The sequence below is a fragment of the Lolium rigidum genome, chromosome 4, assembly GCF_022539505.1.
Source record: "Lolium rigidum isolate FL_2022 chromosome 4, APGP_CSIRO_Lrig_0.1, whole genome shotgun sequence".
Taxonomy (NCBI): domain Eukaryota; kingdom Viridiplantae; phylum Streptophyta; class Magnoliopsida; order Poales; family Poaceae; genus Lolium; species Lolium rigidum.
In genome coordinates, this window is record NC_061511.1 from 268,203,268 (window position 1) to 268,267,311 (window position 64,044).

The window sequence follows — 64,044 nt, forward strand, 5'->3', positions numbered from 1 at the left end:
AAAAGGCTAAAACTTGACGTAGCGTCCATTCACCCCCCCTCTTGTTCGTTACGATCCATTCAGTAATGTAATTAAAATCTCACAAAGGGTAACTACTGATCGAACAAGCTCTATTGTGCTAAGAGCTCTCATAGTTGTTAGAAGATTCAGGGTGAAACTACTGATCGAACAAGCTCTATTGTGCTAAGAGCTCTCATAGTTGTTAGAAGACAGCGGGAACAACTAAGCTCTTGCAAAATTTAAGTCATGTCATGAGAACTACTATCACTTAGCACCCTAATTCTGAAGTAGGTACAATTGTTCGTACCAATAGTTCATTAATCGGTAAAGGAAAGTTCTGATTCAGTTGTAATGAGAAAGATACAGCTATAATTACAAAGTCAAATGTCTGAATTTTGGCTAACTAGAGATGAGCCAATGGCACTTTCATCAAGAAAAGAACATGTAAAAGTGTTCTCTTAGGTACAAGATTATTCCAACAAGAGAAAGGAAATACCAGACTATCTTTGCGTAAACTTTGAAGTCCCTCTATTATTATTATTATTATTATTATCATTATTATTGTTATTATTATTATTATTAGGGGAGCACAGGGACAAGATAGATTATTTGCACAAATGTGATTCTAGCATTGCACATTAATATGTACATTCGTAACTGTATGAGTAGATGCACTTTTGGCACTTCCTGTGCTTCTACTATAGTTCATGGGTTCTTTTGTGGTACCCCCAAGTGAATTATAGCCATTAATTTCCGTCCAATCAATGGCTGAAATATATTCATACCACGGTCTAAAACTGGAGAGGTATGTTACATACCTGGGAGAATTTTCGCACCTCAAAAGTAAAAAACGTAGACGGGCCGAGCCCATTAGGCTGGTCCAGCCCCATGATCTGCCGATCGCAGCCTGACAGGTCGATCTCGTTCTTCAGCGATGCTCATGCGGGAGGTTCCGCCGCCGCCGCTCTCTGTCCATTGCGCAACTGCAGCGCCGCCGCCTCCTCGCCCCCTCCAGACAGCATTAAGTCCGGAAGTAGACATACCCTCTCCACCGTCCCCTTCCCCAATACGTCTCGGCGGCGGCGCCTTCCCGCCAATCCGATTCCTTGTGCGGGCGGGCGGCTTCGCCGAGCATTTCTACCCACCGCCGAATCGGCGCGGATCTCGGGCACCGGATTGGCCACCGGACTTGCGGAGGGGCTTGATCTGGCGATGAGCGTCGCGGCGTCGCTGGGCCGCGCACGGGGAGCTGCGACTATCCCAACGTCGGCATGGCCACAGCGAAGCTCCGTTGCCCCGACTAGCGCTGTTAGTTCTTCTGGTAGCATCCTCCACGGCCCACGGCTAGCGACGACCACCTGCGGTTGGAACCTCCTCTCCAGCCTAGTTCGTCGTCTCCAGTGAAGGCAAATCCTCCATGTTGTTTCTCTATTTTCTATTTCTTGCCATATGAGGATGGACAGTATGCATGTTTGTGCTGATAAGGGGATCAGTGGAGTTGCTCCTTTGTAATGTGAAGCATATATGTAGTGATGATAATGCAATTTCTCCAAACTAAAGGACACCATGAGATCCAACACCCGCCTTCTTTCGCTGCCAAACTCCGTAGTGATGATAATGCAATTTCTCCAAACGAAGGGCGTGCTTAGTAGGTCACACCGTAGCAGACCCTTTTGACCGGAATCAATTAGCGGCCCTCCAAGTCCAGCCTAGAGCAAAAGTAAAATGGCAGGGGGACATATTAGGCATTCCGTGCTCTCATGCAAATATTTGTTCCAAATTTTCCGCCATGCCAAAGCGTGAAAAGAAAAGACAGATCAACTGATATGACGGCGATACTCTTCACACTCCTCTTCGCCAGGGCCTTGACCATCCATATCTGAAAACCGCAATCATAAAAATAAGATTCATGTTACTAGTCAGGTAAATCATCTCGTACAAAAAAACAGCTTTATAATATACTTCACTCAACAGGACAAATATATCAGTAAAGCACCATAGTACACATATTCTTATTTCCAACGGACTCCTTTCACAACATTAAAAAAGTTGATAGTCAAATTAAAGTATAAATAGAGTGGTCACTTCTTCAAGCCTTACATCTAGATTGCTACTATAGCATTTAGCATGGAAATTGTCAAGTCCAATTGTCAGGAGAATTATTCAAAACGGTTTACCAATTACCACATGTTAGTTTGGCCTCCAGTATTGTTGTATTACCTTCTGAATACTACTTTCCCGCATGACTGTATGTCTCTATTTGTGAAAAACAGTTGAATTTGTTCTTCTGGTATAAACAGAAAAATGTATTTGCGTACTTATTTATTTCTTAATATTAGTACATACGAGGCCCATAATCTTATACATATATGTTTGTGTGCAAAGCTAGAAATTTGCAGCCATGGCAAGTAAGGGAGTTATCGAATAACTACAGTGCAGTCTGAAGATTGTTGGGGCTGATCGAGTGTGTTTCCTATGGTTTGCAGGTCTTCAGGTAAGCAACATGCGACAGTTTCTAAATTCTAACTAGTTAGCTACAAGGGTGTGACACAAGCAGATTAGCTGAAATCCATTACTGATGCTTGCTATGAGATGTCTTCAGTGGCTTGCATGAGTTGTTCCATATTTACGATAGAGACATTATCAGAAACTCTGTGTGCACTTAAAGTGGTCTTCTAATTAGGTGGCACGTACCTCGCTCAAGTTCCATACTGATGACAAACAAGATCATAATCATCTCTATGCGTGCTCAATCTTCACATGTCTTGTAACCATAGCCTAATCTCAGTATGTGCACCGTTTGCCTGATATATCAACTTTCTTTTGTTGTTCTGAAGAAAAGGGTTTAAACTTACATTTTTAGTGTCTTACGAAGTGTTGTTTATTTGGTCTAATCCAAGCAACATTATGATTAAAGCACCAAGGGTTAGTACCACTATAATTACCATGTCTTCATACAATGTTTGGATTTTGCGGGGAGGAACTTAAAGTATTTTAGGCTTAGTATCAGGATACAATACGAGCATTAGGGTTAATTAGGAGTCCCAGCTAGCTTCATGATCTATAACCAACCTTAAATTCCTGATTGAATTTAACTAGCAATTGTACTAATTCAGCAGATTGAATAACGAACAGGTGTAATATTGCGTGCGTACGCTTGCGTACCTAAACATGCTCGATGTGGCGGCGGAGGCGGATCAACCTGCGGCTTCGAGGCGGCAGAGTTGGTGCGGCGACGCCGTCCCTCCTCGATATGGCGGCGGCGACATCGCTGGCTGCTGTGAGTCGCTAACTTGGGAACCTGCTTGATGTGGCGGCGGCGTCGCTCGCTGGTGGAAGTGGCGGCGGAGCGAACGAAGCCTTGTGCGACGTCTCCCTGGTGGATGTGGCGGCGGAGTGGGTGACCCGGCACCATTCGTCCTCGCTCGAGCGCTCACTCGACGCGGTCGAGACCGAATCGGCCAAGACGCGGGTGGTGCTCAAGATGTAGAAGGCCATAAAGAAAGCCGCCGGAGAGGAAGTGGAGGACCCCGAGGAAGACGTCAACGCGCGGCCTGCGGTGCCGGTTGTGCGGCTCATGTACGGTTAGATCTCAGAGGCGTCGATCGTGCTTTGCTCCCGGTAGTGAAAGAGACGAACCACGTCGAGGCTGTAGATCTCACGCCAAGGAGGAGCAAAACAGACGCGGACGTCGGCATCGACTATGTGGCGGCGGCTGCTGTCCGTCGATACCTAGATACCTAGGCACGGGTCTATTTGCCAACTACTGGGCTGGCCTGAAAACTACTAACTTTTTATTATTTACATCCTGGTGGGCTACCGGGCCTAATCTACTACGCTCAATCTTAACCGTTGACCCTTAATCATACCTCTCTTCACTTAGGTGTGGTAAAAGGTACTGTAAAACAAGCAATAATACTTAATAATAATAATAATAATAATAATGACAGTAATAATAGTGAGCAACAATTACTACTCCATATCATAGTGTTGTTCGCAGAAACTCTGAATTAGACCAATTAAAATGGAGCAAAGGCTGAAAACTCAACTGAGCCCTAACACGCATCAAGTCAGAACCGACAAGCTAACCAATACACACCCACACTTGTTAATGATACACTCACGAACGTAACCGATTATTATGACCACTATATTTGCACACCCCGACCCAAGAAAGCATCTTCCATTAGTATTACCAATGCCTTTGCCCCCCGATGCGCCTGGCAAGATGTATGTCCTTTTGCACTGTAGCAAAAAAGGTCAGGTGAATGAGGGCATGCTAATCTATACATGTATTTCCATTATATATATAAAGTAATTGCTAGTTGATACCATCAATTTGTTAAGATAGAAACAAGAACGATGATGATGATGAGTGACATCAATTTGTTACGACAAACAGTACGCAAGTAGAAAATACAGACATATTTTACAAATAAAAATTCTTATTTTGATACTATGCTTGTATCCTCAAGATAACACAGAGTTTTCTGCAATGGTAACCAACCAGATTTGGTGTCTAAATGCAGGATTGAAAATTCTAGCACACTAGCCATAACTGTCAGAATATGTACCGTTTGTTCCACATGTTCGTTGAGAAAAAAGAATAGAAGGTCCTGTTGAGATGGGGTCTGCTATTTGTAGATCTTCTTATTATTAACCATTAGAATTTTTGCAACTTCAAATAACATAAAACTAAATATCACCTCAAATAAAAGCAAAGATGATACTGTGATTGAAATGCTTTGATAACTTTGGCATGTATCCTTCGCAATTACCAAAAATAAGATAAGTGCAAACGAAAAGAAGTGCTCATTCAGTGACAACTTACTGACGGTAACTCGCTTCGCATGGATGGCGCAGATATTTGCCTTTTCAAATAAGTCTACCAAGCGATACTCTGCAGCCTGCATATGGAAAAGGAGAGAAAACCATATTCATTGCAAAGCAAAATATGATGAAGGACAGTGACTGGAAGTACAACTAGGGCATTACTGACTGACCTCTTGCAGCGCGACGAGCGCTTCAGGAGTCCAGCGGTTCACATCGGTGGAGAGGGAGTCGTTGATCTCCTTAACCTGCAAATTCATCGATCTAAATCATGGACATCGAGAGAGGATGACAGTCAGACAAGGATACCCTGACTGACAGAGCAGAGGGCACGACGGAGGCACGCACCAGGCGGACAAATGGCGCGAAGGGGAGGAGCAGCCCTGTGAAGCTCTGGTACTTCCTGATCTCCCGCAGCGCCATCGCGCCCGGGCGGTACCGGTACGCCCTCTTCTTCTTCTCCGGCTCCGGCCGAGGCTCTGGAGACACCATCCGCAACGGCGGCGGCGGCCTCCAGGGACGGGAGCGCTCGAAGCCGGGCGGCGCCTCCCTGGGCTCCAGCCTGGGCATCCTCGCCACGGTGTGCTTCGTGCGGGCCATCGCGGCGGCGTGAAGTGTAGTGTAGGTACGCCGAGCCGTGCCGTGCGTGGTGTGACTCTAGCTACTGAGCTTAGTAGCTAGCAGTCTGCGGCGAGTGTGTTGAGTAGGAGGAACGGTCAGTCGGGCGCTTTCGAATGATTTGGTTGGCAGCTGACAGATGTGAAGCAGAAGGAGCGATCAGCCGTTTTTGCCGACTCTCAGCGGATGGGGAACAACAAAAAATTCAGAAAAATACTAGTATTCGGCACATGGTGATAATAATAATAACAATATTTCCAAGCATGGAAAATTGTGCAAAAATATGTAAGCTAATGATGGGTAAAAAGTTAACCTTGTTAAATTTCGCAAAATGTATGAACATTTTTGGCTTTACAAGAATCACCAAATAATGCACGGAACAAATTGCTATGACGCAGGTCATGACTTGTGCTGCACAACCATTTTCAGAAGATGGTACTACCAAAGCTTTTTGAAATTTATGTTATACAAAAAAAATTGATGTCTTCAGATTCTAGCCGAAATAAGTTTTAAATGGTAAGACTACATCAAGAACTGGTCCAGAAAAGATAGCTGACTTCGAGAGAGGGAAAAACGCGTCAGTTGACGCGGTGCCAGCTTCCAAATCCGTGCCAAAGAAATGTCACAACACAACATACGTTTTGAACAAACGATCACATCACTGAGTTCGCCACATGGCACTGGCAAGAAAATGAAATTCAGACAGACAGGGGGCTTTGTTTCGATCATCAACTACAGATTTAATCTGAAGGAGGCTGGCTAATGCCCGCTGGGCCGCAGCGACGAGAGGACCACGTCCTGGAGGGAGCTGTCCTTCTGCATCGCGGCCTTGAACTCGTCGAAGGTGATCTTGCCGTCGCCGTTGGCGTCCATCTGGTCGAACATCTCGTCCAGCTTCCCTGGCTCCGCGATGTCGCCCGGAAGGCACTCCTCAGGCAGGGCCTAGCAATTTTCACAAGTTTAGAACAAGAGCTTTGTCAACATCTAAAACCAAACCGCCTGAAGAACGCTTGGTCTGGTAGAGTTAGTCTGAATTCCTCTTACCCGGAGCATCGACGCCAACTCTTCCTTGCTGATGCAGCCTGACCGGTCCTCGTCGTACATCTGAAATCGTGTTTCTTGTTGTCAGATGTTGAATCAACCTAGCGTGTCAGTTTAGGAACCAGTCTGAAAGCAAACATTGAGATGATGCATTGATTGCTACTGCAATCTGTAGCATCAAATCTTTCTCTAGTAGTGTGATTTTGGGTATATACCTGGAAGCAGAGCCGCAGGGCATCATCGCCGCGCGAGTTCCTCAGGTTGGAGAGCCCGCAGAGGATCTCCCTCATGTCCACGGTTCCATCACGGTTGTTGTCAAACAGATCAAACACACGGGGAGCTAGAGGGATCAGGGAGTCCATCTTCATTGCTTTCAGCACCTGCTCGAACTCTGTTAGCGTGGCATTCTCTCCGTCTGCGCATCTGCACCAGGACCACTTTGTAAATAAGTTCAGGTATTCATTCAACAAAGTTACAGATTTCAGAAATACGCAGCTTCTTACAAGGGACTGCAACTATTCAAACTTTAATCTGCTTATACATCATGGTTAACTATCCGTATTGGGATTATCCACATTTTGAACATCTCGTCTAACTGAGTAACGCTGTTACCGATATATCAAGCACTAGACAACATATTGTAGATAAACCCATACACTCACATCCGTGCGAAATGAAGCCGCAGATTATCTAGCTCTTCCGAGGTAAGATCATGGGTTCCTAAAAGACTCCTCAGCCTTTTTGTCCTCAGTGCCACTTTGCTGCTCAGGACGCTTGCTATAGCTGCTGCCCGCAATTTCCTTCTGGCATTGAATCTTTGCAGTTTTGTGACAACCTCTGCATCCATTCGATCTTGCTTGGCACAGTCTCCTATCACCCAAGGATGCATCAAAAGCTGGGTTGTCATGATAAATGGGCACACAGCTAAGTACAGTTATATCAAGTCAAGTGCGAAGAAGCACAAAAGGGAGCAGGAGATATACATCACTCGCGGTGGGCCTTTTGTAAGGTTCAACGGAAAGAAGACTGGAAATCAGTTCTTTGGCTGATGAAGTTACTGTTTTCCATGTGTGCTCCTCAAAACTGAATTCACCCTGCAAGTAAGCAGGAGTATTTGTAATTTTGTATAGACACTCAAGTGCTCAAGTTCTAAGACACCATATTATCCGTATTTATAAGGCCTTAATTCTTCAAAGAAAAGGTACCAATTCCTTTTTGAGTGGCTTATGACAAAGTCAATTAACCCCACACCCATGATGGCTCACAGTTTTGGGTGTTATTCTGAGTAGTAGAACACGTTATATTCTTGTGGATTACATGTAAGACAATATTTGTTTGCATCCTTAAAGGAATCTCTAGTTAGCTACTGACTTAAATATCTCAAAGAAACTTGCCCATTGGAAGTTTGGAACTAGACATCAGATAAGACAAATAAAAATTCAAGTGGCAATAACTAACAGAGAAGAAACTTCAGCAATGATTGACAGGCATGTTTCTATACTAAGTACAGTCAATTGTTCCAATCCAACTGACACAAGGTGGACACTCATTCTGACATTACATGGCTCGCCCATAATTTATACTGGAAGAGCATAGGGCATACAGTTTATGGAGATCAGATGATTCATGGGCACAACAATCTTGTTTCATAAGCAAATGCATTCAAAGAAATTTATTTAACACCCTTTTCCACTACAGGTATTGTCATACTAGGTTGTAGAAGTTCTGTATAGGTGAAAAACTGGAGATATGAATCACAAGAAAACTCCAAACCAATAATATAACCATTGCAGACAATTTTCCCCAGATGCTAGTTCAGATGGATACTTACTTGGAGGATCCTTTGATGCTTTTCTAGATTAGTTGGAGCATGAAATGGCGGGCATCTGCAATGTACAATAAAGCCTGTGAACTATGATACATGAGTCAAGCCAAGAGAATTATCAGAAGAAAGGATGGCCAACGTACCCAGATAAGAGAATATACAGAATCACCCCAACAGACCACATATCACTTGCAGCTGAAACCTCTTGCCTCGATAGTGCTTCTGGTGAAACATAATCTATCGACCCAAACAACGCCACAATCGGGTCACTGAAATCTTCTACAGAACTCAACCCAAAATCCATGATCTTCAACGTGGAATCTTCTTTTCTGTCCGTGAACAGGCAATTTTCCGGCTTCAAGTCTCTGTGTATGATGTTCGCCTTGTGAAGAGCTTTCAACCCACCGGCGATCTGGCTAATGATAGCAGCCGCATCAAACTCCGAGTACCGCTCGCGACCTATTATCCTGTCGAAAAGCTCACCACCAGAGCACAGCTCAAGGATAAGGTGCACGCCGTTCGCATCCTCATACACATCATGCAGGCTGATAACATTCGGATGGGGCGCAACATTCTCAACTATCCTCCTCATGACGAGTATCTCATTAGTCAGCAACGCGTCGGAGATGGATACCTGCTTCCACATCGGGAGGCCCGAGCTCGGCGCGCCACCCTTTGACCCTTGCTGCATCCCCATCATCGCTGGGCCGAGCCTTCGGAGGGTCTTTATCGCGACCTGGGTGTTTCCTTCAGACTTGCTGACTCCTCTTCTCACTATCGAGAAACCACCTCGGCCGAGGACATCCACAACTTCATAGTCATCAGACAGCTTTCTGCTTTCAGTCGTGGACATTGCGTAGCAGCAAGAGTAGCTTCAACCAGTTGTTTGACTCAAGAACCTAACAGCTGAAGGTAACAAATACCGGTAAGAAGGAAGCCAAGAGGGCACGAGCACCCAAAATCAGCAATAAACCGGTACAAATCGACCTGTTTCACACAAGAAATCAGAACAGTGATCACTGATACAGGAAGAACAAATTGATCACAGGTCTCTGGGGAGAAGAAAGATTGGGGAACAGCAGAGCACAAACTGGAAACAGTAGTTGGGAACAGACAGGGACGTCTATATAAACAGCTCCACTGTGAGAACTATATACAAAGAGCACAACGTTGGGGAGTTGAAGATTGTGACGCCACAAGAAAGAGACATGTGCAACAACCAACAAAAGGGAATAAACTCACCGAGTACTTTCTTTTTCGTGCAGGGGGCAAGATGACAAAGAATTGAGAAATTAGATGATAAGAGGAAGACGCCAGGCCAAAAAACAATCATGTTGACCTGGTTGCCACTGCTGTAGCCTGTAGGGCTACTTTGATTTGGTCTTCACCCGGTGAGGCCAGGCCTATATTAGTCTTAGTTTAATGCATTGTCTTACATTGTTGATGGAAATTTCTTCTTCAGCCGGACCCTAGAGCTGGAGGCCTGTAAATACATGCATGTGAAAGAAGCTCCGTTCTGATTACACATGAGAGCTACAGTACAAAAAACAGCGTCCACTTCACAGTTGATCTGATCTGACTACTCACATTTTGGACTGCAAACAACAATGGGCAATTCGTGAAAGCAATCACCACAACTATTTTACTGAACATATAGAGATGTTATTCACCTGAATATTGCTACCAGATTCAGAAAATCCGTCAAATCAAAATGGTAAGCAACTACTCCTGGAAGAGTAAAATGCGCAAGCAGGAAAGTAACAGAAAATTGATCAAGAACACCAGGACTGTATCGCTACTACTCACTCCATCCCGTAATATAGGATGTTATTACAACCAATTACAGCCTATATTAGTTGTAATAACATTATGAGACAGAGGGACTACCATATAACTAATGCCACGGACAATGGGTATTTTGAGATCTGATGGTAAGACAAACATTGGTATTAGCACTCATCCAGAAAACACAAACGAAACAAACTGTAACAAAAATCCAATATATTATATCATGCAACTGTCTTCAAAACTTTCAGAGATAAATAAGTTTCTTCAAGGATAACACTGGGTTTGTAACTTCCGAGAATATAAGAACATATCCTACATTCCTACTTAGATAATATATCGATGGCTTCAAACAGATGTTTCCACTAGCGTAACACCCACACCGAAATGCATTGACAGAACTAAATTTTCTAGATGAACTCAGCTGAATCCCCAAAACTCAATTGCCCTTGTGATGCTTTGGATCTATCACTCATATGCCCTTCGCCTGGCATCAGATATCCGCAGCTCCTTCCTGCTACGATTTCTCCGTTTACTTCTAGTTGACTTTTCCTTGGCATGTGTTCCTTCTTGTTCACTTGTCTGTTCATCTTTCACTGGCTCTGCCAAACTAGGGTCTTCCTCGGACCTAGATCTCTTGCCACTCTTGACCTTCTTGCCTTCTGAGTTTGTCTTGGCATATATTTCTTTGTGCTCACTCATCAGCTTATCTTCCCTTGGCTTTTCAGAACTAGGACCTTCCTCAGACTTTGATTTCTTGTGAGCTTTGACCTTCTTACCTTCTATCTTCTGTCCTCCTAGGATCAAATCTTTCTGCATCTTCTTATGATAAGTCACCTCCCATTCATCCTCCCTATATGGTGCTAGCTTCTTTATGGGAACATATTGGTTCAAATCCCTGTCATCTGCTTGCAATATCTCATAGGTCTTCAGGCCATAACTGTTTGGCTGAACTTTCCTATACTTGAACCGAGTCTTCAGATCTCCAATGGTGTCCTCATAGTCTAGCTTATAGTACTCGTCAAATTCCTTCTCAAGCTCCACTTTGTCCTTGCGAGATATCTTCCCTTCCCTTTTCTCGCCAACCTCATCACCATCTGCAAGCTCCTTATTTTTCTTCTTCTTCTTCTTCTTCTCGCTAATAGCTTTCTCACCACTAGCAGTAGACCCTTCGTTATTATCATCAAGAGCCCATTCTTTAGGTAGCCCAAGCAATTCGTCTTCCTTGTCAAAATCAGGTTTGGCCAAATCAAAATCATCCCCACCTCCAAAGCCAGGATCAACCTCATCAGCACCATAGTAGTTCTCATTGAACATCTCGCGCATTTTCCTGTCATAATCCTCCGGATCAAAATCCTCCTCCAAGTCATCCGCACCAAGCTTGCAAGCAGCATCCCCTTCGATTCCAGCAATCATCCGGATCTTCTCGAGCTTCTCCGCGATCTCTTTCTTCTTCAGATTCTTGAGATGCTTCAGCTCCTCTGCCTGCTGCTGCTTGGCTAGTGCATTCCGTTCCTCCTTGCTCTTCCGCTGCTTCTTCCTGCTGCTCTCCTTCTTCCTCACAGACCCCTCAATCACCCGGGGATGTCCCATCACCCTATCAGTCACTGGCGCCTCTGAAGCTGCCATCTCCTCATGCCGGAAATTATAACTTCGGGCATTGTAATTATCCTCATAATCCTCCCACTTTTCTATCTCAGCCTCCTCCTCCGACACCTCCTGGATATCATCCAGAGAGAAGTTCTTGCCCGCCCCTGTTTCAAGGTACGGCCTGTTGAGGATGTAATCTTTCAAGAACTTCTCATTCTCATCCAGCTCCTCATCCTTCCCGAAAACCTCACCCGCCAGCTCCTCCGTCTGCTTCTCATCTTCATCCTCCTCGCTCTCGCCACCATCTCCATCAGCCTTCTTCACCATGAACAAATCGTCCTCCTCGCCGTCACCACCACCTACCTCCTTCTTCTCCGCCTCGAGGAACTCCTTGAGCCCCTCCCTCTGGCGCTCGTCGTACGCAATCCTGTCGTACTTGTTGCCGCGGCCAGTCTGCGCCGCGAACTCGGGGCCCTCCTCGAGAAGGTGCTGCGCGTTCACGTCCTTGAGGTACAGCGGCCGCTCCTTCTTGGCCTTCCCCGCCTTGGGCTCCCCCTCCGCGCCGCCGGCCTCGTCCTCGTCCTCCGACGAGGAGGAGGAGTACACCTTCGCGTCCGGGTCGAAGATGGCGCTGTCGCAGCTGCGGATGCGGCGGATGACCTGGAGCACGCGGCGGTCGACGCGGCGGGAGGCGGCGGCGACGGCGACGTCCTCGTCCGACGACTCGTCGTCGGAGTCGTCCTCGTCGTCGGACTCGGGGATGAGGCCCTTCTTCTTCTGCTCCTCGCGGCGCTGCAGCGCCTCGCGCCGCTTGTTGTGCTCGAAGCGGCGCGCGTACTCCTCGTTGATCTGGATCTTGGAGTTGTCCTCGGCGGGGGCGTCGGAGTCGTCGTCGGAGCCCGCGAGGATGTCCAGCACCTTCCCCTTGCCCTTGCCCTCCGCCGTCATCTTCCCGGACCGGCGACGCCTTCACTGCTGCTGTGCTGCTAGGGCGACGGCGGCGGTGGCGCTGCACGGCTCGTTCTAGGGTTTTTTGCAAACAGTGGCGAGATGGGCTAGGACTTTGGAGCAACCAGGAGCATTCTATTTACGATGCATTTAAATGACAACAGTGACGCATCTTATCTGCCCTAGTACGGCCCATTCGGTATCTTGTTGGGCTCCATTTGCGGCAAATCCTATATTTGACATCCTAGCGGGACAACGCTAACCCCTAAGAAGCAACGGGCCAGCCCACCTAGCTCACATCATACACTCAAAAACAAAAAAACTAGCTCACATCAGTGGCGACCGAAATCACAGATACTAGGAAGATGATGCAGCGACGATCGGGAGGACCTCGCCGTCGACAAGGCTGACGCGGATGGGTGCGGCATCGCCAGCTAGGCGAGGAACGAACCTCACCGGACACGGGGATGACGTGGTTTCTGGAATTTGACATCAGGAAGTGGCACGAGTAGAGGATGAGACTCATTATATTAACTTTTAAACAAACCCGGTAGCTTAGTTGGTTCCACCTGTAAGTACCCCCGAAAGGAGATGCGGGGCAAAGCCGAGAGCCGCGGCGTCGTCGGCGAAGGTGAGGAACAAAGCTTAGGGCTTAGGGGTGGGTGGGGTGCAGGTGCTTACAGGTGCTTGGAGCTCACCGACGACGAGATCTTAGGGCTTCTGGTGGGGGTGCGGGGAGCTCGCAACAACGGGATCTTAGGGCTTCATGTGGGGTGTGCGGGGTGCCGACCAAAGATGGGGGAGTTCAGAGGGAGGTCGCGCGGCGGCGGACTGATGGTGGGCTGTAGTGGAGGAGGGCGGTGCGGCGAGGCTTCTCGTTAGTGCGGGCTGCAGGTAGTGGCCTAGTCGGCGGTGGCGACGAGAGGACTGCATTTGATGTGTTTCGGTGGGCCGCATTGAAGATAGAGAGGAAGAAGGAAATGATGGCAGTGGGATGCGGCCCACGAGAGCGTTGTGTGCGCGCGTCGACTCGATCGATGATGGAACAAGTGCTAAATAGGAGGGCCCTCCAATGAAGACACTGCCGCCTCCCCCAAGGCCACCCACATCCCCTCGCTCGTTGCGGGTTGCAGCCACTCGGAACGATGGCTCCCACCAAGAAGGCGGTATGAACTCTAATCGATCCCCTTCCACTGCTCCTCCCATTTTGAATTGGTTTGTTTGGGCTGACCAGTGGTTTTCTCATGGGTTTCGATCGATACACGCTGCATAAGAAAAAGCACGGAGAACATCAACAACAAGTTGCAGCTCATGGCCTAGTTATTTTGCCAGCTTAAAAAATAAGTTATCCCTCCCTACCTTATTTGACAAGCCACACGGCTTATTACTCTAGGCTTATAATTTAGTTATAGGATAAATAGTTCCAAAGCCTCAAGTAATAAGTCGGGTGACTTATTCGATAAGCTCGTAAGTTAATGTTTCTTCTGAGGTTGGTAGTTTTTTTTATGGTGTTTGCCTTTATGTGATGATATCCACTGTAAGTTTGTATCACCAAGAATTTAATTCGTAGAATGATAACTGAAGTTTACATTGGCTTTGATTTGGGTGTGCCTTTAGAATTAGATATGAACACAACACCATAGAACAATCTACCTCTTTATTAAGATTTCTCCAAGACCTCTTCAATGTCTAGTGGACTAGTTAAAGTGCCCGTGCGTTGCCACGGGAAAACAACACATGAAGATAGTTGATTTTTAAATACCGCACACATTCCCCCTCTCTCTCGTATAATCGTCCAAAGACCAGCATGCCCTATTTCTATCTGTTTTAACCTTTTTCACTCTATCATGTGTCTCATTCTCTCTTGTTCAGTCTGGGAACTACCCATCATTTTATCCATCTTTGGAGAAGACAATTATGAACAATTTCAATACGTAAGGATAATCAATAATAAGAAATATTTTGTTGACCCTAATTCTAAAGTTGTTCTAAAAAGTGTAAGAATCTTGAAAAAGAATGCTAAACGCAAGCAACAAGAAATATACATTAAATATTAACGAAAAGGTATTATATAACATACACAAAACTATATTAACAATTTTTTTGAATAAAATATAGTATTTCTTAAGAATATTCTATCACTGTTCCTTGTTTACTTCCTCTCTAAGTGTCCATTTGAAGGCCATGCGTTTTTTTTTGCGGGTAAAAAAAAATATATACTATTTCTTGTTGCTTTCTAGCCAAAAATGCGTTGTCGGGCCCTCAATTCCATCTTTTACATGCTATTGTTTTCTGGCCGTATCTCCCTTCATGTATTATTTCTTTACATATTTTTAATGTCCTAGATGGTGGATTGCAGTTTAAGACTTGCTTTAACGGGAAGAATTTAAGAGCCTAGTCCTAGTTTAACAAAAGGAAGCCTTTTACATTTTGATTGCAACAAATATGAATCAAGAAAAAATATGGCATAAATTTTAGCTAAAAATACAAGCATCTGAATCAACAAGTGTGCAAGGTAAATCTGAATCAAAATTTATATAAATGTTGGTTGTAATTGGCATTCACAGCTGATGCTGATTAATCAATATCTTAAAAAAAATCTTTCAACAAAAAATCAATGTGGATAATTGTACGTTGCAATGCTCCACTGATAACTTAATATACATGCTTGTGGACGGCCAAAAAAATCCACTTACAATGTTGTTGTTGGTTGTGTTTTATTTCTAAGTCTAGTAAAACTGGAGGACTTAAACAAAACATCATTTCTCAGGACACCTGAATGTTTCTCTGTAGTGAAGCAGCCTTCATAAAAGAATGGCGTAATGGTCACCACTGACATTGCCTCATCAACGACCACTAAGCCGTCTTCCCACTCCTTTTTCCTAGGCAATAGCTATGGCCGACTTCTTCAGCCACCGCCACTTGTAGCTCGACAGGGAGCAGAAGCGATATTCAGGGCAGCAGAGCGGCGTGAGCGACTACATACAAGCCTAACAGAAAGTTTGGATAGTTCAGGACTGCAAAGCAGTTGGCTACAGGACGAAAGTTGTTTTTTGGCGAATGAACGAAGAGTGTTGTGGGCTTCTTTTGCGAAATAGATGGCTACAGAACATGTGACATTCTGACCAATTAACTATATGAAACCTACATCCTCCGAAATAAATAGAAATTTTGTTACAGGTGCTTAGATTCAAACTTAAGTACAATTCATTTTAGGAAGTAAAAAGACACAAACCAATCCATATCTATCTTTGCAAGCTCATAGCGTCCTGTAGGTACAATGGGCTAAACTTGATGCCTCTACATATAACAATTATGGTACTGCCTCCAAAAATGACATGATTCCAAGTGAAATAGCAAAGTTGGCTAGCAAGAAAAAGTGTGGATTTCCACAAGTCAATACTCACATATGAAATGAATAGAATCCTTAGTCTTTGTATATGGATTAATAAGTTTGAGGAGAGGTTGAGTCATGATGTTCTTAATAGGTATTCAAAGTAATTATTCTAATGCTCTGGCAAATACTAATAACATTTTAGAAGAATCAGTGAAGCAAAATGAAGAGTTCAGGATCACTGCAGACAAGGGAAATCATCTGTTTCAAGAACAATGACCTTTAAGATCGTTTCAAACTCCATGGTATCATTCTTATAAAATGATGCAACCAAGTTTTCCATTGCGATGATTGCAGGATCATCACGGCACCTGCAGCCATTAAACGAGTTTCAGGGAGAGGGATGAAAAGCAAGCTATAATATTCATTTTGAAAATATTTGATCGAAAACAAGTATCATACAAATCTTAATAGTCATGAGGATCTTCAAAGTCTTAGTATACTCGTTACATAACTTTCTTTCTAAAGTTTAACAAGAATATTTCCTTTAATCAATGGCAGTACGAGAAAGAAAAAAGAAAAACAACTCACACCTGAATCGAGACATGGCTAAAATCATCAGCCTCCCCACTATGTACTTTCCTCTATGTCTCACTGGCCAAGCATCATTCCCCTGCCTTCTCAGTCCACACAGTCAACGATCGGGCCGCCCACTCTCCTTCCTCTTTGTCGATTGCATATACGAGCACCATATCCACGCAATAGTCCCCACCATCGGTTATTGGGACTTCCAATCCCCTGCCTCTGTACCACTTGCCACTACCCACAGCAGTACCAACCATCTCGATCAGGCCACCCACTATCCTGCCTCTCCACCGCTTGCCTCTACGTGCGCCCCTTCCCTGTAAAAATCCCCACCATCAGCAATCCGACTGTACCTCAGTCGATCGCTTCTACGAGCGCCATCTCCCCGCAGTTGCCGCTAGTACCTCGAGGCCCTGATTACCTCCTAGTGGCACGCATTGTTCTTCTCCACCACTTGTCATCGATTCTGGATGTCGGAGGCTAGATATAGGCCAGTGGCACAACACTTGACACCAGAAGATGTAGCACATGTTGTCTCCACCGAGTCCACAAGCATGGACACGATGCGTTCAATGGCTACACCCCTACATAACGCTGGCCTCCTCCTTCTTCCAGTCTCGCCAATGAATGGAAGTGAGCTCCTCGAACGCCCCGCTCGAGCAGGTTGGAGCGAACCCAAGCAACCTAGGTAAGTTCATATTGCGTAAAATTAGAACTTTGTAACTTATGTTTAGTTCTTCCAATTCTTGGTAATCATAACATGAAATCTCTATATTAATATTTGGTACAAGTCCTCAACACTTCTTCAAATTAAATTGAGTACCAGTTTTCAACATTGTATCATTGCAGTTAATATTTGTCAGCATATTAAAGAAATTAATACATTTTTGTAAACATATTGGATGCCAAAATATAAGCCCTCAATAAGACATGTTAAGCTTTTAGAGCAGCGATTCCATATGACACAGTATAACCAAGAACCCAGTGGCACAAAGAAGCTGCAATGCCAATGACTTCATATACTAAACAGTCAACATAGTCCTTCATATCTCACTAACGCGACCTTCCATTCAGATGCCTTATCATTTGCAATTTCTGAACTTCTCTATCGGTATCAGTGTTTTCCAGACTTTTCAGCTAACAAGCATGCCATCTGATGCACATTGATTGTGTCCATGGCGAGAATAAACGTTAGTACAAACAAATCTTGCATTTTCTGATCGAGTACTCATGATTCTCATGTGAATTAGTTTTTGTTGGTCGGCAATATGATTTGCCTTACCTCTGCCACCACTTACAGTTCCAATTTCCACCCGTCAGGATATCTTTGTCTAAACCAGGTATCTTTATCCAAATTTAGTTACATATTATGAATGCACATTTCTCCAAGTGAATTATAGCACGACGTAGCATAGCTAAAAACGAATGACTCCCCACAACAAAGTTGACCTGCAGAAAATAAATTAATACTAAATATAATTATTCCTTAATTTAAAGACAAAGTATGATTAAGTCCGCTACCCTCAAGTTATTGTCCGACTCCATCAGGTCCTTGACGTTGCTCCATAGGGACCTCAAGGGCCTAGTGCTCTGACAATATCTCCGAACAATCGAGCAGGTACTCCAGCAAGAACTTTCTCAGGAACATGTGCTGGTAGATTGTGTTGCGCACTCTTGCCTGCCGAAACTGCACATTCAAAAATCATAACCAATAACTTCTTCAGTAGAAGAACAGACCAGTAAGACATGAACTTTCATGGCAATAAATCTGAGGTTACCTTGAGAAGTGTCTGCGTGTATGAGTCGGAAATCTCCGTGCGGATCTGGTTTGCACGGTCGTGCTTCTGCCGCAGGTCTCTTCGCACAAACTCCGTCACCCTGAGCTTGGTGACTGGCAGCATTGGCAACACCACATCTCCTCGTGGCAAAAATATTAAATATTTTTGCAAGAAAACAACAGATGTTCTAGGCATAATTTTAAAAGTCTTGTAGAGCCAATACTAAGTGCAGCGTGAACATTAACATTTCTGAAATCATACAATTGAGCAAGATCAAATATGGAAATATGCCCACGCGGTATACTAAGCTAGTTATTTCTATAAAACACAAGTTAGCAAAATATGCCCATGTTAATATTGAAGTATGTTTGATAAAACACAAGTTATTTCTACATATTTTAATCAGTACAGTGTAAATGAGCATATTACTATGTAACTTCCATCAACAACAATCAACAAAATGAGCATCATGACATGATTAATTTTGATAAGAAAAGTTTGATCCCATCTGATGAATGCATTCCCTCGTGAAAGAAGAGACCAAGTTTCAAACAGTCTAATATTTTGCAAAGTAATATCGGTTACATAGAAACAAAAATATCAGGTAGTATCTTTTCTCCATCTAATGAATAAAGGAGAAAAAGAACTAATGTTCAGAAATCTAATGTTGTGCATGAATATATCAAAAAAATCGTAGAAGTATTAATCGAAGACGTGGGAGCGGCTACCACAGAGAGATTGACACAACACAGGCATCACTGGAGCAGTTGAATTTCAGTATGCGGGTGTGGTGGGGTGGCGAGGAGAACGCAACGGAGCAAGATGGTTGGGGCGGCAGTGGAGCAGGAGGCACTCAGCACCCTCGAATGATGTGGGGGCAAAATTTACCAAATGGAATCACCGGCTTGTCAATGGGAACGATGGTTTCTTTTTCTACCTGATTAGAGCAAGCATAAACATTCGGTTCATGTCACAGTAGATCCTTTCAAGTTGGAGCTATCAAAAAAAAAAAGCTTACTCGTACGAATGAATGGGTCAAAAGTGCAGTAAACAAAAGTCCATGTCCAAATGTATGCACCATATCAGATGAGCTCATTTTGCATCAAGGAACCCATCAATGCACCCCTTGCTCGTAGCCAAGGGACGTTATTTGTAAAGACAAACCTCAAAAGTTGATTTCCAACTACACAGACAATCATCTTAAATAAAAGGAAATTAATTCTCGGTAATCAATGTTAAGGGGTACATACATATCTAGAATTTATGCACCAGTTGACATGTGTACTTACTGCTCTCCTGTTTAGTCAAAACAGTATAAGATCTGGAGTTCTCATCCTCTAACTTCACTATCTATCTTCTCACCTACAAGGACATTAGACAATCACTACTGCATAAGGTTCATGACAATCTTAAGTACGATAGCAAAATCAATGTTAAGGGGTACATACATATCTAGAATTTATGCACCAGTTGATATGTGTACTTACTGCTCTCCTGTTTAGTCAAAACAGTATAAGGTCTGGAGTTCTCATCCTCTAACTTCACTATCTATCTTCTCACCTACAAGGACATTAGACAATCACTACTGCATAAGGTTCATGACAATCTTAAGTACGATAGCAACAAGCTTTATGAGTACAACGAGGTAGGAAACTAAGAATGATTAAGTGATACAAATGGTTCTAAAAATAAAACCAAAGACAATCAAACAAAGCAAGCAATCTTCATACTACTAATTGCAGACCAAAGGAAACTTATAAGATTTCCAGATATTTTTTGTCAATACACCATTCTGTACTATTGTCGTGCTCATAAAGAAATCTTCAAACAGGAGCATCAATCCGGCAATCAAACGCACTATTGTCGTATTCCTTGGAGGGGCTATGCACTATTCTGTACTCGTTCCGCCATATGGTTGTTCGGTATAAGAAGGCATGCGCCCACACGAAACTGGCACGACGCCGGCCGGCCGCGGGAGTTGAAGAAGACGGCAAGATGAGGCGGCCCTGCTCGTCCTAAGGTCCGTTCGTCCTTAGGCCCCCTCCTTTACTTGCCAACGTCAACTCGGGTTGCCGGATCTGGCGAGGTGCGGCACCTCTGCCGTCCACCGCTCGATCCGCTCGTTGAGGAATTGAAGAGGTGGAGGTTGCATTTGAGACTGCCTGCAGAGGAAGGGAGGCGGCGCCTGGATTTAGAGACCAAGTCCAACCCCACTACTGGAACATCCCGTCGACAAATTTGTGAATGGTATGATGGTGTTTAGCAGAAGAATAGATCAAGAAGAAGAGGGATGGGCATGACCTGGATCACGAGGGGAGAATGGAGGAAGAAGGAATGTTGGAGGAACAGTGGCTTGCCATCGCGGCCGTCCCCGTCCGGCTCAGGGGCGGCGGCGGTGAAGGGGCACATGCAGGCGATGTGGTGGTGTTGGGGATCCAGGGCGCAGTGGAGATAGGAATCGAGGGGGAGATAGGGTTTGGGTTCGCTCGGGGACCAAGCATAGAGACGGCTGAGCGAGCAAAAGGAGTAGGTGGATTTCATTGGGCTTTGGCCCATGTGCACGAGCGCGCGGCGAACGAGTAGAACGAAATCAGACGACGAAAGGGTGGTTGTAGTGGCAGAATAGGGAACATGTTCCTTCTTTTTAAGTAGTGTAGATTGTTCGGTATAAGAAGGCATGCGCCCACACGAAACTGGCACGACGCCGGCCGGCCGCGGGAGTTGAAGAAGACGGCAAGATGAGGCGGCCCTGCTCGTCCTAAGGTCCGTTCGTCCTTAGGCCCCCTCCTTTACTTGCCAACGTCAACTCGGGTTGCCGGATCTGGCGAGGTGCGGCACCTCTGCCGTCCACCGCTCGATCCGCTGTTGAGGAATTGAAGAGGTGGAGGTTGCATTTGAGACTGCCTGCAGAGGAAGGGAGGCGGCGCCTGGATTTAGAGACCAAGTCCAACCCCACTACTGGAACATCCCGTCGACAAATTTGTGAATGGTATGATGGTGTTTAGCAGAAGAATAGATCAAGAAGAAGAGGGATGGGCATGACCTGGATCCCGAGGGGAGAATGGAGGAAGAAGGAATGTTGGAGGAACAGTGGCTTGCCATCGCGGCCGTCCCCGTCCGGCTCAGGGGCGGCGGCGGTGAAGGGGCACATGCAGGCGATGTGGTGGTGTCGGGGATCCAGGGCGCAGTGGAGATAGGAATCGAGGGGGAGATAGGGTTTGGGTTCGCTCGGGGACCAAGCATAGAGACGGCTGAGCGAGCAAAAGGAGTAGGTGGATTTCATTGGGCTTTGGCCCATGTGCACGAGCGCGCGGCGAACGAGTAGAACGAAATCAGACGACGAAAGGGTGGTTGTAGTGGCAGAATAGGGAACATGTTCCTTCTTTTTAAGTAGTGTAGAAGTAGTGTAGATAAGTAGTGTAGATAATGAGAGGTGAAATAGTTTTCCTTCCTGCAGTGTTTTTGTTGTCGGATGAGTTAAGTATCCATAAAAAAATTACTTGTAGGTTGAGCTTAGTTTTGGAGATTGTTGTTTGTATATAGGTTGTGTCCGTTCTTTGTTGAATTTGTTGCAGATATTCCAACAGTCCACATTTAATGTTGTGATGTTTGGTCTAGTTTGCGGTGTTTAGGTTTTGGATTTTAGAATGGGGACTGAAATTTACCTCATTGGCTTGCTTTAGCTATGCCTTCGAGAGTAATACAACGTCCTAGAATAAATCACTTCTTTATTAAGAGTTTTGCAAGACATGTTCAATGTCTAGTGGACAACGGGAGTTTGGAATATATCCCTATTTGTTTGCTATCATATTTGTAGCAAGTTTTTGGTTGTAATTACTTGGATGGACATCGTAGCAATTTAACATGTAGGTACTTTCTCACCATGCACAAGCTAGTGGCGCATCCACCATATATACCAAGAAATCGTAAGAATCAATTCCCTTGTATGTTCACCCTGCTGATTCACTATCAATTCTTCAAGAACAACTCTTTCAACTCTTATCAACTAGCATTGCATCTTCTATCAGTCCAATTTTCCTCCAAACTTCCAACGCATGATCACAATCAAAGGGAGCATGTTGTATGTCTTCCAGTTACATCCTGGATGTACTAGTATATGATACTACTCACCGTGGGGTATAGCCAGTTTTACGGTCAAATCTCGGTCGATGAAATGGGCCGTTAGGGCATCTCCAGCGGCGCGACGCATTTTAGTGTCCGCGCGCGTCCGTTTGCGTCGCGCAGCGGACGCTGAAATGACCGTTTTCGTCCGCGTGTCCGTTTGCGTCTGGGGTTGGCTCCAGCGGCGCGACGCATTTTTTTTTCTCTTTTTCATTTCAACATACTTCCAAATATTACAAATTGGAAGATTATTTTACACAAACTAATACATAGTTTGGAACATAGTTTACACAAACTAATACATAGTTTGTACCATGATGGACACAAATATAAATATTTTAAAAATAGAAACCAGTTGTGTTGATTTCCGTATGTTCGCTGCCAAGAAAGAACATTCGAGGGCACACTCAGTCACCCAAACTCGGAAAATCCAGCGGGAGGATTGACGGTGCCCTTGTTGGTTCTACCGATGAGGCGAACGTACGTAAACCTTCCACTACTGGCTTCGTCTGGCCGTAGCCAGATTCGCTGCAAAGAAAGAACACTCTACGTTGTAACTATCGGAGTCCGACTCGGATTCGCCGGTGTGGTAGTGTCTGCGGCAGGCCGTGTCGTCGAAGACCTTGACGACCATCTCACCGTCTCCCTCGTAGAGGAAGCTGAGCTGGCAGTCGGGCTCGAGCGCCAGGTCACGGGCGAACTTGCCCCACCCGGTGTGCAAGTACATCTTGCCCTGCCCGTCGAACATGACCTCCACGGCCCAGCGACAGAAGTTGCAGCTGGCTGATGACCCACAAGTATAGGGGGTGTATCGTAGTATCTTCGATAAGTAAGAATGTCGATCCCAACGAGGAGCAGAAGGTGTTGACAGGCAGTTTTGATGAAGGATTCACTGTAAATGCTCACAAACAAGTATTCAGAGGGTTTTGATGTAACAGATGAATAAAGTGCAAGTAAGTAAAATGCGAGAGAAATAATTGCAGCGAGTGGCCCAATCCTTTTTAGCACAAAGGGCAAGCCGGTTTGTTTACTTATAATGACCAAACGTTCTCGAGGACACACGGGAATTTAGTCTAGTGCTTTCGCTACATACAGTTGATTAATCTTCATTGTTTTGATAAGTGTTGTGTGGGTGAACCTATGCTAATGTACCGCCCTTCCTAGGACTAATACATACTTGTGATTATACCCCCTGCAAGCATCCGCAACTACAAGAAAGTAATTAAGATAAATCTAACCACGAGCCTTAAACTGCGAGATCCTGCAATCCCTCCTCGCATCGATATACCAACGGGGGTTTAGGTTTCGTCACTCCGGCAACCCCGCAATTGGCAAACGAGTACAAGATGCATTCCCCTAGGCCCATAAATGGTGAAATGTCGTGTAGTCGACGTTCACACGACACCACTAGAAGAATAACACCACAACTTAAATATCATAACATTGAATATTACTCAACCATAGTTCACTACTAACATTTAGACTTCACCCATGTCCTCAAGAACTAAACGAACTACTCACGAGACATCATATGGAACATGATCAGAGGTGATATGATGATGAATAACAATCTGAACATAAACCTTGGTTCAATGGTTTCACTCAATGGCATCAACAACAAGTAGAAATCAATATCGGGAGAGTTTCCCCTATCAAACAATCAAGATCAAACCCAAATTGCTACAGCGGTGACGATGTCCAGCGGTGGAGATGGCGGTGATGATGGTGGAGATGATGATGATGGTGATGGAGATGATGTCCAGCTCGATGGCGGTGACGATGGCATCGATTTCCCCCTCCGGGAGGGAATTTCCCGGCGGATTCCTGCCCGCCGGAGAGCTCTTTTCTCTCGGTGTTCTCCGCCCCGCGAGGCGGCCGTAACCCTTCGTGAGGATTCCTCTGTGGCTTAGGTCTTCGGGACGAAGGGTTTCGCGAAGAAAAGGAGGCGAAAGAGGCCGAGGGGCCCCACACCACATGGTGGCGCGGCCGGAGCCATGGGCCGCGCCGCCCTATGGTGTGGGCCCACCTTGGGTCCACCTGACTCCCCCTTCTGGCTTCCTTCGTCATCCGGAAAAATAGGATTTTTGGTAAAACTCCCTTCCACAGTTGATCTTCCGAAATATTGCATCCTGACGGTGCTTTTTCCAGCAGAATCCTGGCTCCGGTGCTTGATCTCCAAATAATCATGAAACATGCAAAATAGATGAAATAACATAAGTATTGTGTCCCAATATGAAATATATCAATGAATAACAGCAAATTATGATATAAAATAGTGATGCAAATTGGACGTATCAACTCCCCCCAAGCTTAGACTTCGCTTGTCCCCAAGCGAAGCCGAACTCGGTAAACGGGACCACATGTTTATGGAGTGAAGAGTCGATAAATAAAATACGGACAAGAAGCATCATATTCATTCACACAAGACATTATAGTAAACAACTTCCTCATATAACTCAACTTGAAACAAGTATAAGGTAGTCACAAATAAAGGTGCATAAGAAATCATAATTGGTGATGGCAAACTTTGTTCTTGGTCAGAGAACGAGTTAACGGATTATACTTATCTATTGAGCGGCGCTCTCATATTAAAGCTTATGGTAAACTTGCATACTCAATCATGTTAATCATTGATGACTTTCAAAGCTATATTCATTCGGGTAAAACTTGTACTAAACAAGAAAGAGTAAAGACATGATGAAGCAAATCACAATATAATAGTTTGATCACAACAACTCAAATGCTTGCTTGAGATGGAGGGAAATAGGTTTACTCGACTCAACATAAAGTAAAAGACGAGGCCCTTCGCGAGAGGAAGCACGGATTAAATCATGTGCTAGAGCTTTTTCAGTTTTAAAATCATATAAAGAGAATGAAAGTAAAGTTTTGAGAGGTGTTTGTTGTTGTCAACGACTGGTAGCGGGTACTCTAACCCCCTTGCCAAACAGTCCTCCAAAGAGCGGCTCCCATGAAGGACGTTACCTCTACCAGCAAGGTAGATCATCCCTCTTCTCTTTTGTTTACACATGCATTTTAGTTTATTTAAGGATGACACTCCCCCCAACCTTTGCTTACACAAGCCATGGCTAACCGAATCCTCGGGTGCCTTCTAACAATCTCATACCATGGAGGAGTGTCTATTGCAAAATTAAGTTGCTTACTGATGAATCCGGGCAAAACATGTGAAGAGAATTATTAATGAAAGTTGATTAATTGGGGCTGGGAACCCCGTTGCCAGCTCTTATTGCAAAATTATAGGATAAGTGGATGAAGCCACTAGTCCATTAATGGAGGCTGCCTAACAAGACCGAAAGATAAAACACCACATACTTCCTCATGAGCTATAAAACATTGACACAAATAAGTGATGCGTGTAGTTGACACGTCCGTTGGGAACCCCAAGAGGAAGGTGTGATGCGCACAGCGGCAAGTTTCCCTCAGTTAGAAACCAAGGTTTAATCGAACCAGTAGGAGTCAAGAAGCACGTTGAAGGTTGATGGCGGCGGGATGTAGTGCGGCGCAACACCGGAGATTCCGGTGCCAACGTGGAACTCGCACAACACAACCAAAGTACTTTGCCCCAACGAAACAGTGAGGTTGTCAATCTCACCGGCTTGCTCGTAACAAAGGATTAACCGTATTGTGTGGAAGATGATTGTTTGCGAGAGAAAACGATAAAACAAGTATTGCGGCAGATTTGTATTTCGGTATTAAAGAATGGACCGGGGTCCACGGTTCACTAGAGGTGTCTCTCCCATAAGATAAAAGCATGTTGGGTGAACAAATTACGGTCGGGCAATTGACAAATAGAGAGGGCATAACAATGCACATACATGACATGATAAGTATAGTGAGATTTAATTGGGCATTACGACAAAGTACATAGACCGCCATCCAACTGCATCTATGCCTAAAAAGTCCACCTTCGAGGTTATCATCCGAACCCCCTCCGGTATTAAGTTGCTAGCAACGAGACAATTGCATTAAGTATGGTGCGTAATGTAATCAACAACTACATCCTCGGACATAGCGCCAATGTTTTATCCCTAGTGGCAACGAGCACAACACAACCTTAGAACTTTCATCCATCGTCCCGAGTGTCAATGCGAGGCATGAACCCACTATCGAGCATAAGTACTCCCTCTTGGAGTTAAAAGTAAAAACTTGGCCGAGCCTCTACTAGAAACGGAGAGCATGCAAGATCATAAACAACACATGTATAATAACTTGATAATTAACATGACATGGTATTCTCTATCCATCGGATCCCGACAAACACAACATATAGAATTACGGATAGATGATCTTGATCATGTTAGGCAGCTCACAAGATCCAACAATGAAGCACAATGAGGAGAAGACAACCATCTAGCTACTGCTATGGACCCATAGTCCGGGGTGAACTACTCACTCATCACTCCGGAGGCGACCATGGCGGTGTAGAGTCCTCCGGGAGATGAATCCCCTCTCCGGCGGGGTGCCGGAGGAGATCTCGAGAATCCCCGAGATGGGATCGGCGGCGACGGCGTCTCGGTAAGGTTTTCCGTATCGTGGTTTTTCGCATCGGGGGTTTCGCGACGGAGGCTTTAAGTAGGCGGAAGGGCAGGTCAAGGGGCGTCACGAGGGGCCCACACTATAGGTCGGCGCGGCCGGGGCTTGGGCCGCGCCGCCTATAGCTGGCCACCTCGTGGCCCCACTTCGTGTGTTCTTCGGTCTTACGGAAGCTCCGTGGAAAAATAGGGCCCTGGGTCTTCGTTTCGTCCAATTCCGAGAATATTTCGTTACTAGGATTTACGAAACCAAAAACAGCAGAAAACGGAAGCGGCACTTCGGCATCTTGTTAATAGGTTAGTTCCGAGAAAATGCACGAATATGACATAAAGTGTGCATAAAACATGTAGGTATCATCAATAATATGGCATAGAACATAAGAAATTATCGATACGTCGGAGACGTATCAAGCATCCCCAAGCTTAGTTACTGCTCGTCCCGAGCGAGGTAAAACGATAACAAAGATAATTTCGAAGTGATATGCCATCATAACCTTGATCATACTATTTGTAAACATATGTAGTGAATGCAGCGATCATAACAATGGTGATGACATGAGTAAACAGGTGAATCATATAGCAAAGACTTATCATGAATAGTACTTCAAGACAGGTATTAATAAGTCTTGCATAAGAGTTAACTCATAAAGCAATAAATCAAAGTAAAGGTATTGAAGCAACACAAAGGAAGATTAAGTTTCAGCGGTTGCTTTCAACTTGTAACATGTATATCTCATGGATAATAGTCAACATAGAGTAATATAACAAGTACAATATGCAAGTATGTAGGAATCAATGCACGGTTCACACAAGTGTTTGCTTCTTGAGGTGGAGAGAAATAGGTGAAGCTGACTCAACATAAAAGTAAAGAGAATGGTCCTTCAAAGAGGAAAGCATCGATTGCTATATTTGTGCTAGAGCTTTTATTTTGAAAACATGAAACAATTTTGTCAACGGTAGTAATAAAGCATATGAGTTATGAAAGTTATATCTTACAAGTTGCAAGTCTCATGCATAGTGTACTAATAGTGCCCGCACCTTGTCCTAATTAACTTGGACTACCGGATCTTTGCAATGCACATGTTTTGACCAAGTGTCACAATGGGGTACCTCCATGCCGCCTGTACAAAGGTCTAAGGAGAAAGCTCGCATTTTGGATTTCTCGCTTTTGATTATTCTCAACTTAGACATCCATACCGGGACAACATGGACAACGAGATAATGGACTCCTCTTTAATGCATAAGCATGTGGCAACAATTATTATTCTCATATGAGATTGAGGATATGTGTCCAAGCTGAAACTTCCACCATGAATCATGGCTTTAGTTAGCGGCCCAAAGTTCTTCTCTAACAATATGCATGCTCCAACCATGAAGGTGGTAGATCTCTCTTGCTTCGAGACAAGACGGACATGCATAGCAACTCACATGATATCCAACAAAGAATAGTTGATGGCGTCCCCGAAACATGGTTATCGCTCAACAAGCAACTTAATAAGAGATAAAGTGCATAAGTACATATTCAATACCACAATAGTTTTTAAGCTATTTGTCCCATGAGCTATATATTGCAAAGGTGAATGATGGAATTTTAAAGGTAGCACTCAAGCAATTTACTTTGGAATGGCGGGTAAATACCATGTAGTAGGTAGGTATGGTGGACACAAATGGCATAGTGGTTGGCTCAAGTATTTGGGATGCATGAGAAGTATTCCCTCTCGATACAAGGTTTAGGCTAGCAAGGTTATTTGAAACAAACACAAGGATGAACGGTACAGCAAAACTCACATAAAATACATATGGTAAACATTATAAGACTCCATACCGTCTTCCTTGTTGTTCAAAACTCAATACTAGATGTTATCTAGACTCTAGAGAAACCAAATATGCAAACCAAATTAGCAAGCTCTAAGTATTTCTTCATTAATGGGTGCAAAGTATATGATGCAAGAGCTTAAACATGAGCACAACAATTGCCAAGTATCAAATTATCCAAGACATTTTAGAGTTACTACATGTATCATTTTCCAATTCCAACCATATAACAAATTAACGAAGAAGAAACTTCGCCATGAAAATTAAAGGCTAAGAACACATGTGTTCATACGAACCAGCGGAGCGTGTCTCTCTCCCACACAAGCATTTATTCAAACAAAAACAAAAATAAAAGCACACAGACGCTCCAAGTAAAGTACATAAGATGTGGCCGAATAAAAATATAGTTTCAAGAGAAGGAACCTGATAAGTTGTCGATGAAGAAGGGGATGCCTTGGGCATCCCCAAGCTTAGACGCTTGAGTCTTCTTAGAATATGCAGGGGTGAACCACCGGGGCATCCCCAAGCTTAGAGCTTTCACTCTCCTTGATCATAGTATATCATCCTCCTCTCTTGACCCTTGAAAACTTCCTCCACACCAAACTCGAAACAAACTCATTAGAGGGTTAGTGCATAATCAAAAACTCACATGTTCGGAGGTGACACAATCATTCTTAACACTTCGGACATTGCTCAAAGCTACTTGGAAGGTAATGGAACAAAGAAATCCACCCAACACAGCGAAAGAAGCAATGCGAAATAAAAGGCGAGAATCTGTCAAAACGAACAGATCCGTAAAGACGAATTTTAAAAGGGCACCCGACTTGCTCAAATGAAAATTCCCAAATTGAATGAAAGTTGCGTACATATCCGAGGATCACTCACGTAAATTGGCATAATTTTCTGAGTTACCTACGAGAGAATTAGACCCAGATTCGTGACAGACAAAGAAATGCGGAGCTGCGCGATAATCCAAATCTAGTATTTACTTTACTATCAAAGACTTTACTTGGCACAACAAAACATAAAACTAAGATAAGGAGAGGTTGCTACAGTAGTAAACAACTTCCAAGACACAAATATAAAACAAAGTACTGTAGCAAAATAAACACATGGGTTATCTCCCAAGAAGTTCTTTCTTTTTAGCCATTAAGATGGGCTCAGCAGTTTTAATGATGCACTCGCAAGAAATAGTACTTGAAGCAAAAGAGAGCATCAAGAGGCAAATTCAAAACACATTTAAGTCTAACATGCTTCCTATGCATAGGAATCTTGTAAATAAACAAGTTCATGAAGAGCAAAGTGACAAGCATAGGAAGATAAAACAAGTGTAGCTTCAAAAATTTCAGCACATAGAGAGGCATTTTAGTAACATGAAAATTTCTACCACCATATTTTCCTCTCTCATAATAACTTTCAGTAGCATCATGAGCAAACTCAACAATATAACTATCACATAAAGCATTCTTATCATGAGTCTCATGAATAAAATTATTACTCTCCACATAGGCATAGTCAATTTTATTAGTAATAGTGGGAGCAAATTCAACGAAGTAGCTATCATTATTATTCTCATCAAGTGTAGGAGGCATAGTATAATCACAACAAAATTTACTCTCCGCAGTAAGTGGCATCAAAAGACCACTATCATTATAATCACAAATAGGAGGCAAAGTATCATCAAAGAAAATTTTCTCCTCAATGCTTGGGGGACTAAAAAGATCATGAAAACCAGCTTCCCCAAGCTTAGAACTTTCTATATTATTATCAACAATGGTGTTCAAAGCGTTCATACTAATATTACTACCAGCATGCAAATAAGATTTCATAGGTTTTTTAATTTTCGCATCAAACAATCCATGTTTTAAATCAGGAAATAAAATAAGAAGCTCATTCTTGTACATTATGCCAAACTAGTGTAAACAAGAAACAAAAAGATGCAATTGCAGGATCTAAAGGAAATAGCCTCGAGCACGCACACAACGGCGCCAGAAAAATACTTTACCTGGGACCGTAGTATGAGTGCCTTTACCTTTCCTCCCGGCAACGGCGCCGAGAAATTTGCTTGATGCGTGTAGTTGACACGTCCGTTGGGAACCCCAAGAGGAAGGTGTGATGCGCACGGCGGCAAGTTTCCCTCGGTTAGAAACCAAGGTTTAATCGAACCGGTAGGAGTCAAGAAGCACGTTGAAGGTTGATGGCGGCGGGATGTAGTGCGGCGCAACACCGGAGATTCGGTGCCAACGTGGAACCTGCACAACACAACCAAAGTACTTTGCCCCAACGAAACGGTGAGGTTGTCAATCTCACCGGCTTGCTGTAACAAAGGATTAACCGTATTGTGTGGAAGATGATTGTTTGCGAGAGAAAACGGTAAAACAAGTATTGCGGCAGATTTGTATTTCGAGTATTAAAGAATGGACCGGGGTCCACGGTTCACTAGAGGTGTCTCTCCCATAAGATAAAAGCATGTTGGGTGAACAAATTACGGTCGGGCAATTGACAAATAGAGAGGGCATAACAATGCACATACATGACATGATAAGTATAGTGAGATTTAATTGGGCATTACGACAAAGTACATAGACCGCCATCCAAGCTGCATCTATGCCTAAAAAGTCCACCTTCGGGTTATCATCCGAACCCCTCCGGTATTAAGTTGCTAGCAACGGACAATTGCATTAAGTATGGTGCGTAATGTAATCAACAACTACATCCTCGGACATAGCGCCAATGTTTTATCCCTAGTGGCAACGAGCACAACACAACCTTAGAACTTTACATCAGCTGTCCCGGTGTCAATGCGAGGCATGAACCCACTATCGAGCATAAGTACTCCCTCTTGGAGTTAAAAGTAAAAACTTGGCCAGAGCCTCTACTAGAAACGGAGAGCATGCAAGATCATAAACAACACATGTATAATAACTTGATAATTAACATGACATGGTATTCTCTATCCATCGGATCCCGACAAACACAACATATAGAATTACGGATAGATGATCTTGATCATGTTAGGCAGCTCACAAGATCCAACAATGAAGCACAATGAGGAGAAGACAACCATCTAGCTACTGCTATGGACCCATAGTCCCGGGGTGAACTACTCACTCATCACTCCGGAGGCGACCATGGCGGTGTAGAGTCCTCCGGGAGATGAATCCCCTCTCCGGCAGGGTGCCAGAGGAGATCTCCAGAATCCCCCGAGATGCGGCGACGGCGTCTCAGTAAGGTTTTCCGTATCGTGGTTTTTCGCATCAGGGGTTTCGCGACGGAGGCTTTAAGTAGGCGGAAGGGCAGGTCAAGGGGCGTCACGAGGGGCCCACACTATAGGTCGGCGCGGCTAGGGCTTGGGCCGCGCCGCCCTATAGCCTGGCCACCTCGTGGCCCCACTTCGTGTGTTCTTCGGTCTTACGGAAGCTCCGTGGAAAAATAGGGCCACTGGGTCTTCGTTTCGTCCAATTCGAGAATATTTCGTTACTAGGATTTACGAAACCAAAAACAGCGAGAAAACGAGAGCTGGCACTTCGGCATCTTGTTAATAGGTTAGTTCCAGAAAATGCACGAATATGACATAAAGTGTGCATAAAACATGTAGGTATCATCAATAATATGGCATAGAACATAAGAAATTATCGATACGTCGGAGACGTATCAATAAGAAGTAATAAATTTTGAATTGTTTAAAGGTAGCACATGAAGTATTTACTTGGAATGGCAGACAATACCATGCAGTAGGTAGATATGGTGGACACAATTGACATAGGTTTGGGTTCAGGTTTGGATGCACGAGAAGTATTCCCTCTCAGTACAGGTCTTTGGCTAGCAAGGTTAAATAGCAAGCATAGGAGTTGAGGGAAACAAACAAATATACATGTGATAGAAACAATCATGCATCTTACTTGTAAGCACAAACAGTTTTAACTTCAGAATACTAAGCTAAGGACTGATAAGAAAGATAATAACATCTTCTACATTTGTTTCCTCTATTCTTCTAAAACTCAAAGTGTTGTTGCTATTGATCATTGCTAAGTTTGCCAAAACCAAATAGATTTACTCAATGCTCCCAAAGTGGTACCAATACTAAAATCAAGATCAATCATATAGTAGAAATTGCAAACTAAAATAAGGTGTGCAATATGTAAATGATAAGACTTCTCATTAATATTCCATAACGATAACTCACACCAAGGGATACATAGACAAACTAAAGGAGAGATACTTCCACACTGCAACCCATCTTATACGATAACTTCCCTACTCATGATATGACACTACTTGATAGTAAACAGTAAAAGGTAATGATAATGTGATACCGCGGCACTCCCCCAAGCTTGGAACAAACCAAGGGGATGCCAATACCGATGATGGATTACTCCTTTGGCGATGGTGGTGATGAATTCCTCACAAGCTTCTCCACAAGCTCCCGAAGCTCGTCGATCTTGTACATGAGGTTGCGGATCATCTCCGAATTGTGCTCGACGCGATTAAGAAGTATGTCCGACGGCGAGTCCCAATTCTTGGAGTTATTTCCCCAACCTTCAGCTTCAGGCTTCGTCCTTCCTGCGGTGTTAGAACGATCTATATCCCAATTGCTAGGCAATGCTGCCTTGGGGGTCCTTTCAATTTGATTATTGTAGATTAGATTGCGGAAGGGATGGTGAATGCACGAAGAAGATGTCCTTGGAGCTAGGTAATGACGGGGAACTCCTCCTCCGGTCCTAATCCGTGCGCTCTTCTTGGCGTTGAACGAGTCTGACACCACTCCGATGCTTGCAATTGTGGTGCGCGGGCGCTCTTGCGGAACATCTTCGATTTCCTCTTCATCCTCCTTTACTTCTTCCTTGACGCTCTTGTTCTCTTCTTTCCACTCACGGTCTTGATTATCTTCATCCGGAAGCTCCTTGCCCTTGTTGTCGGAGGCCATGGTGCTCCTAGATTGAAAATAGATCCTGGCAGAAACAGCTCGAAACAAAACACGTCGAGAAAACGATATACGGACCTCCAGGGGTCCGGGGGATTTTATAATAAAAAATTTCAGAACAAACGGAAAGTACCAGGTCGAACCAGAGTCGGAAAGGGGCGACGAGGTGGTGCCACCATAGGTCGGCGCGGGCCCAGGTCAGGCCGCGCCGGCCTGTGGTGGCACGCCCTCGTGCGTCCTTTCCACTCCGTTTCGATCTCGTAATTTTTCTTATTTTCCAAAAACAGCAAAAATATTGTTCGGAAAGTAAATCGCGAACTTTTCATTACCAGTCTTGTTACCTATTCAAAGTCGAGTTACGGCGGATCTGTCAATTTGTCCTTTGATGAAAGCCTCCGGTGTTTCCACTTGAATAATATCAACATCAACATTATAAGAATCACATGAGATATAATGCTTGAGTCTTTGTCCATTCACCACTTGCGTAGCATTGCCTTGGAGAGAGCTAATTTTAATTGCTCCTGAACGATACACCTCCTCAACAACATATGGTCCTTCCCATTTCGAGAGTAATTTCCACTGCAAAGAATGCGAGACGAGACCGATACAATAGGACTTTATCCCCAATATTAAACTCTCTTTTGATGATCCTTCTATCATGCCATTTTTTAACTTTTTCTTTAAAGAGTTTAGCATTTTCATAAGCTTCACTTCTCCATTCATCTAGAGAACTTAATTGTAGCAACCTCTTATCACCGGCAAGTTTAGGATCTTTATTTAATTCTCTAACGACCCGATAAGCTTTGTGTTCTAGTTCTAAAGGTAAATGACAAGCTTTTCAAGTAAACCATTTTATAAGGTGACATTCCCATGGGGTTTTTATAAGCGAGTTCTATAAGCCCATAGTGCTTCTTTCAATTTACTAGCCCAATTCTTTCTAGATTTATTAACGGTTTTACGCAAGATAGATTTAATTTCTCTATTTGATAGTTCTACTTGACCACTAGTTTGAGGGTGATAAGCGGAAGCAATTCTATGATTAATACCATACTTAGCAAGAGTTTTTCTAAAACCTCCATGAATAAAATGAGAACCTCCATCGGTCATAATATATCTAGGTACTCCAAATCTAGGAAAAATAATATCTAAAAGCATTTTTAAAGAGGTCTCACCATCGGCACTTTTTGTAGGTATGGCTTCCACCCATTTAGTAACATAATCAACGGCAACAAGTATATGAGTGTTACCTTTTGAAGAGGGAAAAGGTCCCATGAAGTCAAATCCCCAACAATCAAACGGTTCAATAACAAGAGTATAATTCATAGGCATTTCATTGCGTACGGAGATATTACCAACCCTTTGACATTCATCACAAGATAAAATAAACTTCCTTGCATCTTTGAAGAGAGTTGGCCAATAAAAACCTGATTGTAGAACCTTTTGCGCGGTTCTATCTCCGGCGTGATGTCCTCCATAAGCACTTGCCATGACATTTACTCAATATCTCTTGTTGTTCATATTCGGGAACACACCTTCGCGAGAATACCATCCACTCCTTCTTTATATAAGTGTGGGTTATCCCAGAAATAGTGCCTCAAGTCATAAAAGAATTTCCTCCTCTGCTGAGCTGAAAAGGTTGGAGGCAAGTACTTGGAAACAATAAAGTTAGCATAATCGGCATACCAAGGACTGTCTCGCGAGCTCACCTTTATTACAGCCAATTGTTCATTTGGAAAACTATCATTAACATGAACAGGATCATAAGCAATATTTTCCAATCTAGACAAATTATCAGCAACAGGATTATCGGCACCTTTCCTATCTACAATATGTAAATCAAATTTTTGCAAAAGAAGTACCCATCTAATAAGCCTCGGCTTAGCATCTTTCTTTGTCATAAGGTATCTAATTGCGGCATGATCGGTATGAATTGTAACTTTTGAATCAACAATATAAGATCTAAATTTATCACAAGCAAAGACTACGACTAACAATTCTTTTTCGGTAGTAGCATAATTTCTTTGAGCGAGCATCAAGAGTTTTACTAGCATAATGAATAACATTTAATTTTTTATCTACTCGTTGTCCAAGAACAGCGCCTACAGACAAAATCACTAGCATCACACATGATTTCAAAAGGTAAGTTCCAATCGGGAGGTTCAACTATAGGAGCGGTTGTTAAGGCTTTCTTTAGAGTTTCAAAAGCTTCCTTACAATCATCATCAAAAACAAAAGGTACATCTTTTTGAAGAAGATTAGTAAGAGGCTTTGAAATCTTGGAGAAATCTTTAATAAATCTCCTATAAAACCCAACATGTCCAAGAACACTACGAATACCTTTAACATCCCTTGGATAGGGCATCTTCTCAATAGCTTCAACTTTAGCTCTATCAACTTCAATACCTCTCTCGGAAATTTTATGTCCCAATACAATTCCTTCATTAACCATAAAGTGGCATTTCTCCCAATTAAGAACAAGGTTAGTTTCTTCACATCTACTGCAAAACTTTATCAAGGTTTCGCAAGCAACTATCAAAAGAATTCCCGTAGACGAGAAAAATCATCCATGAATACTTCCACAATACTCTCACAAAAGCCATGAAAAATAGCAGACATGCATCTTTGAAAAGTAGCGGGAGCATTACATAAACCAAAAGGCATACGCCTATAAGCATAAGTTCCATAGGGACAAGTAAAAGTGGTTTTCTCTTTATCTTTAGCTTTAACGACAATTTGTGAAAACCCGGAATAACCATCAAGAAAGCAAAAATGAGTATTTTTAGACAACCTTTCTAGCATTTGATCAATAAATGGTAAAGGGTAATGATCTTTCTTAGTAACTTTATTAACTTTTCGATAATCAATGCACATTCTATACCCTACAACTACTCTTTGAGGTATGAGCTCATCATTATCATTAGGCACAACGATCATTCCTCCTTTCTTAGGAACGCAATGCACGGGACTAACCCATCTACTATCGGCAATAGGATATATAATACCGGCTTCAAGAAGTCGTAATACCTCATTTCTTACCACATCCTTCATCTTAGGAAATAGACGACGGCTGAGGTTCAACAACGAGGCTTCGCATCATCTTCCATATTAATGGCGTGTTGGCAAATAGAGGGAGAAATCCCCTTCAAGTCATCAAGAGTATAGCCAATAGCACCTCGGTGTTTCTTCAATATTTGCAATAATCTTTCTTCTTCAAACTACTGTAAGCTTAGAACTAATAATAACGGGATATATTTTCTTATCATCAATATGAGCATATTTAAGATTATCGGGCAAAGGCTTTAAATCAAAAACATGATCTTCCTTTGGTGGCGGTGTTGTACCCAAGTCTTCCACCGGTAAATCATGCTTGAGAATAGGTTGGCGAAGAAAAATCTCCTCAAGCTCATCTCTTTCTTTCCTAAAAACTTCACTCTCGCTATCCTCCAAATGTTGCTGCGCAAAGGATTATTAGGAACAAGAACAATAGATGCACACTGCTCCATTTTAAAATCATTACTAGGCAAATCAGCTTTATAAGGAGTTTTGGTAAATTTAGAGAAGTTAAACTCATAAGACTCACCAGCAAATTTAGTCAAAATTTTCTCCTTCTTGCAATCTATAATAGCTCCACAAGTATTTAGAAAAGGTCTACCAAAAATGATAGGACAATAATCGCTAGCAGCAGAACCAAGTACCAAAAAGTCGAGCGGGATATTTAATCTTACCACATAGAACTTCCACATCTCGAACAATACCAATTGGAGAAATAGTTTCTCTATTAGCCAGCTGAATAACCACATCAATATCTTCTAGCTCACAAGAATCAATTTCGTGCATAATCTCCAGTGTAAAGCTCATAAGGTATAGCACTAACACTTGCACCAATATCACATAAACCATAATAGCAATGATCACCAATTCTAACGAGATAGCATAGGAACACTAGCTTGTTTGGGTTTATTAGGATGTGAAACAATATTAGAAGCATCTTCACGAGAAAATAATATGACCATCCTCCACATTTTCGGTCACAAGATCTTTAACTATTGCAACGACGAGGTTCAACTTTTATTTGTTCTTCGGGTTCTATAGGTTTCTTTTCACTTTTATGAACCGCACTATTTATAACGAGTACTCCCTCATTTTAGCGGGAAAAGGAGTTTTTTCAATATAAGCTTCGGGAATAACATGATCGGCGAGTTTCAACTACAACACATTTATTAATAGATGAATCAATTTTATCTTTATACGGTTCATGATACTTATCAAAATTCTTCTTAGGCAATTCATAATGAGAGGCAAAAGCTTTATAGAGGTTTGCAGCAACTGGAGAATCAAGACCATATGTAGCACTCATATTACAAAATGTATCAGTATCCATAAAAGCTTCAATGCATTTATAATCATAAATTATACACGATTCTCTATCTTTGTCGTTCTCCCAACCTTCGGTATTTTCTTGGATCCGATCAAGAAGGTCCCTTTTAAACTCTTCTTTATTGCGTGTAAATGATCCGGAACAAGAAGTATCCAGCAAGGTCTTGTCTTGAAAAGAAAGTCTTGCATAGAAATTATCAATAATAACATTACCAGGAAGCTCATGAATGGGGCATTTGAGCATTAAAGACTTCAATCTCCCCCAAGCTTGGGCAATACTCTCTCCATCATGAGGCCAGAAATTATATATGCGGTTCCGATCTTTGTGAATTTCACTTGGAGGATAAAATTTGGAATAAAATAAAGGCACAATGTCCTCCCAATCAAGAGAATCACCATTCTTCGACAATTTATACCAATGCGCCGCTTTACCAGACAGCGATATAGAGAATAGTTTCTTCCTAACTTCATTCATAGCAATACCTGCACATTTGAATAACCCGCATAATTCATGCAAAAACAGTAAATGATCACCAGGATGGTGATACGTCTCCGACGTATCGATAATTTCTTATGTTCTATGCCATATTATTGATGATACCTACATGTTTTATGCACACTTTATGTCATATTCGTGCATTTTCTGGAACTAACCTATTAACAAGATGCCGAAGTGCCGGTTCCTGTTTTCTGCTTGTTTTTGGTTTCGAAATCCTAGTAACGAAATATTTGTTGGAATTGGACGAAACGAAGACCCAGGGGCCTATTTTGCCACGAACCTTCCAGAAGACCGAAGAGCATACGAAGTGGGGCCACGAGGTGGCCAAACCACAAGGCGGCGCGACCAAGGGGGCCCGCGCCGCCTATGGTGTGGGCCCCTCGTCGGCCCCCGACTCCGCCCTTCCGCCTACTTAAAGCCTCCGTCGCGAAACCCACGATGCGAAAAACCACGATACGAAAAACCTTGCGAGACGCCGCCGCCGCCGATCCCATCTCGGGGGATTACGGAGATCTCCTCCGGCACCCTGCCGGAGAGGGGATTCATCTCCCGGAGGACTCTACACCGCCATGGTCGCCTCCGGAGTGATGAGTGAGTAGTTCACCCCTGGACTATGGGTCCATAGCGGTAGCTAGATGGTTGTCTTCTCCTCATTGTGCTTCATTGTTGGATCTTGTGAGCTGCCTAACATGATCAAGATCATCTATACTGTAATTCTATATGTTGTGTTTGTCGGGATCCGATGGATAGAGAATACCATGTTATGTTAATTATCAAGTTATTACATATGTGTTGTTTATGATCTTGCATGCTCTCCGTTACTAGTAGAGGCTCCGGCCAAGTTTTTGCTTTTAACTCCAAGAGGGAGTATTTATGCTCGATAGTGGGTTCATGCCGCATTGACACCGGGACGGTGACGAGAAAGTTCTAAGGTTGTCTTTGTCTTGTTGCCACTAGGGATAAAACATTGGCGCTATGTCCGAGGATGTAGTTGTTGATTACATTACGCACCATACTTAATGCAATTGTACTGTTGCTTTGCAACTTAATGCTGGAAGGGGTTCGGACGATAACTCGAAGGTGGACTTTTTAGGCATAGATGCGGTTGGATGGCGGTCTATGTACTTTGTCGTAATGCCCAATTAAATCTCACTATACTTATCATGCCATGTATGTGCATTGTTATGCCCTCTCTATTTGTCAATTGCCCGACTGTAATTTGTTCACCCAACATGCTTTTATCTTATGGGAGAGACACCTCTAGTGAGCTGTGGACCCCGGTCCATTCTTTAATACTTGAAATACAAATCTGTCTGCAATACTTGTTTTACTATTTTCTCTGCAAACAATCATCTTCCACACAATTCGGTTAATCCTTTGTTACAGCAAGCCGGTGAGATTGACAACCTCACCTTGTTTCGTTGGGGCAAAGTACTTTGGTTGTGTTGTGCGGGTTCCACGTTGGCGCCGGAATCCCCGGTGTTGCGTCGCACTACATCCCGCCGCCATCAACCTTCAACGTGCTTCTTGGCTCCTCCTGGTTCGATAAACCTTGGTTTCTTTCTGAGGGAAAACTTGCTGCTGTGCGCATCATACCTTCCTCTTGGGGTTGCCCAACGAACGTGTGAAATACACGCCATCAGATGGACAGTTCCATCCCCTTCATAGCGGTTATCCATAACATGTTCAATAATTTTCGTAGGTATTTTATATGGTATTACTTCCTCACCTGGCGCCTCATCCACTACCGTTGCAGTAGTAGTAGATTTCCCAAATAGAAATTGAAGAGAAGATCTCTCCATAATGACTTATAGCGACGAGGCAGAAATAAAATCAGCACAAACAGTAAAGGTTGTCCTTACCAATTCCACTTACCAATAGCGCTTCACTCCCCGGCAACGGCGCCAGAAAATAGTCTTGATGACCCACAAGTATAGGGGGTGTATCGTAGTATCTTCGATAAGTAAGAATGTCGATCCCAACGAGGAGCAGAAGGTGTTGACAGGCAGTTTTGATGAAGGATTCACTGTAAATGCTCACAAACAAGTATTCAGGGGGTTTTGATGTAACAGATGAATAAAGTGCAAGTAAGTAAAATGCGAGAGAAATAATTGCAGCGAGTGGCCCAATCCTTTTTAGCACAAAGGGCAAGCCGGTTTGTTTACTTATAATGACCAAACGTTCTCGAGGACACACGGGAATTTGGTCTAGTGCTTTCGCTACATACAATTGATTAATCTTCATTGTTTTGATAAGTGTTGTGTGGGTGAACCTATGCTAATGTACCGCCCTTCCTAGGACTAATACATACTTGTGATTATACCCCTTGCAAGCATCCGCAACTACAAGAAAGTAATTAAGATAAATCTAACCACAACCTTAAACTCTGAGATCCTGCAATCCCTCCTGCATCGATATACCAACGGGGGTTTAGGTTTCTGTCACTCCGGCAACCCCGCAATTGGCAAACGAGTACAAGATGCATTCCCCTAGGCCCATAAATGGTGAAATGTCGTGTAGTCGACGTTCACACGACACCACTAGAAGAATAACACCACAACTTAAATATCATAACATTGAATATTACTCAACCATAGTTCACTACTAACATTTAGACTTCACCCATGTCCTCAAGAACTAAACGAACTACTCACGAGACATCATATGGAACATGATCGAGAGGTGATATGATGATGAATAACAATCTGAACATAAACCTTGGTTCAATGGTTTCACTCAATAGCATCAACAACAAGTAGAAATCAATATCGGGAGAGTTTCCCCTATCAAACAATCAAGATCAAACCCAAATTGCTACGGCGGTGACGATGTCCGGCGGTGGAGATGGCGGTGATGATGGTGGAGATGATGATGATGGTGATGGAGATGATGTCCGGCTCGATGGCGGTGATTTCCCCCTCCGGGAGGAATTTCCCGGCGGATTCCTGCCCGCCGGAGAGCTCTTTTCTATACGGTGTTCTCCGCCCCGCGAGGCGGCTGTAACCCTTCGTGAGGATTCCTCTGTGGCTTAGGTCTTCGGGACGAAGGGTTTCGCGAAGAAAAGGAGGCGAAAGAGGCCGAGGGGCCCCACACCACATGGTGGCGCGGCCGGGGCCGCGCCACCATGTGGTGTGGGCCCACCTGGGTCCACGACTCCACTTCCGGCTTCCTTCGTCATCCGGAAAAATAGGATTTTTGGTAAAACTCTCTTCCACGAGTTGATCTTCAGAAATATTGCATCTGACGGTGCTTTTTCCAGCGAGAATCCGACTCCGGTGCTTGATCTCCAAATAATCATGAAACATGCAAAATAGATGAAATAACATAAGTATTGTGTCCCAATATGAAATATATCAATGAATAACAGCAAATTATGATATAAAATAGTGATGCAAATTGGACGTATCACTGGCCTCCCGTAGCTGCAAATGCGCCGGCTCGACGCCGTCGACGAACTCGGTGAACTTGTCTGGGAGACGCTTGATGCCGAGCGGTCGTCGTCGATGCGGAGGAGGAACTCGAAGCAGCGTCCCTCCACGTCGGAGGAAGACGAAGAGGGCGCAGGCGACGGCGAGCGTGGGGCCGTAGCTGCTCCACCACGGCGGCCCCGCCCCGTCCCGGGGCCGTCCGAGGCCGCGGCCTCGGCCGCCTCGCCGGCCACCAGGACCCGCCATGGTCTTCCTCGCGGGGCTGGCTGCGTCGCAGGAACACCTAGGTGGCGGAACGCTGGAGCTTTGTGGCGGCTAGGGTTTCTATGGAGGGAGTGGATGAGGAAGAAGAAGGCGCGGCCCCTTTATATAGGCCGGAGGCATGCGGGGGCCGCGGGACGCGTGGCGACGCCATTAACGTGGTTGGCGGAGGTGGGGCTGCGGCCGCTCGGCGGCCGAGGCATTGCCACTAACGTGGCGCGAGGCTGCCGAAGCGACGCGGCGGCGCCCGGTCGCGGCGCGTTTGAGAAGACGCATCGACGCGAGGTCGCTGCCGGGCGGGCCCGACGAAGCGTACGCCGGATACTGACCGGACACTTTCGGCGTCCGCGCGATGTCCGCGGAGACGCATCCGAGGCGCATATTTGGGCCAGGTTTGCGTCTCCGCGGACGGCCCGGTCACTTTGCGTCGCCCCGCTGGAGAGGGTGCCAGACGCATTTCCGGTCATGGCGGACGAAAACGACCATTTGCGTTGCGCCGCTGGAGATGCCCTTAGATTTAGCTTTATGATTTGTGGTAGAAGCTTTGACCGATGCTGATTGATAGCCATGTTCCATATGCTGATATGCGTTTGCCCTTGGAATAATTTTGCAGAACGTGCCATGTCGAGGCTGTCAAGTAGAGTGCCGCACCCGGAACCGTTGCAATTTATCTTTTTTCGAGAGAAAAAAAAGGTGTGCGATGCGTGTTTGGTCACGATCAGTTGGTAATAGTAGTAGTAGGAGTAAACTCTTTTTGAACAGGCGATAAAAACACCCTGTAAGCTCGTCAAAACTGACCGCGTTGAAAAGAGAGAAAAAAAGGGAAATCCGACCATCTACGGAAGGTTCCAGACGCGCGCGAGCAGAGGCACACCTGCCACGCTACGAATCCAAACAGAGACCTGGTTAGGTCACCTACGAATCGAAACAATATTCAGATCGTTCACAAAAGTGGAAATCGTCAGAGATTCTGGTACTCCGTATTTAAGATATAACACCTGGAATAAATAAATAAATAAATAAATAAAACAAGATACGAGGTAATAGTAAGTTTCTGCCGTTAATTATATAACCCAGAAAATAATAGTACGTGCTCGTAGAGAGGCCGGCCGGAGAGTTGGCGACTTCCCACCCGAACCGGACCTGCCACGTCGGCGGGGTCCAACGCATTTCCGCCAGCGCCAGCCAACCGCGCGCCGCCACGTGGGCCCTCAGAAAATTTTGCAGCTAACCCCACCATATTATTACGTCGCCCTCCTATATCTCCTCCTTCCTCCTCGTAATCGTCTCCGCTTCTTCTCTCCCAATCCCGACCCGGACCCGGCGGAATCTCGCGGCACGCAGGTCAAACCCCGCCACCCGCCCATCTCGCTCTCGCGGGCCCGGATCGGGCCAGATTCTAGGGTTCGCGCGCGGGCCAGGGACCGAGCTGCCGGCCGGCGGCGGCGGCGGCGCCGGAGGAGGAGGAGGAAAGATGGACGGGTTCTTGCACAGGGTCAAGGGGCTGGACGCCTTCCCCAAGGTCAACGAGGACTTCTACAAGCGGACGCTCTCCGGCGGCGTCGTCACGCTCGTGTCCGCGCTCATCATGATGCTCCTCTTCATCTCCGAGACCAGTAAGCGCCTCTCTCCTCCCCGCCCGGCCGGCCGTAATGGCCAACCCACCCACGCTGCGGAGATTCGACAGTTATTACTAGATTGAATTATAGCTGCCCCGCCCGCCCGCCCGCCCTTAGGATAGATTGGTACCATCTGCTTGGATTCTGGATTTGGCGAGCCCCGTGATTTCAATTGCGCGGAATTAGTACTAGTACCCTTCTTTTTCGCGGACATGGCAAGATTTCGCTATGCTTTTCGGGCGTGCTCGCGGTGATTTCTAGGTATAAAGGTGGTCTGTCGTGCCAAGCTACGTCTTTGCTGTCCGGGGAGGGAAAAGGTTCGACTTTTGGTTGACATACCTAGCTGTGCTGCTCTGGACATTGCCGCAAATTGTAATGCGTGAGTTGTGTAGGAAGATTCCCCCAAAGCTTTCGGTTTTTACTAGTTCCTGCTGTGGTGTCAGCTAGGTGGGCACGGTTCTGCCGGTACACTCTTGGATTCACCTGCCGCTGTCACAATTTGGTCATGAGCGGTCACATCCTTCGTGTTTTGTTCTTATCTTTCCGTAAATAAATAGATCGTCATGTGGATTGCCCACATGTTTGCAGCAACTCTTTGATGAAAAGGTTCTGTTGGGAGCAGAATTGGACTCGCAAGTTAGTTATGGGCAACCCAACGCGCTCATGCTTGAACTTGTATGCTTATTTTAGTCGTTATACTTTGCTGTAATCTGGTGCTGTGAAGATTATCTCCTGGGTGAATGTCCCGAATGCCAGATGGCTTCTCTCTGTTTGGAATTTAGAGCCAAGTTTTGCATTGTCCAAGTTTTTCCGCACACCCGGAGTTTATGGTTGTCAGTAGTAGGAATTGAATTACTGCTTTTGATTGTGGGAGACGATTCCTTTTTTAGAGACAGCATCATCTGCAGGCATTTTCTTGTTTAAAACCCTTCCGCGGGCATCTGCTACAGCGGTGTTCACCTTCCTTCATTGAAATCAGAACTATCCAACTTTTGGTAGGAAGAAATAATTTGCCTTTATACGGGTCTAAAGTAAAATAGACTTGCTAAGCTCAATGGCGATGTTCTGCTAGAAATTTGCAATTGGGATGGGAATATATATATGGCGGTTTCCTCTCTTGGGCAGTTTCGAAGTGCCTTTTTGTTCAGTATCCCGTCATGAATCCTCTTTGCACTGGCCTTTACCTTTTTTCCCTTTTGTGTTTGGTGCTGTGGCTCTTTATATCTGTATATATGCCACACTTTGCTTGATATTCTATGTTAGTACATCACAAATAATTAAGGTCCGACAAACTTCTAATAATCACCTTTGATGTATCTTTGCTGTTTTTGCAGAGTCGTATTTTTATTCAGCAACAGAGACTAAGTTAGTGGTAGACACATCAAGAGGAGAAAGGCTAAGAGTAAATGTTAGTATTTCCTTACCATCGTTTAGACTTGATTCTGTTATTTCCTGTACTTTTATTGTTTTCCAACCTAAAAGGCATACTTGCTGGAGTGACGATCTAATATATTTTGATAATATGGTGTGCATATTTGTTATAACGTTAAATCTGTTTTGCAGTTTGATATTTCTTTCCCAAGTATTCCTTGCACCCTTCTCAGTGTTGATACAAGGGATATTAGTGGTGAGCAGCACCAGGACATTGTAAGGATTTAAATCATCTCCTTTTGTGCTAAATTCTGATAACTCTAAATGTTGATTTGTCACAATATTGTTACCTTTTTTCATTGTAGCGGCATGACATTGAAAAGAAAAGGTTAGATTCACATGGTAATGTTATCGAATCAAGAAAAGAAGGCATTGGTGGAGCAAAGGTTTGACTCTGTTTCATTTAAAGTTTGTTTAGTTCATTAAAACTTCCAGGTCTAGAAATAAGTAGTCGTGCGGGGTTAATTCCAAGCTGAGCCACATGTTTCTTTATGACAACTGTATCTACTGTGGTTAAAGTTGAGTTCGTCAGTTCGATTCCCCTTCTGATCTTTCTGTGAGGATTTTGTGTGAACAAAGTGTATATATTTACAAACCGGAGACTGAAATTTGTCAACCTTTTGTTGCTCCCGTATCCCTATCTGTCATTATAAGACTAGGCAGCAAAAAATGTGGTAATAGCTATGATTTCCCATTACTTAACTCTACCATCTTCTGAAAGTGATACGGCTTTCTAAAGGTACAACATGACGATCATGCCTGTGAGTTTCTTAAGTTATTTCCATCCTTGCATATTTGCGCTTGCTATGCTTCTGTATGGTTCTCTGCTAGAATGTGGGTAGGTATATTAAAGTTGCAAGGACAAATCATCATTTCTGATTAACGCTGATTAATTGGTACTTTTAAGGTTTGTAGTCACTAATGTATTGCCACAGAAGCATTTTTCAGTTTTACGTGCCTCGATATAAAATCATAGTAATATCTTATGCCCTTGTTCCTCTCGCGTCTGATGTATAGATAAACAATGTCGTTGTAAAATATGATACCGTAGCTGATTGAAAGTAAATGGCTAACCTACTCTTAGTATCTGCTTTGCTCTACTTTGCCATTTCACACATGCTATATTGATCTTTTTTATAGATTGAGAGACCATTGCAAAAACACGGAGGAAGGCTTGACAAAGGCGAGGAATATTGTGGCACGTGTTATGGTGCAGAGGAGGTATGCACACCTTTATGTTACTTGAGCTTATCTTGCCAGTATTGAACTTATCGGTCATTCTGTTACTTTTGTGAACTTTGGACTGATTGCGACATTTTGGATTTCAGTCGGATGAACAATGCTGTAATTCGTGTGAAGAAGTTAGGGAGGCCTACAAGAAGAAAGGATGGGCTCTTACAAACCCTGATCTAATTGACCAGGTATATTGATTCTTTTGTCATAGCTTTACCTGGATATATCAATTTTGTTACTTTCTATTGAGTTTCTTTGGTATATAAAAAGCTATATCCATTGCATGGTTATGTTCTGCTGAATATTGCAATGTACCGAGTTAATGTTTTACTTAAGAAGCCAGTATGTTCTGTTGAATATTGCAATGTACCGAGTTAATGTTTTACTTAAGAAACCAGTATTTTGATCCAATATCCACGTCACTGTTAATTCACCTTTCTCTGTTAAGTCACCGTTCTCTCTCAAATAGGAGATATGGCCCATTCTTGAGTTAGTTTCATGCCGCACACTCTGTTTTTTGTTCTGAAAAAACGCAAAGATTGCGTTTCATTTCATTGAAAAGAAAGAGTTTGCATCATGTGCAACGTCACATATAACGCTTCTCCTGCATGGCATCCATCAGCCTTCTCTATTCTTTCTTGGGCATTAGTTTCTATACTAGTGGAGAGCTAGGGCGGTACATGAGTTTTCTGTGTCACATGGTAATTACACACCCGTGGTTCTTTTTGAAGATTAAACTTGAGGCATGCTTTATTATTTGATGTCTGTATCTGTTAGATTTAGTTTGATCATGTAATGTTGACAATACATGTTAGCGAACTTCAATACATAATAGGCTTGTAGGTGCAGCACGCCCGTAATGTTATAATATATGCCTTGAATCCTATAATGTCCGACCAAGCTTCTTTTTGTGTGCTCAGTTTCTCGTTTCTGCATGCCTGCTGTTTCCACTGCTAAGACTATATGACTGTTATGGCAGTGCGCTAGAGAGGACTTTGTTGAAAGAGTTAAAACTCAACATGGTGAAGGCTGCAGTGTCCATGGCTTTCTAGATGTCAGTAAAGTTGCCGGAAATTTCCATTTTGCACCAGGCAGAGGATATTATGAATCAAACGTAGAGGTGCCTGAACTGTCCCTGGAAGCGGGTTTTAATGTAAGTACATCACATACATGTTTCTTTTTTCTTTTTCTTCCTTAGCTAGCGAAGTGCCTGCCTTCAGCATTACTAACACGTCATATGTATTTTACCAGATTACTCACAAAATAAACAAACTGTCCTTTGGGACAGAATTCCCTGGTGTTGTCAATCCACTTGATGGGTAAGTTTGTACATCCAGCACATTCAGCATACAATGAACACTTCTATTTGAAGCTATGAAGCACGGATACTTGGATACGTATCCGATACGTGATACGGGGATACCGCGATACATCGATTTTTCAAAAACAAAGATACGGGGATACGTTTGTATATATATATATTAAATATAAAAAAATACTGAATGTAATGATTTTTCATAAGATAAAAAAACAGCAACTCAAGGAATTCTAGTAACTTGATACAATGATAGAAACCTGAAAATCCACGGTCTCCTAATGTTCTTCGGCGGCTGCCACTTCATTTTTGAGTTGTCTAAGAGTAGAATCTGTCACACTTGGACACGTTCTGATCCCTCTACATGACATCTTTAGCAAATGTGATTTAACTCGCGCATAGGTTCCATTGTATTCATGTGTACAAAACTTGCATCTGAATCGCACATTTCCTCCAGCTCCTACACTTGACTCTAAAATGTCCACATAATTCCACAAAGGCCTGTTGGCTTGATTATTTCCAGGCGGCACATCCTAAAATAGTGTGAGGAACACACAATATTACACAGCAAGCCACCAAACAGGGAGAAACAGGGAGAGAAATTACGAAATCTAAAACTAACCATTATAGAGAAAAAACCCCGTCACATGTGAGACTAGGAGCAACTGAAGGAGATGGGAGGCAAGGCAATGCCCAGATCTGAGAAGGAGAAGTAACTAATCAAAGGAGATGTAGCTTGGGAGTTGTCCATGGACGTGAAGGGGACAGGAAAAAAGAAGGCTCACCTGCAGTTGGCTCCTCCGAGCTTCAGCGACACCGGCGGGAGAGATCGGAGGAGTAGAGCGGCAAGAGACCGGCGGCGGTGGCCGGCGCCGCCACCTGTGTTAGCGATGGGGTCAGGCACGTATGTTAGGGATGGGCGGCGGCTGAGTCACGCTGAGCGAGAGGGAGGGGATATATCGAGCGGGTCTACTAGGTTTCCGTATCCAGAATGTATCGTTGAGGTATCCCACAAGTATCCCTTTTTGTTTTATTATTTTTAATTGGAAAATCGGTAGATACGTACTGGATACATATCGGGCCGTATCCGGGCAGTATCCCGTATCCGTGCAGTATCTGATACCGATACGGCGGTAATCTGAAGTATCCGCGCTTCCTTGATTTGAAGCACACGTTCTCTTGAATGTATTGCCGTCTTTTTTTTTTCTCTTCCCTCAAGTACTAACCAATTTCCTGAACACAGTGCTCAGTGGACACAGCCGGCATCAGATGGGACATACCAATACTTTATAAAAGTGGGTATTATTTGCATTTGCGTTTATTGCAGTTCTATCATTTCTTTGCCCTTGGTTATGTATCTAGCAACCATGATTGTATAACAATTTTACTGGGTTTTCTTATCCAGGTTGTCCCTACAATTTACACCGACATAAGAGGGCGAAAGATTGATTCAAACCAAGTTAGTGGAGTTCATTGAATGATTGCATGCTCAACCTTTCTGTTATCAACCTTAATGTTGCAATTGTTACTTTCATTGACAGTTCTCAGTGACGGAGCACTTTAGAGATGGAAATGTTCATCCGAGACCTCAACCTGGAGTATTTTTCTTCTATGATTTCTCGCCTATAAAGGTAATAACAAAGATGTGAAGATGCACATACAGATTTCTGCAGAAATATGTGCATATATTTCTATCTTGACATCTCAGCATGTCCAGCTTTCTCGCTAAATTTGCTCTTCTGTAAGGAGATGTATGCATTCTTGCTGCATATGCAGCAGGTGTAAATACTGCTATATTTTTTTTTTCTGATTCTTCTAAACATGCACTTGAAAATTAAAAGCTTAAAGCATTCCTTCACTCTTTTGCCTATCTCCAAAATCTTATTGGAGCCAAAGGCCTAATGTGCATCATTACCCATTATTATGCTGTAGTTGCATATATGTAGAGTTGCAGGACAAAACTGGTCTATGCTTTGAAGGAGCAATATGTCCCATCTTGTGAGCTTTGAGAGTTTTCTAGCATAGTGAGATACATCTGCACGTGTGGCATGTGCATTGTAGCATACTTGCATATCCATGTAATAAATCCACAATCGCATGGATACTCATACAGTACAGTGATTTTGTTAAGTTGAATTCTTTGTAAGTTTTTGTTTAGCATATTTCAGCCCGTTACAAGCTACTCTGTGGTTGGGCTTACTGAGATGGAGTTTGACTCGAGCTGTATGGCTGATGTTTTATGCAGGTGATATTCACAGAAGAAAATAGATCGTTCCTCCACTACTTGACAAACCTGTGTGCTATAGTGGGAGGTATGAAAATTACTTCTAGTTTGTCATGAACTCTTCTTTTTATTATTATTTTATATCATGTCAAAGGTTGTTCCTCTTCATCCTTTACCGAATGATGCTCCAGTTAATTTCTGGATGCTCAAGTCTATATTTGACCAAGTTCTTTTTAAATATAAAATAGTACCCCCAGAAAATGATCTTGTATCTACATGCCATTGCATTCTGTATAAAATTCTGTAGAACTGTTTTAGCTTTCCTTGCTGACTTACTGACCTGTTTTCTTGCATGATCCTCAGGGATCTTCACTGTCTCTGGCATCATTGACTCGTTCATATACCATGGACAAAAGGCACTCAAGAAGAAAATGGAGATAGGCAAGTACAGATAATTTTCTGAAACCTGAGCCGCACCTCACATTTTCCAAGTTTTGTGGCTTGCAACGAGGTGGATCCGGTATACGCTCTCCAGAGGAGACACTTAGATTGCAAGCCCATCAAAAGTTGCACATTAGTCGATCAAAAGTTGTAAAAAGACAGAATAGGGGCAAGTGCTTTGATGTCCATCAGTAGCGTGTAGTTGAACGGCCTGAACTGGCGCAATGCTGTACTTGGAAGTCGGTAGATCACAAAAATGTTCTTTTGCCAATTGCTTGCTTCAGTCATTGGGATCATATATTGCTAACATCATTAAGCCCTGTTCGGAACTGTGGAGAATTGAATTTCTGCTGGAAAAATTCCTGGTGTCGTATGGAACAAAAGGAATCACTCATCAAGGGGGCCCCTTTCATATCCCGAATGGAAGATATGAATTTGATTAGGAATTGTTGTTGAGGTACATGACCTTAAGTTATGTGGTTTCCTATTCCTACGTTGTTCCAAATGGGGGCGTTATTCTTCACATTTCCTATTTGTGTAACCAGAACGTTACATTTGTGCATTCCACTGGATATCTAATTTAGCTGGAACCAAAGAATTGCATAGTAGAGACTCTAGCTCCAGAACTTACACACAAAAAATGTCAACGGAAAACATGGGATGGAGGTAGTGCTTCTATTACCAACCAAGGAGTTGACTTTATTTCAACATTCTTAATCAGGTACATTAAAAAATCACACTATCCACTGTCCAATGATAGGCATTGCCGTATTGGCATGTTAAATACTGTAGACGTGATCCTCCCAGTGCTTTGATCGGATCATCTGAAGAGCTGAATGGATAGGACCATATCAGAACTCCAGATCATGCGAGTTATCCAGATTGATACTACTGTGCATTGACTGATTGGCGCAGACAGGCAGGGAGGCATATGGCCAGGAGCAATGCAGATCTCGCTTCACGTGGTGAATCTTTTTAACAGTTCCATAGCTTAGCGTTATTTGTTTTGTTCCAATATTCAAACAAAGAAAAAATCCCAGATTTTGACCTGTAGAAAGTGCCTTCTTGACAACATGTCTAGCTCCAGAACAACGAAAGTTTTGTTTTTGCCATTTCTTCAGAAGTCAGCATCTCTAGACTCTAGCTATGTGCCGTATGGTGAACTTGAGCTCAAAAGACCAACTGTAATTTTCAGCTTTCTTTTGCTAAAACACCATCATCATTGATATTTGAGGAACATTGGAATTAACCGTTACCACCAGTCGAAGATAAAGAGAAACAGGCAATCTTTGTTTCCAACCACTAGACCTTGCCTGGAAAAGAAACCCTTTTTAAATCTAAAAGAAAGCTCAAGTTGATGCAAACTTCCTTGTGGAGCTACATAAACTAAAGCACATTTGTGATTATAAGAACAACGGTACATTTACTTGTTTATTATATTTTTAAAAGAACAGCCCATCAAACAATATAATGTGCAACTTGAACCCAGCTGTAAAATAATTAAACGCCTGAAAGTATAATCTTATTTTCCAAAGAATACACACTTGAGACACCAGCCATGTACAGTTGTACATTATCCCAAGATTCTTTGCCAAACTCCTGACCAATTTAGCTTCTTTTCAAGTACACATGCCAGCCCTTTTTTAAAGGGCAAGTGCACATGCCGTCTTTTTTTCTAAAGGGGAAGTACAATGCCAGCCGAATCTAAATGCTAGAAATGTAGGGAATAAATCTTGGGCCAGCCTTACGGGTGACCCCACGCTAGATCTGAAAACCTCAATTATTCACAAAAAGATGAAGCAAAATTATTGATATAACCTCATACAAACGGATATGGCAAGTTGACGTCTTCTGATGTCTGACGCATTCTTGTTCGAAATTCCACTGCCAAATTATTGATGTGTTTTTTTACTTTTGTGGACTGGGTCATGATCCAAATCACATGGGAATGGGATTAAGTGATCTGTATCCTGTCATCAATGTAATGGCCAAGGATAATTGATCGATCATCAAATTAATCTTCGTTTTACCAACTCACTGAGATCATTATGAGAGAACTACATCCGTGCAACTCAGATAAGAGAGGTACTAACCAATACGGAAAGTCAACTTCAGGAAAGCATCCTCACAACTGTACCGGCAGACTTCAGAATAAACACGCAAATCAAAATCAAGCTGCAGCTGGTTCTCCTGCACGAATTTGTCAGCATCAGACCAGTCCTTTTCATTATTAATCACAAATGGATAACATGTACCTGGAGGAAGAACCTGGTTAGCCTCTTTTAATGCTACCTTCTTCCATGAAACTGCTCTCTGAAGTTTGGACAAGATTTTCTTGGGGCAAAAGAACAGCTGTAGAGAAAATAATTCTTACCCATATGCAGTATAAGAACACAGAATTTAAATCAGTGACTGAATCTGAATCTAGAGCAACCATGCAGACACAAGGGCCAAAAATTCAAATGTGATATAACTGGAAAGAGGAAACCAACACTACACGTGGTTTCTCAATCGCACAGGTCTTACTTTTTGCAGTTTGGCCAGAAAAGAGCAGGTAGTGGCAAAATGCACATTGCCATTTCAGAATCAACCAACCAGCTTGAATGATAGTTGAATCACATCACACTTTAAGAGTGTCCCACATGGCACCAGGGAGGAGATCAGTGGAAAACTATAGTAATTCGATATGATATTTCATATAACCAACCAAATGTCTCCACTGTACAAAGAGCTAACACAAGAGAACAACAAGCACAAACTAGACACAGATCGAAAGTTAAAGCAGCTAAGTGATCCTTCCATCCACGCATGCATCGGCAAGCTAGGAAGAACTCAGGAGGATATCTAGAAGCCATTCATCTCGAGAAGGTATGTGCGCCTCTTCATCAGCGCCTTTGCAGCGAATTTGAGTGGCCCATCAAATGCTCCAGAGATGAATGCATCCGTTTCCTTACGGCTCATATGGCCGCCATTGCTTCCCTCGGTTGAGGGCTTGATAGCAACCAGTGTAGCACCCTGCAACGCAATCCCTCCAGGCAGCTCGAGATACGGCGCGTATTTGAGCTTCATGTTGCAGGCTGGCACCTGGGTCCGGTTGGAGCATGCCGAGGTGGATAACTGGTTCTCTCTAAATTCCTTGAGTTGCTCTGCTCCCATGCTCAGTGTGCCCTGGCCGTCGGCATCGGTGAGCACCAAGCTTGTAAGTGTGGGGTGGTCCTTGATGATGGACCGGAGAAGATAATGCCTCGTCGACGCGGCGATGAGAGAGCTGATCGTCCACACGACACGGAGCTTGAGCCCGCCATTGGTGTAGAACGACTCCGGCATGCTCCCATTGTCCTCCGAAGCCGGCTCATGCTCCGCGCCGCCAACAGGCTTGCGGTCGACCCTGGTGCCCCCCAGGATCACGCAGTTCTGAAGCGTGCTCCCGTACTCGGCCCGCCATTTCAGGAGGACTCCGTCCTCGGTCCCAACATCCCCCGACGGGAGCTCGATCTGGAGGTTCCGCACGTGGGCGAAGCTCCGGAGCACCTGCGCCGGCGAGTGCTGCGCGAGGTGCGGGAAGAGCGGCCGCCCGGCGCCGGCGCCGTTTGGGCTGCGGATGCTGTGGAAGGGCTTGGCGATGGTGCACAGCATCAGCTTGAGGAGGTGCGAGAGGACGTTCCGGGGCTTGGGCGAGGACAGCAGGTTGAGCGCGTCGTCGGCGTCGCCGTTGCCGTCGACCGTCACGACGTGGTCGATCTTGACGCGCACGTCGTGGACGAGCGGGACGAGGCCGTGGAGCCGCTTCGAGGCGGCCGAGCAGCGGCCGAGGGATCGCACGTCCTCCACCTTGTTGAGGATGAGCAGGACCAGCGAGTCCGGCAGGCAGTCGAAGAGGTCGACCTCGAAGTCGAGCGCCGGGTCCGCGTGGATTCGGGCCTTGGGGAGCATTGCAGGGGCGGAAGGCGGTCAGGGAAAGGTCACGCCTTTCGTTCCGCCCGGCAGATCGAACGGCGGCGAGGCTGCCCGGAAATGCCAAGAACAAGGTGCTCAATCTTGGCTCACGGAAATACGGAATGGCTGCAACCGGCCGCCGAATCGACGCAGCTACCTGAACAAAACGAGAACTTGCCGCGGTAAGAACACGCACGAGAAACAAGAGAAGCATGAACTGAATGTCAAGGAGGTTGAAATAGAATGCGCCATGGAAAATCAACAGGAAGGACCAAGCAAAATCCAACAATGGTACATACCTCAGTCGTCGCCACCAACCAGGCAGACAGCCCGGTCAATCAAATCCAGCGAGAAGCAGAGCGGCAGCCGAGCCTCGTCCCAGAGAAAACCCGCCACTCTCCGCAGGAGCACGGCCGGATCCGACGCCGGCGGAGCACCCGGCAACCCCAGGGAACAACAGCCCGGGAAGGCGGCTTCAATCCCCCGAACCAACCCGCAATTCCCCCCACCAGACCGACCGCGGCGCAGCTCCTCCGGCGGTCCTCCGCGCCCGCGAGCCTCGATTCCGCGGGCCTCCGGCGAGACGCTGGCTGGCTAGGGTTTATCGGCGGCGAGAGATTGGGGATATTTTCGGCTCTCGGCGGCAGTTTTTTTTCCCCTACCCGTGGGGTGCGGTCGCAGAGGAAGAAATGCTTCTGGTCTCTCTCTCTCTCTCTCTCTCTCTCTCACCACCACTCGACAGAGGCGGCTTTTAATATCGTCTTGGAGGTGGTGGCGCCGTCAACAGCTAACGGCTCCACGCCGTTAGCCCTGTCCACGTCAGCGGGAGGTGGTGATGTGTCATCTGACCCAAGACATGACGTGGCCAACTCTGTCCTAATCTGCTCCATCCATCCCAATTGTGTGAACGTCTTCCTAACACGTGTTTCTTTCTACTAGCTTAGATAAACGGAAAATGTGATCCGGTGTTCACAAACTATGCAGGGCAAACCCGCAAATTAGGGTGTTCTTAAGTGACTTCATCCACCTAAGAATCCTCACACCTTGAGTGGTATAATAACTCGATGTAGAACTCGAAGAGGACCGGATTCAAGTTTTACTTGGTTGGATCTCGGATGTAGAGTCCATTCTTTCCTCCACTTAAATGTGTGATTGGGGCGTTGACATAGAAGGTTCAAGCTCAACCAAATGGCGAAAAACTTAGATAAAAAATTCTTCTCTCTAAGTGAAAAATAAGGATATATGAGCACTCTCCATTCTGGTTGTTTGCATGCTTTTGTTGAAACCAGGAACCTCTGGCCAAGTAGGAGTTCCAAGCCGGCTCCAGAGAATAAGTCGGCTTGTCTAATGTTGAAATTGGATGGCCCCAAATAAGTGCATATCTGTTGGGTTCACTCTAAGGGTCTCAAGTTCCGATGCACCTCAACTAATACCCTAGGCTATCTAGCACCAAAATTGGAGAGTTTGAAATATAGCCCAGAGCTTCCGAGGCATTGAAGCATGCCAACCAACAACACAGAGGATAACTTTTGCTCAATTCTAGGCTTATACAAATTTAAGTATTCTTGAGGCATCCATGTCCACCGTTCTTGAACCCACACCTCTTAACAACATATCTTACCTATGAATCAAACCTAGAAAAGATCATGACATAAATTCTAATACGCCGACTTTTTTTTAGAGATGTTCGATTGCCTTTCTCACATTTTCACGGGATTAAAACCTGCTCATTCAACCCATGTATGCAATTAGTCCCCTAATCCGGTCGTCACCAACATTAAAACCCATTTGGGGGTCAAAGAGCTCTTTCAACCAAAACATCGTCTACATCGGTTTGTTCAAGGCAATCCTTGGGAGCTCCATCTAATGTATTCAAGCCACAAAATGTGTCAAGAGAACGACCTCGTGGTATGCAAACTAGGAGGATGGTTAATTATACCCCTAACTAATATGGATCAAACTTCAGTTTTGGCGAAAAAATCTTTAGTGGAAGACGATGCTCTCGTCGATAGCGATGTGTCGTTGGTGAGTTCAGCGATCTTAAAAAACATTGATCCAACGGTTGGAGTTGCAAGGCTTTGCACGATGTACTATACTTTTTTTCCGAAGTGGGAGCATACGCCCCATGACATGTCAAAGTGATGCGCGCGGCCTTTATATTATTGCAGAATTCAAAAGAAAGTAGTTTTACATCTCACGGATCGCCTAAAGTCGTAGCAAAGATAAACCATTTGAACAAAGAATAAGAGTATTCTCTATGCATCTTGAATTCGCTTAGAATGTTGCCAACCACCCTGGGTGGAGATAGTATTCTCTATGCATGTTGAATTCGCTTAGAATGTTGCCAACCACCCTCGGTGCAGATAGCCCGAACGACGACCATCAGAAGATCGCAGCCAATATTCATAGGTCCCGATGCTCTAATGGAAGAAGGTAGGACCACATGTGGATTGGATAAACTGCCCTATACATAACCTTGGGGAGTCGAAGATTCGCGAGGATGTACTATATATTGGGGCATATATATTTGAGACTCGAGACCAACTTTGCCTCATGATTTTCACAATATTTTACATTAGTACCTTGACTCTCTAACACTAATTCATTCTCGTTGATGTTTACAAGCAGCTGGACATGGTATGTCCCAAAAGGTCATCCAATTTGCGGGTAACATATTATGAGAGAAAAGAAAGAACACTCGTGCACAACAACTTTGACAACATGGAAACTTTATAGAACATAAATGTGAACACGATGGTCCAACGAATATTAACATAGGAAAACACATACATGTATGCACCAAGATGTCAAGCTCAATGCGTTGCGCAACTGGTCAAAACTAAGGAAAACACCAGAAAACCGTCGTCCATTGTTTTTTCCCTGTGATGGCGAGGTGGATTCTACTAACACGGATCTGAGGTCGACGTGAGCGGCTGCGCACGCCAAGCCACAAAACTTACGGCAGAAACAGCCGACGCGTCCATGCCACTACGTCATTTTCCACTGCCATTTGCGATCTTGTATCATTGTGACATCAAATCTAATAAGCTCGTACGAAAAACAAATCTAGCGGCGAGGTGTGCATGTGTCTTCTGTATTGTTGGGTCAGGTACTCAGGTTACGTCAGTACTTACCTTACTGACAACAAATAGAGAACTATATATCAGGGCATCTCCAGCGGCGCGACGCATTTTAGCGTCCGCGCGCGTCCGTTTACGTTGGCTGAAATAGTCAAAATCGATCGCGCGTCTGTTTGCGTCGGGGGTGGCTCCAGCGGCACGAATAATTTTTTTATACATGAAACATAATTTACATAGTTAAAACATGAAAAAAGCCCTAACGCCTACTGTTGCTGCTCGTCGCTGTTAAGCACGATGAGCTCCGGTATCGCCCACGGTCAGTTGCCATCCGGGGGAGCGTACGCCGGGCGCGCCGGCGGTGCTGGAGGTGGAGGCGTCCAGAGCTGCGGTTGTGGCGGCGGTGGAGGCGCTCAGAGCTGCGGCTGTGGCGGTGGTGGAGGCGCCCAGGGATATGGTTGTGAAGCCGGTGGAGGAGGCGCCCAGGGCTGCGACTGTGGCGACGGTGGAGGAGGCGACAAGGGCTGCGGTTGTGGCGCGCCGAGTCCTGTAGTGCCAGTCGAAGGGCTTCATCCTCCGACAGGCCCGGCGGCATGACGCCGGTGGCGTAGCGGGGCAGCGGAGGCTGCACAGGCGCGTCGTTCTCGGAGACGAGGACGCCGAGCTTCGCCATCTCGTCGTCCGTCATGTTCTCCGGGAACTCGAAATTGTGGCCCTCCGCCACGGCCTGCTGCCATTCGAGGAAGACGGCCGCGACGCAGTCGTCGCTGTCATCCTTCACCTCCTCGTTATGGTACGGGAGCGCCTTGATGTAGTCGTCCTCGTCGTCGTAGGCGGCATAGGCGTCGTCGTCGCGGTCATCATCGTCGTTGTGCTGCGCGCGCGACGGCGCCTGCTGACGACGCCTCGACGCCTCCTGTCTTCGTGGACGAGTTGGCGGTGCAGCCCCGAAGGGAAAATCTCTGTCGCCCATGAAGCCCTCCCTTCTTCTCTTATCCGTCTCGGTCGACAGATACGTACGCCAACTGTCGGAGTCGATGGTGTACGTCGGATCGGCGAGGAGGTCCGGCGGCAGGTACCGCCTCATTCGCTGGACTCCGCGGTCCGGTCAGGCTCGCGGGCAGGGACTGGAGGGATGGGCACCCGGCGGCAGCTAAGCCGCCGGCGGCCGGCGGTTGCACGCCGGATCAGGCCTCGCACGGCAACCATTTGCCGTGCATTAGCCTCCCAGCGTGACGGGGAGCGGCACCCTCTTGCTGCCACTGTCGGAGGCCTCGAAGTCGTTCTTCTTCCCCATGGCGCTGCGGCGGTGGTGGTGCGAGTGGAGGTGTGGGGGAAGGAGGAACGCGACCGGTGGTCTTTTAAGGGCGGCCACACACGGGATACGATGCCATTGAAGGCGGCGTAGAAGCCCAGCCGCCGCCCGCTAGTGCACGTGCGGAACAGGCAGCCGCGCCATTGATGGCGAAGGCTGCGGCGCAGATGCGGAAGCGCTAACCGCCGAAGCGATGCCCTCGATGCAGACTCGCTGCCAGGCGGGTCCGGTGGAGACGCGAGCAGACACTTTGCGCGTCCACGCTACGTCCGCAGGGACGGCCCGATCACTTTGCGTCGCGTCGCTGGAGAGGGTGCCAGACACATTTTCGATCAAGGCGGACGCAAATGGTCGTTCGGAGTCCGTTTGCGTCGCGCCGCTGGAGATGCCCTCACACGGAGAACTGAGACAAATTAGCGGATGTGATGGTAGATGCAGCACCTGATTCTCGGGGTATGAAATACCTAGCTCTGAGAGGATTTTGAGTTTTGCCATTGCTAGTAAAAACAATAATTTGTGAGCCGGGCCTCATTGTAACCACAACTACTTTTTACACTCAGAAGTTACTGAAATTTTTATCTAAAAAAAGCTTTGCAAATTACTCTTATTTTGCTTGCTTCAATACTCGACTGATAGTTAATAAAATGGGAAAAGGTAGACAATGTAAGTTTTGCAATGGTACATTCAAATCAATGGAAATTCACCACGCTAAGCTAATACAGATGGCGCATTTGGTTGTACGAAAATCTCACCACGCTAAGCTAATACTACGATATAATCACAATCCGTTTGGGGGGCGAGTTTTGGGGCAGAAAAATCTCCCCACCATCAAACACAAGATAGTCACCCATGCCATGTCCAGCCACGGTCTTCAAGAGGTAGCAAGTAAACATTGTCTTTCGAGAGAAACCGGAGCTCCATAACGGTGCACCAAGACAACGTCATAAGACATTGTCATCGTCGACACCAACCAAAGTTAGAACAAAGTTTTACCCTGGAGCTCCTTGAAAGCCCAGACCAAAGGAGCTTGCTTAGCATAGACGCAATTACATAAATCTAGACCACTCTCATATGGGATAAGTTCCAATCTCTGGGTGGACAATGTCAAATTTGTACCAACCACATTATTATTAACGAAAAGGCAGACTATTGCAAGGTGCTAAGACGAGGCGACCACACTGTTCTCTCGCCGGTTACCTACCATAGCGCTTACTAGCACATCCTGCCAAAAACCGGCCACCTGATCTACGCAAAGTTGGCTTTCTTAATATTGTTATCATCAAGTGTGCCGACAACCGGTCACTGTCTAATCTCTAATGCTTGATTGCATCGGCTAATACTCCGTACAACGGTAAATAGATTTTTGACATATTGGTATTGCCTTTGGAGGGACGCGCTAGCGCTTCCATGCAGCTGGTTTGGTTAAGCAATGTGTACAAGAGTTGGAACACACGTTGGTTAGAATATTGTTCCATATCATTTAGAGACGACACTGCTAGATGTTCTGTATTTATTGAGCAAGAATTATAACACTAAATAGAATGAATTTGACTTTTATCCCTCGTTTGTATGCACATTGCCACATTTGGTGCACCGAAGAAACTTTGAACACAATTTTATCCTCCATTTGAGCATTTTGACCGTTTTCTTAGATATGACCATCTGTCAGGTTGGCATGGCGTGATAGCACTTTGTAAAGCTCAGTGGGTGTCGTTGATGATCCTGCATCATTTTCCTCCATTTGTTCTGACAGAGCAAAATCTATCCACAAGTGTTTTGTGTGTTTATTGACAACACTCGAATATATTTCACCATGTACATAGTTTGTTTTGAAAAGATTTGCAGGTGCACGGTTGCCTCGCTGGTCATCTCAGGACTGGAAGACTTGATTAGTTGATAGGGTTTCTGGTTTTATGTGTGTGTCGCGAGGCGACGTGGTTGGAGAGAAAAAGAGGAACAAGCAGTTCCAGCTTGACCGGTAGTACCGGTACCAGTTGCGGTAGTACCTCTATCACCACTGGTATTTTCATCGCTCTGACACAGGCATGTGGAAAGGTCTGCAGAAGGTAGTGCGGTACCTTTACGGTACCTCAAGCGGTAGTACCGCTCCCAAGCGGTACCACCGCCTTGGTACCACATAGGTACCGTATCTACCGATACGGCACTGCCGCTATGGTACCGCTGTGGTACCGCAAGGTATCCAGTAAGCTTCTGGGACCGTTATGGTACCTAAGCGGTACCGGAAGCGGTAGTACCGCTTGTGCCCCACGTGGCACTTCGCGGACTGATTCGAATCTCAGAGCGGTAGTACCACTCCCATGAGCGGTAGTACCGGTCGTGCGGGAACTGCACATAACGGTTGGATTTGAGGGCCCCTATAAAAGGGGGCCTTATTCCCTAGCTCAATCTAAGTCTTCTCTTTCTCCCTCCTCCATTGTTGTTGAGTTCAATTTCTTGAGGATCTCCCTCCCCATCCAATCAATCATGCTCAAACTTTGAGGGTTGATGGAGGAGACCCCGATCTATAGTTCTACCAAGAGAGATTTCACCAATACCACATAGTCCTTAGTGGATCATGTTGTTAGGGTTCCTCTTGTGGTACTCCTTGGAGATGTGCTCCTATGGAGGCTAGCTTGGAGTTGTGCTAGCCCCATAGGATGTTGGGAGCCTCCGTCGTTGTGGAGCTCGCCCCAACCTTGTGAAGGAACCGCCGCCTCAACCGGTATTAGTGGTTTGGTGCGTCTGCCTGTTTGCCTGTTTGGTACTTGGAGGTCTACTTCAGATTCTAGTCCCATCGATTGAAACGCTTGCTCTACTTCAGATTCTAGTCCCATCGATTGAAACGCTTGCTCTACTTCAGATTCTACCAAAAAGAATAGTTGTTTCCTCTGCTTCAGATTCTAGTCAATGAAATCAAGACGTGAATATAATAGATTTTAGAAAGTAGTACTACATTACTAGTTACAGTATAATACAGTTCTCTGTATATGTAGTAGTATTTACAGTTTAATTTGCAGTAGTATTTACAGTTTAATTTATCAGGAAATATATACTCTTCTCTGTATATGTAGTAGTATTTACAGTTTAATTTGCAATCTGCATACACTTCTCTGTATACGTAGTAGTAGCAGTACCAATTTGCAATTCTTCAATTTCAGTTTGCAATCTGTCTATTTTTCATGTTATGTCTATTTGCAATTTGCTTGACACAAATTACTGTCTACTTCTCTTATAGATGAATGAAGCTGAGAATCAAATGGATAATGCAATTGTGTCAATGGAATTCTGCTCTGGTTCACAGCCCTCACAGGACGAGATTGCCTCTGGTTCACAGCCCTCACATGAGGAGTTCGCCTCTGGTTCACATCCATCAGAAGCTTCACATGCACAAACAGCAGACCCCGGAGATCCTATTGATGTTGACAAGGAGCCGGTGAAAGGGCAGGGAAGGAGGGCGATGGCAGATCGGTCGAGTGGTGGGTGCACTTCACCAAGATCAAGGATGCAAATGATGTTGTGCTGGCTGCAAAATGCAAATACTGCTCGCGTCAAGTGAAGGCTGAAACAGACAGGCATGGTACATCAGGAATGAAGAGGCATTTCAATGTATGCAAGCGGAATCCTCACAAGTTCAACAAAGATCCAACACAAGGTACCATTCAAGCAACTTATGGAGGAGGAGTTGGGACATGGAAGTTTGATCCTGATGCAAGTAGGCTTGCTTTTGTTGAGATGATCATTGAAGACGAGCTGCCATTTGCTTTTGGTGAGAAGGCAGGTTTTAGGAAATTCATGTCGGTAGTTTGCCCACGTTTCAGTGTACCATCTAGAAGAACAACCACTCGAGATGCTGTGTGCCGGTATTTCAAAGAGAAGGCCAGGTTGAAGAAGTATTTGAAGGATTCTTGTCAACGAGTTTGTCTAACAATAGATTGTTGGACATCTCAACAACTAGATGGTTACATGACTGTGACAGCAAGCTTTATCGATGAGAACTGGATTCTGCACAAGAAGATTATCAATTTCTTCTTGGTGAAGGGGCACAAGGGGGAAGACATTGGGAGGAACTTGGTCAGATGCATGGCTGAATGGGGTATGGAGAGCGTACTGACTGTTACTGTTGATAATGCTAGTGCCAATGATGGTGGTATTGTTTATTTGAGGAGGCATTTGAACAAGTCACCTTCCAACATCGCAAAGGGAAAGTATCTGCACATGAGGTGTGCCGCCCACATTGTCAACCTTATTGTGCAAGATGGTCTGAAGGAAGTGGACCTGTCAATCAAGCGTGTTGGAGCATCATCCTAGATGCACCGTTGTTGTGGGTATACTTTAGGGGTATATCAACGACATGGCCTAGATCCGGCAAGCCCGGGTGGCCCATAGATGGTGGTGAGGCATGTGGCCCATCGGGCGGCCCAGTTGCTGTAGATCCTGAAGGATGAAGTCCAGCCCAGGAACAGGAAGCCGGATCACTACCGACCTACGAAGGAGGCCGGATCCGTGACGGCCCATGAAGTATCCGGATCCAGCACGTACTTGGAGGAAGGCAGATCCTTGACGTACACGGCAAGACATTGTACCGTAGTTAGGCAACTTGTATTCCGGCTAGGACTCTCCATGTAAACCCTAGATCTGTGCGCCTTTATAAGCCGGATCCTCGGGAGCCCTAGAGGCACAACCACAACTCATTGTAACAACGCGAAAGCGCCCAGATAATTCCAGACAAGCAGCAGTAGGCCCTGTCATCGTGCAGGTGTTCCGAAGCTGGGTAAATCGCGTACCACCGTCCCGAGTGCACTTCGCCCTATGGCCCCTACTTCTTCTCTCCCTCGTGAGGATCCCTCCTCCGAGGTACCGTCGATTAGGCAACGACAGTTGGCGCCCACCGTGGGGCTTGCGGCGTCTGGAGGCCGGAACCGGGAGGGTTCCGCCATGGGAAGCTACGACGACACCATCGCTATGGGGCGTGTCCTTTACGCCGGAAATCTGCCGATCGTCCCTCCGGATGAGTGTTGGATTCCGGCTAAAACCGACCCCGTCAAGCTCTCCATCGTCCCAGTTGGCGGCATACACATCTTCATCGGGGAAACCGTCGATTCCGACGGAAACCCACCGGTAAGTAGCGCCGACGCGACCCCGC

General features: G+C 44.8%; 3 protein-coding genes and 1 pseudogene across 3 annotated transcripts; 1 reads left to right on the top strand and 3 right to left on the bottom strand.

Annotated features, from left to right (window-relative positions):
* Positions 1 to 4,192: 4,192 nt before the first annotated feature.
* Positions 4,193 to 5,430, bottom strand: LOC124648749 (histone H3.3-like). Its single transcript, XM_047188460.1, has 4 exons — positions 5,179 to 5,430; positions 5,004 to 5,078; positions 4,832 to 4,907; positions 4,193 to 4,245 (listed from the first exon to the last, which is right to left on the bottom strand). Exons 1-4 carry the CDS (start codon positions 5,428 to 5,430, stop codon positions 4,193 to 4,195), a joined length of 456 nt encoding a protein of 151 aa, XP_047044416.1.
* A 664-nt stretch (positions 5,431 to 6,094) lies between these two features.
* On the bottom strand, positions 6,095 to 12,637 carry LOC124648750 (annotated as a pseudogene).
* Positions 12,638 to 43,769: 31,132 nt separating this feature from the next.
* Positions 43,770 to 50,905, top strand: LOC124707701 (endoplasmic reticulum-Golgi intermediate compartment protein 3-like). The gene is made up of 13 exons (XM_047239370.1): positions 43,770 to 43,926; positions 45,264 to 45,337; positions 45,493 to 45,576; positions 45,666 to 45,746; positions 46,501 to 46,581; positions 46,689 to 46,781; positions 47,573 to 47,746; positions 47,845 to 47,912; positions 49,152 to 49,203; positions 49,314 to 49,367; positions 49,450 to 49,539; positions 50,154 to 50,220; positions 50,496 to 50,905. Exons 1-13 carry the CDS (start codon positions 43,785 to 43,787, stop codon positions 50,585 to 50,587), a joined length of 1,152 nt encoding a protein of 383 aa, XP_047095326.1. The 5' UTR covers positions 43,770 to 43,784; the 3' UTR covers positions 50,588 to 50,905.
* Positions 50,906 to 53,386: 2,481 nt separating this feature from the next.
* LOC124650520 (F-box protein At5g46170-like) lies at positions 53,387 to 55,201 on the bottom strand. Its single transcript, XM_047190032.1, has 2 exons — positions 54,809 to 55,201; positions 53,387 to 54,666 (listed from the first exon to the last, which is right to left on the bottom strand). Exon 2 carries the CDS (start codon positions 54,504 to 54,506, stop codon positions 53,418 to 53,420), a length of 1,089 nt encoding a protein of 362 aa, XP_047045988.1. The 5' UTR covers positions 54,507 to 54,666; positions 54,809 to 55,201; the 3' UTR covers positions 53,387 to 53,417.
* Between the last annotated feature and the right edge of the window lie 8,843 nt (positions 55,202 to 64,044).

What these genes read in the sequence shown, in the direction of transcription:
- LOC124648749 (XM_047188460.1), bottom strand. Translation starts at nt 5,430, where the DNA reads ATGGCCCGCACGAAGCACACCGTGGCGAGGATGCCCAGGCTGGAGCCC. An exon ending in TCGCGCCATTTGTCCGCCTG is followed by an intron (nt 5,079 to 5,178) that starts GTGCGTGCCTCC and finishes ATGAATTTGCAG; the next exon opens with GTTAAGGAGATCAACGACTC. An exon ending in TGCGAAGCGAGTTACCGTCA is followed by an intron (nt 4,246 to 4,831) that starts GTAAGTTGTCAC and finishes TTTTTGCTACAG; the next exon opens with TGCAAAAGGACATACATCTT.
- LOC124707701 (XM_047239370.1), top strand. Translation starts at nt 43,785, where the DNA reads ATGGACGGGTTCTTGCACAGGGTCAAGGGGCTGGACGCCTTCCCCAAG. An exon ending in CCTCTTCATCTCCGAGACCA is followed by an intron (nt 43,927 to 45,263) that starts GTAAGCGCCTCT and finishes CTGTTTTTGCAG; the next exon opens with AGTCGTATTTTTATTCAGCA. An exon ending in CATACCAATACTTTATAAAA is followed by an intron (nt 49,204 to 49,313) that starts GTGGGTATTATT and finishes TTTCTTATCCAG; the next exon opens with GTTGTCCCTACAATTTACAC.
- LOC124650520 (XM_047190032.1), bottom strand. Translation starts at nt 54,506, where the DNA reads ATGCTCCCCAAGGCCCGAATCCACGCGGACCCGGCGCTCGACTTCGAG.